At 58.3% G+C, this 69,728-nt stretch overlaps 2 protein-coding genes across 2 annotated transcripts; both read right to left on the bottom strand.

Moving 5' to 3' along the window:
• Positions 1 to 20,461: 20,461 nt before the first annotated feature.
• On the bottom strand, positions 20,462 to 35,292 carry IFITM10 (interferon induced transmembrane protein 10). The gene is made up of 4 exons (XM_075546761.1): positions 35,270 to 35,292; positions 32,798 to 32,968; positions 31,589 to 32,042; positions 20,462 to 21,459 (listed from the first exon to the last, which is right to left on the bottom strand). The coding sequence occupies exons 1-4, from the start codon at positions 35,290 to 35,292 to the stop codon at positions 21,310 to 21,312; spliced, it is 798 nt and encodes a 265-aa protein (XP_075402876.1). The 3' UTR covers positions 20,462 to 21,309.
• Positions 35,293 to 35,518: 226 nt separating this feature from the next.
• On the bottom strand, positions 35,519 to 42,124 carry CTSD (cathepsin D). The gene is made up of 9 exons (XM_075545187.1): positions 41,964 to 42,124; positions 39,790 to 39,949; positions 39,068 to 39,191; positions 38,690 to 38,808; positions 37,714 to 37,928; positions 36,808 to 36,930; positions 36,480 to 36,624; positions 36,302 to 36,400; positions 35,519 to 36,128 (listed from the first exon to the last, which is right to left on the bottom strand). The coding sequence occupies exons 1-9, from the start codon at positions 42,026 to 42,028 to the stop codon at positions 35,961 to 35,963; spliced, it is 1,218 nt and encodes a 405-aa protein (XP_075401302.1). The 5' UTR covers positions 42,029 to 42,124; the 3' UTR covers positions 35,519 to 35,960.
• Between the last annotated feature and the right edge of the window lie 27,604 nt (positions 42,125 to 69,728).

The raw sequence follows: 69,728 nt of genomic DNA on the forward strand, positions 1-69,728 counted from the left end.
CGGGGGGAACGGTCAGTCTGACTTACCTGTGTTTATATTCTCCCTTCCCTGGTGCCCGATGGTTCTCGGGGGATCCCAGCCGACCGACAGAGGAATGCTTGCAGGAACCTCCTCAGGTTCGGCCTCAGTTCAAGAATTTAATCAGAGGAGCAGCCTCCTCGGGATGTTGGTGCAAACCCACCGGCAAGACCAGGCCTCCAGGTGGATGAAGACTGGGTCTTAGTCTCCCTTCAGTTCTGGGATGGAGCTCAGCCGAGGCCCAAACACAGGGAGGTGTAGAAGGCGGCAGCCACACCAGGGAGGTCGCACACCTTTGGGTGCTGGCCCCATGACACCAAATGGGCAGCCCCTGATCCAGGACCGAGTGCATCCAGAGAGGAAGGATGGAGTAGGAAAGACAGGGATGAGAGATGAGTGACATTACATCATGGGAACACAGTGTGCCTGAGAGAACCCATATCTCTGAGACTCTCACCCACCTTACAACGGAGGGAGGTTGGGAGAGAGGGGAGGAAGAAAGGTTGGCTGGATGTAGGGATGCTTGGATGGATGGATTGATGGATGGTTGGATGGATGGATGGATGGATGGATGGATGGATGGATGAGTGGATGGATGGATGTAGGGATGCTTGGATGGATGGATGGATGAGTGGATAGATGGATGGATGAGTGGATGGATGGATGGATGAGTGGATGGATGGATGGATGGGTTAGTGGATGGATGGATTGATGAATTGATGGATGGGTGGAAGGATGGATGGATGGATGGATGAGTAGATGAGTGAATGGATGGATGGATGGATTAGTGGGTGGGTGGATGGATGGATGGACAGATGGATGGGTAGGTGGGTGGATGCCCTAAAGAAGGGAGGGGAAGGGAGTGGTGCAGTTTACTTGGCCCAGGAAAACAGCCATTGGAAATAAACAAATACAACGTGGGCCTGAGACATCATGTCCTAGATGTCCCGTGGATCTGTGTTTGCGATCCACTCTCTCGAGCGGGTGGTCAGCTGGCCTGTGGCCTCAGCTGTTTGCCGTGATGACGTGGCACTCCTTCTGCCCTGACAGTGAATTCACAATGCAGAGAAACCATCCGACAGACACGACAGGCATCTGCATGAGAGCCACGTCGCAGGCACAGGAAGAGCATCATGGGGCGGGGCGGGATGGGGCGGGGTGGGGACTGAGGAGCACAGCAGTCTGGCTCGTCTGGGACCCAATTTCCACTGCATCACATCATTTCTCCAATGTGAAACTTCTGTGTTGAATAAAAAACAGAGAGGGAGGGGGTTATGTTTTTGCCTGAAGCTGAAAGGTCAAAATGCCACTTCCTGTTTGAAGGCAGGAAGAAGTACATGTTCTGGGGGGAAGGGGGGTCGGGGGGGCGGCAGGAGTGTGCTGAAAGAGTCCATGCTACAAACCTCTGGTCCCAGAAAGCAAAACGCACGGCCACCGAGTGAGTGCCAATTCACAGTGACCCTACTGGACAGAGGGGAATGGCCCCTGTGGGCTCGGAGACTGGAGCCCTTGACTGGAGCAGCCAGCCTGGCCGTTCTCCCTCGGAGTGTGTGGACGGCGGTTTGGCGCTGCTCACCGTCTGATGAGCAGCCCGGCAGGCCACCACCATGCGCCCGGAACCCCTCGGCACCAGCCCAGTGGTCCTCAAAACAAGATGCTGGGGGAGCATGAGCAGCAGCCAACGATCTACCTCCGTAGATGGGTTCAGGGGGCGGGGGTGGGTGGGTAGATATCACGTGTCCAAGTGGAAACCAGAATTAGAAAAACCAAAGCATTGCAGAACTGTTGAAGAAATACACAAAAACATCCGTCTCGCCCCCCTCGAGTGGCTGCTGCTGCAGTGACCCCCAGAAGAGGGCCGAGGTGCCCCCGGGCATTGCTGAGACTTGAACACTCCCTTAGCAGCTGTGGAGTCAGTTCCAACCTGAAGTGCCCCGTGCACTGCGGAAGAAGACTCTGCCAGCCTGCACCATCCTCCCAATCGGTCCTGTGCCGGAGCCCGAGCCAGTGGCTGCAGCCAGAGTGCCCATCCAGCGCCCTGAGGGCCTTCCTCTTGGTCACTGCCCCTCCACAGCACCAAGCGTGAAGCCCTCCTGACGCCCAGGGTCTCTCCCACCAGCATGTCCAAAGTATGTGAGACGAAGTCTCCCCATCCTTGCCGCTAAGGCAGCCATTCTTAACTTGTGGGTCGTGACCCCTTTGGGGGTTGAACAACCCTTTCACAGGGGTCACCTGATTCATAACAGTAACAAAATGACAGTGCTGAAGTGGCAATGGAAAGAATTGTCCCCACCGCATGAGGAACTGTATGAAAGGGCCGCGGCATGGGGAAGGTGGAGGACCACTGCTCTGAGGAGCACTCTGGCCGTACTTCTCCTGAGACCCATCGGTTCGTCCTCTGAGACGTCCACGACACCTTCAGTGTTCTCCTCCGGCACTGCCGCTCAAACGCCTCGATTCGCCAGTCTTAGATGGTCAACTCACAACGGGGGACACCCGAGTCCTCGAAGTCACCTCCCTGCTTTTCCATACTCTAAAGAAGTCTTGTGCAGATTTACCTAAAGCAACATGTCTCTTGACTTCTACTCCCAGGAGCATTCATTGTGGATCCAAGCAAGACCGCCTCCTTGACAGTATCAATCCCGTCTCCACGGACCTAGGTCCAGAGGAGGATGTGGGTCCTCTTTCCACTGAGTCGGAATCCACACCGAGGCTGCCGCCCTGCAGTGGCATCAACAAGGCCTTCCTGACCTCCTCACTGTCAGCTGAAGGTCACCACAGTCGTGGCGAGACTTCCTCCGATCCACTCTTCACGGGAGGAGGAGGAGGCCTCTTCTTCCTCCTGAGGAGCAGCTGGTGGTTTCAAACTGCTGACCTGGTGGTGAGCGGCCCCGCACTTCGCCACTGAAGAGAAAGGAAAATTCAAAGGCTGTCTGTAAGGGGGTAGGGGTGGGGGGGTTCCCAGGATGCCAGCTGAAGTTACAGCGCACAGCGAGCAGAAAGGGGCACAGGGGAAAAACTCTCCCCACCCTGAGTCAGATGCACACCCGACACCCAGCGAGAGGGTGTGAGAGGGAGGGTGACAGGCCGTTCCCCTGCCGAGCACAGATGCTGACACAGACAGAGAACAGCAGACAAGCACAGCAGTGTTTTTAGACTGCAGCACAAATGTTAACCTTCACTACTGGGTGACTCGGGGAGCCCGGTGCCGGCGTGGACACCCGCTGGGCTGCTCACTGCAAGGTCAGCTGTCTGAAACCACAGCTGCCCCTCGGGAGGAAGTCCGGCCTGTGATAGGGAGGTTTATTGTGCCAACCTGGCCAGTAGGAACCTGTGGGATTCATTGGGTCAAAGTCTGATGGGAGGGCAAAGAGCTAAATGACTCTGCAAGGTCCACCCCCCTCTTGCTCTTTAGTGATGGAGTGTGCGGGTGCATGGGTGCTACTGCTTTAGCTAGTTGTCTGCCTCGACCTGTGTGCTACGCTACCTGTGGGCCAGGCCAACCTGTGGATCGTTGCTAGAGCTTGAGGCTCCTTCGGGACCTGCTTCTCCACAGTGCTGGTGCATCCATCACCTGAGCTTGAGGCTGTCGCCTTGCATTGTTTGAGTTCGATATCCCATCCGGGCCTGCTTCGCTAAGCACCTGAGCTGCTGACTGTTGGTGACCCGCCCTGTGTCTGCTGCCTGTGAGCAGACTCGGCCTGTCTTGCCTGAGGGAGGCATCTGCTGCCTGCTTCCTTGACCTTGGACCCGGCAGCCCACAGGAGTCAAAGAACTTCCAGTATATTAACTGTTCCATGAAAGTGAGTTGAAATTAGCCCTGTGTACTGCTGTGTGGACTGATTCGCTGTTACATTCCTTCTCGCTGTATGAATCTATCCACATATATATAAATAAAATCATACGTGTCCTGGCTTTGTTTCTCTAGAGAACCTCACCTGACATAGGGCTCCCAGAAGAGCTATGGGCTCAGAAACTTGCCCTGTCCTCCAGGGTCACTGTGAGTCAGAATCAACTGGATGGCAGTGAGATTAACAGACTTATCCCAGGACTGCCAGCTTAGTTTTAATCTTAAGTGGAAAAAAACCCAATTATAGAATGTAATTTGCTGCCATAATTTATTAATGAGCCCCACCCCCCGAAATCACATAAAACAAAAGATTCAGTAACCCACCTCAAGAACAAAAGACCACAAATAAAACACACAGCCACCGAGTCGGTGTAGACACCAGCAACCCTACAGGCCAGGGTAGAGCCACCCCTGTAGGTTTCTGAGACTGTCACTCTTGACGGGAAGAGACAGCCTCATTTTTCTCCAGAGGAGCGGCTGGTGGTTTCAAACTGCTGACCTTGTAGTAAGCTGCCTTACCTGTAACCACTGTGCCACCAGGGCTCCGTTGGCCCCAGGATATTCCGTATGACATTGTGAGCATGGAGTTCTGTGTGCTACCCTGTGTGCTGGTGAAGTTGGCATAGAAGCATCTAAGGAAGGATGGCACCACAAGAGAACAGTGCCCGTTGGTTCTTTTTAACCTTTTCAGTGCGAGGTGGGTGAAGGTGCCCAGCGCGGGTGGTCAGTTTTGCTCTCCACAGCTCACACACACACTTAGCTTCCTGTCCCCCACTGACACCCCCTGCGTGTCCCATCCCTGTTCCGCATTCTCCATTCCCTCCCCCCTCCCCAGCCGTCCGACCCGTGTCCTTGGGGTGTTGCTGCCCTGTGATCTGGAGAGGCTGATGCTTCTGTGGTGGGACTGGGCTCAGCTCCCAAAGGGAAAGGTGACTGAAGGCCATGCCGGTCCCTCTCTAACGGGTGAGCCTGGTCTCTTTTATGGTTGCCAGTTCTGCGCCAGTTTTCTCCTACTTGACTCAGGACTGTCTAAGGGGCTCCTTCCCAGGAAAGGCGGTGGGGTCGTCGGGCACTGTCTACTTCTTCTGGCCTCAGGGTTGGCGTGGCAGTGACATCGTCTCCTGTAAACGGGCGAAGGGGCGGAGTCTAACCGGTCAATCAGGACACAGCTGGATTACCTCATTTGGAGGTGCCACTGAGATAAATAGCTCGCTGGAGGCAGGAAACAGAACTCCCTGTGAGACACTCATGATGACAAGACACACAGAGCCAGAGCCCTGGAGCTGGAGGAGCCACGTGGAGACCCACGCCAGCGCCGAGATGCTTCCACCACCACTGGATCCACAAGACTTCCCACCCACTGGCCTGTGATCTTCCTGCATTCGGTATCATTGCATGGCTGCATGAGTCTGAAGAGGAATTTATGGACTAGTATCAGACATATGGACTAATATCAGACTGATGGACTTGATCTGGACTGGGCTGGGGTGTTTACTCAATATATAATTGCTCTTTGATATAAAGTTCTCTCTCACACACCTATGAGTGTCTCCCTGGATTGGTTTCTCTCGTTAGTCCCCAGACTAACACAGGTAGGGAGACCGGTGTCTGTGAGTCAGTCCAAGGTCCGTGAGTCAGTCCATGGACTCCCTGTTTGCATGTGTCTACAGATTCCACTGCTCTGCTTTCCCCCTGGGCAGAAAGAGACCCAGGGCTGCACCTTGGATGTCCGCTCACAAGTTCTTAAGACCCCGGCCGCCACTCACTGAAGTAGGATGTGGAACCTGGTCCTCATGAACGTGGCTGGGCTAATAGACCTCAGTGTCCCACTGGCCGTGGTCATGACGCCCAGATTCAGGGAGCCATCCCCTCACAGGGTCTGGTCTTGTCGACGATGCAGTCAGGACCATTTCCATCGCCCACGGAAGCTGGACATTGGAAAAGGAAGACCGAAGAAGGATCGACACCTGTGGATGCCGGCGCCGGCGGAGGAAGCGCCCAGTACCAGGGACTGTCCGGAAAGAGCAGCACCCTGCCTTGGAAGAAGTGGGGCCAGAGCGCTGCTGACCAGCAAGGAGGGCAAGAATGTGTCTCACCCACTTTGGACGTGTTGTCAGAGGAGGCCAGTCCCTGGAGGAGGACATCATGCTGGGCAGAAGAGGAGGCCCCATGGTAACTGCAACAGGGGCTTACACGTCGTCCGGGACAGCAGCGAGGAGCCTACGGGACAGGGGCTGCACCCCGTTCTGTGGTGCACAGGCTCGCGGTGAGTCAGAACTGCCAAGACAGTACCTCACAGCCCCAGCGGAGACTCCGGGCCGCTCCGCCACCCCCGGGGGTGTATTTCGAGCCAAGATAAATACACAGACACCCTCTGCCTGCAGACTGCCGTCTACTGTGGGGTCCTCCCACACGCCCTTGTACATCTGGTCCGTCCGCAGGAGAAGCAGGCATCTCCTCACATCTCCGCACTCACAGGATGTGCCTCTGTTGCCTTTAACCCTTGCAAGCCTTCCAGTGCCAGGCAAGGCCGGCTCCTTCACTGCCCACGCTCCCCTCTTATTGGCTACTGCATGTCCCTTCACCCAGGTTACAGCTATCTCCCCTCTAGCCCGTGGCCTCCGTCCCCGCCCTCCGCGGGTAGCTATCAGTGTTGGTTTCTTTTACTAAGAAGGAACTTGCTCTGGCCTCCTTTATAACGGGGACATCCTGCGCCCCTCGTGCCTTGGTACGTGGCTGATTCTCCTGAGCACGGTGACCTCCAGGTATCTCAGAGGGCCGTCGCTGTTCCATCATGCCCACCAGCCAAGCGTGGTCATCCATTCCTCCACCGATGGGCCCCTGCTTGCTGAAAGCGTGGTGAAGAGCGGGGGCTGCAGCCTCGCTGTGGATACAACTCCGTGTTGGGGAGACCCAGGGCCTCCCCGCTGGACTGACAGAGATCGTCATGAGGAATGGAGACATGGGCCAAGCCGCCCAGGGTTCCGTCCTGCTCGGATCCACAGTCAGCGCTCACGGAAGCAGCCGTCCGGAGATCAAAGGGCGTACTGCACTGGGTCCGTCTGCTGCTCACGACCTCCTTCAAGTGCTGGTGAGCAAGAGAGTCCCTCGGAGGACGACCCACCCCCCAGGGCGCTCAGTGGCCTCAAGTGCATGCGAATGTTTCACAAGGAGGAAGGAAGGCCGTGTGAGTCCGGGCGGACAGAGAAACCAATCCAGGGACACTCGTATGTGTGTAGCATTTCTATCAAAGATCAATTATACATTAAGAAAACATCCGGGCCCAGTCCGGATCAAGTCCATAAGTCTGATATTACCCTATTTGTCTGATACCATCTATAAATTCCTCTGCAGACTCACGTAACACATGCAATGATGCCGAATGCAGGGAGATCACAGGCCACTGGGTGGAAAGTCTTATGGATCCAGTGGTGGTGGAAGCATCTCAGCACTGGCGTGGGTCTCCACGTGTCGCCTCCAGCTCCAGGGCTCTGGCTCCATCAGCTTGGCTCCATGTGGCTTGTTATCAGGAAAGTGAAGCAGCGAGAGTGTATCTGGCTTCCAGTGAGCTATTTATCTCTGCGGAGCCTCCAGATGAGGTCATCCAGCTGTGACCTGATTGACAGGCTAGACCCCACCCCTTCACACTTTGACAGGAGATGATGTCACTGCCACGAGGACTGAAGAAGGTGCGCCTTTGCCCTGTGGTGCTGCTGTACTGAAAGCACCGTGGGCTGCCCAGAGGACAGGCAAGCGGTCTTGGGAGTACAGCCAGCGAGCTCCTCAGAGGCAAAGACGGCGAGACCTGGCACCATGTCCTCCTGACGTGCCCTCAGGAGGGGCCAGTCCCGGAGAAGGGCATCGTGCTTGGTCAAGTGCAGGGGCAGTGAGAGAGGGAGGCCCTTGACAGGATGGAAGGACACAGTGACTGCGAGGCTCACTTCAGACTTAACAACCACCGTGCGGATGGGGTGAGGCCGTCGGTTTGGGGTTCGGTTATACAAGGCGGTGGGAGCGGAATGGGTTGTAACTGACTCGAGGCCACTTAGCAACAGCAGCCCCCCCACCCCAACCCCGTCCCCGTAGGCAGGTCGCTTGTCTCCACCGTCTGGCTGTGCGGAGTGGGCGTGAGCGTCCACCCATTGGGGCTGTAGCTCCTCATTTCGCAGGACGTAGACCAAGCAGGGCGATGGCTGGTCCTGGTAATTCTGCCCGCCTGCCTCTCTGAGGAAGTGCAGGGGTGCGGGGGTCCATGCTGGGCTGCGATCCCCCAAGAGCACAGGCAAGCCGGTCTTGGGAGCAGGGCCAGTGCACTCCTCGGAGGTAGAGACAGTGAGAGTCAGCGTGGACTCTGTGGCAGGAGATGCACAGCTTATGGATGGTTTGAAATGTCCAAGGGAAGCAGTTTTAAACTCAAGAAGAAAGCCTGGGGTAGCTGAAGGTGAAGGCCTTAGGGAGGAGGGTGGGAACATGTGTCAACCCATGGGCTCGGCGCCGCCGCAGGGACTGGTGTGCCACTGAAGCCATGCGGACCTTCTGGGGAGGCTGGAGCATGAGGGAATGCCGGGAAGGTGCTTGTCTCCATGTGGACAGGCCTGTGCTCGGCGCCAGAAAGACTGTGTGGTTGCCTGCACTCTGGGCTGGATGTTCAAGCGTGGCGAGGTTTTCAGGTCAATGTTTGTAAGCACAGATCCACTGAAATATTAATGACAAGGCCAACCAGGCTGGAGTTCAAGTGGGGCCTGCCTGTTGCTCCGAGTATGGGGCGCTATAGGCCTCGGGCCACCAGACCCCCAAATTGATTCCCGCCTCCCAGCCCTGCTTTTGCAGAATGCAAGGTTGTTCACACGTACTGCATCTGATCAGCTCTGACTCCAAGGAAGATCCCTTCAACTACTCAAGGATGCCCACCCAGGCCCAGAGCAAATGTCACACCAATCAGATGACCCCGAAAGGCTAGTCTTTGAGAGAAGGGTTCTTCGAAGACTCACCCAAGAGAGCCTGCTGCAGGTACCCGTGTCTCCCGCTGCGAAGGCAGTCCTGGGAAATGAAGCTGCTCACGGGAAAGGGGACGCGCGGCCTGTGCACTGGGCGGAGGAATCGAACGGCGACTGTTCGCTTGATCAGATGCCACAACGGCCGCAGTGTAACATCCAGAAGAAATGGTCCTTGTGTTAGTCCAGGTAGACCAGAGACACAAATTCATAGACACTCAGATGTGTACAAATAAAGAGCTTTCAATAAAAGAGCAATTGTATATTGAGGAAAAACAGCCCACCCAGTCCAGATCAAGTCCATCAGTCCAATATTTGCCCATATGTCCAATACCAGTCTGTAAATTCCTCTTCAGACTCACGCAGCACATGCAATGATGCCGAATGCAGGAAGATCACAAGCCAGTGGGTGGGAAGTCTTGTGGATCCAGTGGCAGTGGGAGCACCTCAGTGCTGACGTGGGGCTCCACGTGGCTCCTGCAGGTACAGGGCTCTGGTTCCATCAGCATAGCTCCACGTGGCTTGTCAGCAGGAAGGTGCAGCAGAGAGTTTGGGTCTGGCCTCCAGGGAGCTATTTAACTCCTTAGTGCCTCCAATAGAGGTCATGGAGCTGCAACCTGATTGACAGGCTGGACTCCACCCCTTCCTCAGGTTGACAGGAGGTGATGTCACTGCCATAGTCCTAAAGCTCATGAAATTAACCCAACACTGCCCTGCAGGCCTTCTGACTCACTGAGACCCTGTAGGACACAGGGAGACTGGGCCTGTAAATCTCTCTCTCTCTCTCTCTCTCTCTCTCTCTCTCTCTCTCTCTCTCTCTCTCTCTCTCGCTCTCTCGCTCTCTCGCTCTCTCTCTCTCTCGCTCTCTCGCTCTCTCGTTCTCGCTCTCTCTCTCGCTTTTCTTTTTGTGTGACTCTCCATCTCCTGACAAGACACACTGGAGGTGATGAGCTGTTTTTAATTCCATGCATAAGCAGGCTCAGGCAGTTAAAACGTGTGATTTCGTGACTGTCGGTGAAGTCAACCTGCCTGCTGGTGCTGCCACGCATTCTGTGTCCTTCATGACCTGCTCCGTCAATCCCTGAAGAAAGCAAGAAGCAAAGAAGCCCCCTCTGCTGAGACACGTGGCCACTAGACGTTCATCAGATCTGTGACGCGGCCACGTCTTTTGACCTTTAGGGGATTGTCTTTTACTCGCTTAATAGTCTCTTTTTTAAAAAAAGGATTTCACAACAAAGGAAAAGACTCTGAAGACTCTGACCAGGCCAGGGGTGGGGAGAAGAGGGGGAAGGAGAGGGATGGGGAGGGCAGGAGGGGAGGTAGTTTGGAAAGAGCAAAAAAGACTGAGGAGCCACATGCACTGGTTCCCTGGGACCCTGTCCCTCTGTTGATGTGAGGGACGGCTCTCCTTTGGGTGTATTCTACTCTACACCCAACAGGGCAGATACTAAAAATGAAGAAATCGCAAAAATCAAAGAGAAAGGTCGTGGTCTTAAGAGCCCTCTGAACTCTCAACCCCTCTGTGAGCATCTGTGGTTACTAGAGACATGAGCTCACACTCACTCCCTGTGAGACACTCCTGTTGACATGACACACAGAGCCACGCTAGAGCCCTGGAGCTGGAGGAGCCACATGGACACCCACGCCAGTGCTGAGATGCTTCCACGGCCAATGGACCCACAAGACTTTCCACCCACTGGCCCGTGATCTTCCTGCACTCGGCGTCACTGCACATGCTGAAGAGGAATCCACAGACTGGTATTGGACATGTGGGCTAATATCAGACTTATGGACTTGATCTGCACTGGGCTAGGATGTTTTCTTAATGTGCAATTACTCTTGAATCTAAAACCCTCTCTTATATACAAACGAGTCTCCTTGGATTTGTTTCTCAAGTCTACCCAGACTAACACATTAAAAGACAAAAAGATTGACAGGCTAGACTCCACCCCTTTGCAACTTGACAAGAGATTATGTAACTACCACACCCTCAGATCTAAACACTGGGCTGAGTGGTTATCAAAGGCGGACGCAAACCTGCAGGTCGATTTCAATGGTGTTCTCTACACACAGGCTACTTTCACACCGACTGACCGACCAACCAACCAGCCAACCAACCAACCAACCGACCAGCCAACCAACCAACCAACTAACCAATCAACCAACCAACCAACCAATCAACCAACCAACAAACCAACCAACCAACCAACTAACCAATCAACCAACCAACCAACCAATCAACCAACCAACAAACCAACCAACCAACTAACCAATCAACCAACCAACCAACCGACCAGCCAACCAACCAACCAACTAACCAATCAACCAACCAACCAACCAATCAACCAACCAACAAACCAACCAACCAACTAACCAATCAACCAACCAACCGACCGACCAAGTAACTAACCAACCAACCAATTAACCAACTACCTAACCAACCACCAGTCAACCTACCAACCAACCCAAAAGTAGTCTCCTTGGACGCACAAAGGACTCTGGTTCGGGTGGAATGGCCTCTCTTTGATTTCGTGTCTGCTGTCACAGCTGGGAACCCGTCGCCAAGCCCGGGGTCACAAAGATTCACTAGTGGGCTCCTCCTGAGAGGGTTTTTGTTGAGCTGTAGTTCTTAGATTTAAAATCCAATGGTCTCAGGGGACGCTGAGGTCAAAGGGCATGACACAGTCTGCAGAGACAATATTCTCTGGGTTGCAAGTAGTGAGCGAATGGGGGTCTTAAAGGTCTGTGCGCAGCCATCGAAAGTGCAGCTGTTGGGGTTCCCCGTCGAGAGAAAAGGGGAGTGATGGAAATCAGAGACCCCTGGAAGCCCTGAGCCCCCAGCATGCTAAAGAGATTGCACACACACCAGCCTCCGTGGCCCCAGACCAGGGCTCAGCGAGGCCTAGCTTCCGCCCGCAGCTGCTCCGAGACCCATCTCCTAAGAGAGTCATACACAGACTGAGTGAGACGTGAGAACCAAAACGCAAACTCCTCCAAACGACCAGGCTCACCGGTTGGATGGAGACTGGCAGGCACCCCACGGCCAGGGCCCTTAGTCAGTCGATGCACATGGGAGTCGGGCGCCATATCCGGAGGCTGCAGAAGAATCGACGGGGCTGAATTGCGGTGCTGGAGCGGAATGTGGCTAGCTACTGTGGACTGCCGAAAGGACCCACGGATCTGCCTCGGAATAGGTATGGCCAGAGCACTCCCCTTAGAGGCAAGGGTGGCAACATTTCATCTCACTACTTTGGATGTGTTGCCAGGAGAGACTGGTCCCTGAGAAAGACATCCTGTTTGGTAAAGCGGAGAGGCAGCGAAGGAGAGGACGGCCCTTGGCAAGTTGGATCGAGCCTGCAGCTGACACCACAGACTCCGGCCTCGCAGCAACGGCAAGAACGGCGCGGGCCCAGCATGCTTCATTCCGCCGTGCTGTACATGGGTAGGGTCCCTGTGGGTCGGACCAGACTTGACGACACCCTAACAGCACCAACAGCAATAACGAGACCTGCGACAAGAACCACGTGGGGAAGACCACTGGGCCGAAGAATAAGGGGCCTTCGTGGAAGCCACGGCAACAGGCCACGGAAAGGGATGGGTGCGTGTGGACATACGCTGCTGACCGCGAGTGAAGAGTCGGCCACCTTGACAAGCTCTTTGGCGTTTCCTTCTGCAGTAAGGGGAGCCGGGCCGGGCACGCCGGTGTGTCCCGGAGGAAGCACAGCCAGCGTGCTCCTCAGAGGCCGGGACAGCGAGACTTCATCTCAAGGACTTTGGACCCTCAGGTCCCGTTCCCCCGGGAGGAAAAGCGGGCACAGGGATACCTAACAGATGCACGGAACAAGAACTAGTAGCCGAAGGAATGAACAAGCAAACTCCAAGGTCATGTTTACTCCCCGAGAGGGACTGGGGCGAGGGCACAATCTTCCCTCGGGTCACCTGTGAAGGGACAGTGGTCTACAGGGTTAGGAATGACCTAACGTGGCTCTTCCAGCCCAGGTCTCCCACTCCCACCCAGCGACCTTTCCCCGCCTGGGTCTGGGGAGAAGGGGGGAGGCACTGGTCCGATCCCCTGTGAGTGATTGCGAATAGAATTCCTGGGAATGCCTTCCTGCCGGGTATGAAATGAGTCCTCCTAGAAGCAGGAGGAGGGATGTCATCACCGGCAAGAGCCAGGAGTGGAGGGTCCCCACACAGGAACCTCCTGGATCCAGAAGACAGTGACGCCGTGGACAGAACCGGGAGCCAGGACACAGAGAGATGCCCCCCGACCCACAGAGCAGTGCAAGCCCAGTGCTCTTGTGCCGGAGGCAGCCTAGCAGTGGGTCCCTCTGGGCGCTCCCACGGGGAAGCTGGACTCCCTGCCCCACGGAGCCTGAGCGGACGCCTTCGGGTTGAGGCTCCCAGGGAGCAGCATGCTTGGGGCAGTTCCGAGCAGTCCAGAAAGAACTTGGTCACACAATGCGGCCCGATGAACGACTCAGCCCTGAGTGTTGCGCACTGGCAAGATGAACCCCGTCATTGTGAATTTTGTCCGTGAGTGCAATGGACAGCAGAGGCCTGAGAGGTAAGCCAGAGAGTGTTCGTTAAAGCATCACAGCAGTGGGGTGATCAGCTACTGGCCAAGCAGTCGGTGGTTACAGCCTACCAGCCTCACTGTGGGAGAAAGAGGTGGCAGTCGGGTTCTGTAAAGAAGTCTTGGGGACCCCGTGGGGCAGCTCGCCTCTGTCCGCAGGGTCTCTGGGCGCTGGGGTGAACACGGCAGTGGGGGTGGTGGTGATGGAGGCAAGCAGTGAGACACAGTGTCATGGCTTAAACGTCATGTGTGGTGGGCGGGGTCCACTTCTACAGCAAGTTCACTCCGGAGGGGCATGTCTGTAAGCAGCAAAATATGATTATGTCTTAACTGAAAGCCTCTGGGAATTTTCCTATGGGCACAGGGCCCTAAGACAGTCAAGAGGACTGACCAACTCTTAAGGACAAGGTGTGATCCTTGAGCAATAGCCCTCCCCTTCTGCCACCTTGGCGACAGCAGGATGAGGCCCAGCTCCAGGTGCCTGTGGCCAAGAACGAGGGAGCTTCCCTGTACTCTTTGGGCCCTCAGTCAAGGCCTAAGACATCTCAGACATTGCACCAAGGCTGTACCATCCCTTAACCACCCCACTGCCCAGCTGCCGAGGCTCAGTTCCTGCGGATGGGGCTGCTTTCCATGTGGGGTACCAGCCCCCACACCTGAATGGGTCCGAGGTGGCGTCTGTGTAATTGAGGGGTTAATTAAAGACACATCAGACAAGATAAAGCATGCAAGGGCTCACCTCAGCCATGACTTCAGGAGCCAGGTCTGCGCAGAGAGAGATTGTTTCCAACATCAGCTTATATACTCTTGGGGCATGCAAGCCCCCCTAATTAGAGGTAACCACATACGAAAGTGGCCCCTGAGTTCATTGGAGGAGGAACCTAACGCCAGTGCTGGGGGCGGGTGAGGGGAGTGACTGGCCCCTGAGCAGTGAGACCAATAGCCCCATGTCTGCTCCCGTAGCTAGAGCTACCGGCCCAGGCAGCAGTCAGCCGCGTGCTTGTGAGAGGCGGCTGTAAGGCAGCACTATTAGGGGAGGGGATTGTTGGGGACAGTATTAATTATGAGAATGTGATGGGACTCATCTCCAACTCACACGTGCGAAGGCCTCTCTCCCTGGGAGGATCCTGACCTGCCGGGCTTCTTAACACACGAGACTAAAGAATCCATCCACATCCACTCTCTTCCCAGTTCTGTTTCCCACACTTCCATGCTTACGGAGCGGGCATTCTACTCCGGATCCCGCAGGACAAGACGTGTGGGCTTCCGATGACAAGGCCCGTGGACAGCCCGCAGAAAGAACAACGGGCTGTCTTAGAAGAAGGGCAGTGAGAACGCCCCTGGAGGGAAAGGTGGGGGGGTCTTCATGGCAGGTGCTTGGGGCACGGTGTCAGGAGAGGCCGGCCCTGCAGAAGGGCATCGTGCTGGGGGAGTGGAGGGGCCGCGAAACAGAGGGAGGCCCTCAGCAGATGGACGGGCACGGTGGCTGCCACGGGGAGCTGGGCACAGGAATGACGGTGAGGACGGCGGAGGGTGGAGTGTTCCATTTGCTTGGACAGTGGTCAGAGCCGAGATGGCAGCCCTGGCCACCACCCACCCACCCCCTCATCCCAGGAGTAACCACACACCAGCAAGCCCAGAAAGCCACCGTGATCCTGCACCCTGCTACTGAAGCACGGCGCCCCAGACAGAAGCAGACCACTCCCCCTTCCCAGCTCCAGAGTGGGGACTTCGCCCACCGGGGGACGGACGGTCCTGAGGCCCTGTGAGAATCCTCTCAACCAGCAGTGACAGCCAGAGCACTCCTGAGAGGCAAGGGTGCGGCAGGCTTCAAGACTGGTCCCTGGAGAAGGACATCGTGTTCGGTAACGCAGGGGCGGCGGAACAGAAGAAGGGCCCCGTGAGATGGACGGACCGGTGGCCGCCACCACAGCCTCAAACATGAGAGCAACAGTGAGGAGGGGGCAGGGCCAGGCGGGGTTTCATTCTGTTGCTGAGAACTGGCCGGAAGGCACCTAACAACGCCACCTCACACTCTGCGGCCAGGCTCGGGCCTTTCTGAGATGCTCAGCTGGGGACGAGAATGTGACGCTCTGGGTCCGGGGAGATGGAGGGAGGGTGTGTGTGTGTGTGTGTGTGTGTACACGCGGTGTCGGTTTTGCTTTGCAAAAACCAGTGAGCTGTGTGTTTTCTGCTCTGCCGGACACTTTCCTAAGTGTTAAATCTCACAGTTGGAAGCCTGGCTGAAGAAACGTTCGCTTTGACCTCAGGGCCTACCAGTAGGAGAATGGGTCGGGAGACACTGGTCAGTATGGACAGTGGCCACTACGCAAGGCTGCCAAGCACCAGGAGGCCTCTCGTGCCCTGAGAGGGAGGGGCAGTGCGCAGGGCAGTGACGTGGTCTGAGGAGGGCAAACAATGTAAGAGGCCACTCGTATACATGAAAACACGCACACACACTTGCATACATATACACACATACATATAAACCTGCCATCCAGTTGATGCTGATTCACACACACACACACACACACACACGCACACACACTGGAGGGGACTGTAACTGTTCACAGGAGTGGAAAGCCCAGTCCTTACTCCTGCAGAGCAGCTGGGGGGTTTCAAACTGCCAACCATGAGGAGCACAGCCCAGCACGTGACCACTACACCACCAGGGGTCCTACCCTTTACACACACACACACACACACACACACACGGTACCCACCAAAAAGAACCTGAATTTTTTCTTGGAAACATTTTTCAAACTCATCTGTTTGGATGATTGACAGCACCTCCCTCGCTTTTCCTTCACTTCTCTGTCATCAAATCACTGTCCTTTCATGTCCCTCTGCATTCACAGATTGAGGTCAGGTGTGTGGGTTAAGAGAGGCAAGCTGTTTTTTGCCCAAAGCTGGTGCACTGAGATGGCTGCCTGCGCAGGTGCATTGTCGTGGTGGCAAAACCAGTGCCCCGTCTGCCGCAAATCAGGACTTTCTTGTCACACACTGTTATGCAATCTTTTCAGAACCTCTAAATAGAAAGCTTGTTTAGCAGTCTGACCTGGTGGAATAAACTCCAAATGCACTATAAGTTGATATTTTCATCTGTGCAGCACAAGGTTTGTCGTCAATCAACATTTCACCTTTTCTGAAATGAGAAAACCACTCATACCCTTGAGTTTTCCCCACAGCGCCGTCCTTGTAAGCTGTGTTCAACATCATAACAGTTTCTGCAGCATTTTTCTGAGCAGGAGACAAAATTTCCCAGCTGCACACTGTGCTCTTAAATCGGCCATCACAGACAGCAAAGCCATCATAGAAGCCACCGTGCACTACACAGGGAGCTCACTTGGGTGGGACCGACGGATGATGCTAACCCACCTGAGGGACAGGAGGAATCACATTTGGGGTGAAGGGGCAAATTCTGGGGGGTGCTGATTAGTAACTGTGTCGGTCGGGGTTGACTAGAGAAACAAATTCATAGACATTCGTGTGTGTACAAGAAAGAGCTTTATATCAAGAGTAATTGAGAACCATCCCAGCCCAGCCCAGATCCATCAGTCTGATACTAGCCCACATGTCCGACACCAGTCTGTAAAGTCCGCTTCAGACTCACGCAACACATGCAGTGACGCCAAATGCAGGAGGATCACAGGCCAGTGGGTGGAAAGTCTCATGGATCCAGTGGTGGTGGAAGCATCTCAGCGCTGGCGTGGGTCTCCACGTGGCTCCTCGAGGTCCAGGGCTCCGGCTCCCTCAGTGTAGCTCCATGTGGCTTGTCAGCAGGAATGTGAAGCAGAGAGAGAGTGTGTCCTGCCTCTAGAGAGGAAGACAGGAGTTCCCAGAATCCTCAGGAGAAGACCATGCCACACGGAGCCTCATTGGCTATGAGCTGATTGACAGGCTAGGCTCCACCCCTTCACTCAAGTTGACAGGAGATGACGTCACTGCTGCAGTCATGTAGACAGTTGAATACAAAGTTGGTCCAAAATGTAGCCCATCCCCCGGCTTAATTTGCAATTTCAAAGAGAGAGAGGAACGTGCTTTCTTTCCCGCACTGGGAAGTCCCCTGTCAGTCTGACTGCCGCTGCTCCCGTGGCTTCCGTATGACCAGTGAGGCTCATTGCTGGCAGCTCTGAGGCGCATCGACCCCCTGGCACAGGGCCGACTTCACTGCAAGTGCACGCAGATGGCCTCGGGCCTCTCTGAGGCGCAGCTGGTGGCTTCACTGCCCGCCTGCTAGCTGGCAGCCCCGCCGGCCCACACGTGTACACAAGTCCTCCGGGCTCCTGGTGGTGTAGGGGTCACTTGCTGCCATCCCTCCTGCTGGGCCCCAGGGGTCTTCTCCATGCTGGGATCCAGGACGGTGGGCACCTCCAGAGCCGCCTCTACTCCTTCCCCTCAGCCCCTCTGGCTCCCCTCTCATGGGGGTGCCTTCTCTGTCTGGGCAGTAAATCAGCTCTGAACATGGCCTCAGAGCCTCTAGGAGATGCTTGCTCCCTCAGGCTCCCAGACATCCTCCTCTCCTGACCCCTTCCTCTCCTTCTATGGAAAGTGGAATTTGGTTAGTTTGGCTGTGACCTCACCTGCGGAGACAGTCAGCCCATCTCTGGGGGAGCAGGAGGGCCGAGAGCAGGGGGTGGAGGGCAGCCAGGGGCACATAACTCAGGAGTACTGGGTGTGGCCAGTGCAGGGACACTTGGTCCAGGCCAACTTGCCAGGAGAACTCTGGGCCGCTGTGTGCAAGCAGAGAGAGGCTGGGGGCTACACCAAGCACACACACTCCTCCCCAACAATACACACACACACACACACACACACACACCATATCTTAAACACACACACAAACCATATCACACACAGACCATATCTCAAACACACACACACCATCTCACACACACAAACCATATCTCACATACATGTGTACACATACCATATCACACACATACCATCTCTCAAACACACACACATGCACACACCATCTCACACACACATACACATCTTAAACACACATGTGCACACAAACCATATCGTACACACATACATATCTTTTTTTTAAACAATTTATTGGGGCTCATACAACTCTTATCACAGTTCATACATATACATACATCAATTGTATAAAGCACATCCATACATTCCCTGCCCCAATCATTCTCAAAGCATTTGCTCTCCACTTAAGCCCCTTGCATCAGGTCCTCTTTTTTTTTTCCCCTCCCTCCCCTTTCCCCCCTCCCTCATGTGCCCTTGGTAATTTATACATCGTTATTTTGTCATATCTTGCCCTATCTGGAGTCTCCCTTCCCCCCCTTCTCTGCTGTCCCTCTCCCAGGGAAGAGGTCACATGTGGATCCTTGTAATCAGTTCCCCCTTTCAAACCCACTCACCCTCCACTCTCCCAGCATCGCCCCTCACACCCTTGGTCCTGTGCACACACAGCATATAACACACATGCCATATCTCAAACACACACATACATGTGCATACACCATATCACACACATGCACATATACACGTATCTCAAACACATGCACACATACCATACCACACACTGGTGCACACACACCCTCACACATACACTTGTACATACACACTGCTCACACATCCTAACCTATACAACACAAACAACACACATTCTCATGTGCATTCTCACACATACCTTGTGTACCACACACCCATGCTCTCTCTCTCTCTCTCTCTCTCTCTCTCTCTCTCTCTCTCTGCCTACAGGTGTTTCATGTCCCTACTCTCACACGCATATATGCACACAGACACACGCACACAAACCCCTCTGCCCTCTCACACACCCCAAGAACAGAGACCACAGTGTGCTCAGGGGACCTCATCTGCCTGGGACACAGACGATGGTGCCAGCCCTCCATTGTGGACCTGGACAGCCCAGACTGGCCCCGGCCCCGGCCCCAGCCGCCAGGACTTTCCCTGCAGCGGGCGGTGGCACTTGGACACTTTAGTCACCTGGCATAAAGCAGCCACGTGGACACCAGAGCCTGCTGGGCCTCCTGGCCCCTCCCAGTCTCCCCCACCCCCAGCGGCCTCCCCCATCGCCCCCTTTTAGCACATTGTCTCCTGTGTCACCCATGGACTCTTCATCTTCCAACCCTGACTCCCCCAGGACCCTGGCGTGCTGGGAGCCCACTCAGGCCTAGGCCAGGGGACATTAGATGTTCCTGCGGATCTCAGACCGCTAGCTGTCCTTCCCCTCGGGACTCCCCATTGCCCCTCACTCCTGGCTCCAGGTCACCTGCGGTCACAGAAGCTTGTTGTGTCCCTTCATTTGGTGGTGAGAAGGCAGCCTCCCCACACCCCCACCACCTTTCGGGTATCCGCTCCCTCAGGAAGGATAGGAGAGGGGGAGGGGGGATTCCACACTCTGCAGCTGGTCCCTCCCCTGCAACGCAGGGTCTCTCCTCCTGCCCCAGCCTGTCCACCTCACCCTGCGCCTCACTCTGACACCCCTGCTTCTGTGGCCCCTGCCGGCACCTCGGCCTCTGTTTGTGCCTCAGACAGACTTCCGACTCCCATGAGCCACAGGGCCACAGCAGACTTGGCCACGTGGGCTGTTGATGGTGGGGCTTTAAAAGTTGGTTATTGGGCCTTCCTTCTGCAGTCCTCTGAGGACCCAACCAGTCCTAGCTCCACCCCAGCACCCCTGGGAGCCATACCCCGGCTCCCCACCCTCCGACCCACCCTGCCTCTCCCATGCCACTCCCTCCCCTCTCCTCCCTCCCCTCAGTCTTCCCAGGCACATTCCACCCCAAGGTGACTTCTGGGGACCACTCAGGACTTCCAGTGGACACTCTGGCCATGCCCACTCCAAGCACGCACGCACGCACGCACACACACACACACACACACCCTGTGCCCTCCCCCCACACTCCTGGGTCCTTCCCAGGCCCTCGACCTGGGCCCTCTCTGCCCACATACACATATGGCTGACTTCCCTGTCCCCAGGAAGGTCGGGAAGGTTCACCTGTCCACACAGTGCCCTGGCCACCACCATTCCTGGGCCTTCCCTGCACACACACACACACACACACACACACCCTCTGCCTGACCTCCCTGTCCCCAGGAGAGTCCAGGCTGCTGACCTGTCCCTGGTTGATGCTCACACACCACGAGCTCCCCGAGATGAGCTTGTCCTTGCTCCCAGAGCTGGCACTGCCACCAAGTGCCCACACAGGCTGAGGGCAGACAGAGCCCCCCCGCCCCCACCTTCAACTCCATAGCAGAGGTAGGAACTTGGGGAACCACTGCCCACCTGCGTCTGGGTCCAGAGGTGGAAGGAGCCAAAGAGTGCAGCCCCTGGGTCCCCGAGCTCCAGGGGGGACACACCCAACCCAGGGCACTGCTCCCACTGCCCCCCACCCCCCGTGGGCAGGGACACAGGCCAGGGCTGGAGCTGGACAGTGTTTTATTGGAAGTCCACATATATAAGAGCTCTGAGCGGGGGTAACAGTTTGGAGGAGGCAAGGTGGGGAACGGGTGGGAGTCCCCAAATGCTGGCAGCTCCCCATAGAGGCAGCTCCATATAAGCCCTTCTTGCTGGGGGGGTCAGGGGTCTAATGGGCCCCAGGGGCCCAAGAGGGGTCAGCCAGAAAAAGCCAGCAGGCAGCCAGGAGAAGGGAGAGCTGGGCCCCAGGAAAGGGCAGGGGCAGAGAAGGCAGGCTGGGGGGTACTCACTGCCCCTCACTGGCTCAGCTCCCAATGGCCTGTCTGCCCGGGTCACAGCCTTAGGTCATCGGCCCTAGAACCCACACCATGGTCAGCCCATCATCACGGCATCGGGCAACCCCTGGCCCCTGAGAATTGCCACTCAGGGCCATCTCGGGCGTCCGCGGGTCCCACCCCGGCCCTCAGTAATCCGTGAGCGGGTAGCGCAGGAAGATGAAGATGAGGATGATGCAGGAGGCGGCCAGCGCAGAGCTGGTGATGTTGAACAGCCGAGCTGTCTTGGCATCCTCCACGGCCCCGTTCAGGTCATTGAGAAGCTTCTTGTCTCGGACCTGCAGCCCAAGCAAGGGGGGGGGCGGGAATCAGGGGCGGGGGGGTGATGAACACACAGAGAGTTAGGAGACAGGGCCTGCCCCACCCTGAGTAAGCCCACTCTCATGCCATCGCGTTCACTCACTACCACTCACAGTGACCCTGAAGGACAGGAACCTGGCACTGCCCCCTGGGTCTCTTTACAGGAGCACACAGCCTCGTCTGTCTCCTGCGGAGCGGCAGGTGGTTTTGAACAGCTGACCTCAGTTAGCAGCCCCATGTGTAACCACTGTGCCACCAGGGCTGCCGACAACTGCACAGGGGGTCTGGGAGTTGGAGAGGAGAGGAGAGTGGGGGTCCCGAGGCGTTGTGGAGAACTGGAATCTACCCCCTGACATGGGCTCTGGCTTCACGCTTGGGGGCTCTGGGGCATAGTGTGTGCAACTGAGTCTCTAACGGCCCACCAATAAGGTAGGTCTGTACATGCTTGGTAAAGTGTGTGTGTGTGTGTGTGTGTGTGTGTGTGTGTTGGGGAGAGGGGTGGTCTGTGAAAGAGAGGAAGACCCTCCCCTATGAGATGGACCGATCCAATGGCTACCTAAACAACCACACTTGTGAGGGTGCCCCGGGACCAGGGGCATTTCCTCCTTGTGCACACGGGTCGCTATGGGCTGGAACCAACTCAATGGCACCGACTGGACTGTCACAGCAGCAGAGGGAGGGGTGGGAGGGGAAGGAAGGGGGCTACGCTGATCTGAGCGCATCTGGGCCTGGTGGTGCAGACGGCCAAAAGCACTGAGCACCAACGGAAAGGCTGGAGCCTTGGAAGAGGGGGCTGCCACCTGGATAGCTCCCCTGGGAAACCACACCGGGCGCCATGGCTCGCTGACACACCAGGGGTCACCACGGGTCAGCGCGGGCAGGGTGGGAACTGGTGCTGCTGGTGAGCCAAGCCCTGGTGGCGTCGTGGATGAAGAGGCCTTTGATGACCCCGAGGAGCTGAAGAGAACACCCCCCCGGGCAGCTGGGGAAGACGGGCCAGGTGTTACGATGAAATGATCAAAGACCCAGAACTAGAAAACCCAAACCGGAAGAACACGCTCAGCATGGACGAGACTGGCCGGGAATCGACAGGGAGCTGCTGGAAGCTCAGACGAAGATGCGGAACAAAGGACACGATGCTGGTGTCAGGTGGAGCCTGGCTCAAGGCGGAGGCCACAGAAAGATGCTCGCTTGTGCTTTATTGACTGTGCCAGGGCATGGGTCTGCGAGGACCATCGTAGACTCGAGACGAATGGGAATTCCAGAACACGGCATTGTGCTGGTGCCGAACTCGGCCACGGATCAAGAGGCAGCTGTGCAAACAGAACAAGGGAAGCCTGCGTGGAGGAAACTCGGGAAAGGTGTGCATCGGGGCTGTTGTGTATCCTCTCGCCACACCTGTTCCGTCTACGCCGAGCAGATCATCAGAGGAGCTGGATTGATTCTACGGGGCAGCACGCAGCGTCAGGACTGGAGGAAGGCTTACGAACAGCCTGCACGACGCAGATGGCACCACCCGGCTTGCTGAAAGCAAGGAGGACTTGAAGCCCTTGCAGATGAAGACCAGAGACTGCAGCCTTCCGTCTGGATGAGGACTCGATGGAAAGAAGAGTGAAATCCTCACACCTGGACCGACAGGTAACACGGTGGTAAGCGGAGCAACGATGGAAGCTGCCGCGGACCCCACGTTGCTCAGTTGCACAACCAATGCTCATAGAAGCAGAAGTCCAGGGATCGGATGCTGCACGGCACAGGGAAATCTGCTGGACAAGACCCCTTAAAGCGCTGACGAGCCAGGATGCCCCTTTGCAGACTCAGCGCGCCTGGCCCGAGGCACGGTATTTTAAACCGCCTCCTATGCCTGTGACAGTTGGACAGTGGGCCAGGGGGACAGAAGAAAGGCCAGTGCGTTTGAACAATGAACAGTGTGGGCCAAGTAGACTGAACAGCACTGTGGGCGGAATAAAGAGCAAATGGTCTGAGAAGACGTATCATTCGAGCCCTCCTCAGAGGCCAGGAAGGTGAGACGTCGTCTCACGTACTGCGGACGTGTTGTCAGCAGAGGCCAGTCCCCGGAGAAGGGCATCCTGCTTGGTGAAGCACAGGGTCAGCGGACAAGAGGAAGACCCTCAACGAGATGGACAGACACCGTGGCTGCAGTCATGGGTTTAATAGAACAGCGTCCGGCCAATGGCAGCCAACCACAGGGTTCATCGGAAAGTGACGGAGGAGTGAGGGCAAGGGGTCGCATGTTGAAGGACACGTGGCCACCGAGTGGACGGGAAGCGGTAAAAGGACAAGGGAGAACGGACGGACGGGCAGTGCTGCGTGGACGCAGAGCTGAAAGAGGGAGGAGAGAGGAGGCTGACGGGCAGGTGTTTCCATCCGTAAACACACTGACAAGGGGCAGGTGGGCCCCTAGAAACAAGGGTGCCCCTGGATTGCATAAATAGTTAAGCACTCAGTCACTCGTTGAAAAGGCTGGCGGTTCAAACCCACCCACTGTCCCTCAGAAGATGGGCTGAGCACTCCCCGCAGGGCAGCTCCGCCCATCTCCAGAAGCCCCCAGGTTGGACCTGAGAACCGGCAACGTATTTTGGACGGCACTGTGGTTGGTGGGGCGTGCTCAGGACCACATCTGGATTGTAACAGAGGTCAACGGAACCACACACCTAAGCGCCTGCCGACGAGGTGAGGCGGCTCCCGGCGACACTGCAGGTCAGGGGAGAGCTGCCCCAGTGGGTTTCTGAGGCTGTCGCTCCTGACCGGAGGAGGGAGCCCTGTCTTTCTCCTGCTGGGCGGCTGGTGGTTTTGAACCACTGGCCTTGCAGCTAGTAGGGCAGTGTCCAACCACGGGCCGCGTGATGGCCATGCGGTTCCTGCTATTTGGTGGTGGTGGTGTGACCCCTCCTGGAGAAGGGGGACGGGTGAAGCTAGGGAGGAGAACGCACCAGGAAGATAGCTGGTGGTGGGGGTAGAGGGAGGGGGCAATAGCTCTTGGGGGAGAGACCCAGGTGGGTAGTTGAAAGGGCGCAGGCATTGGTGAGCTGGCATGGTGAGTGGAGCTATATGCCCACAAGCCCGACCCCTGACACTCTTTCCCATCTCTATAAAGGGCACCTCCATCCTGCCGGCTGGCCTGGGAGTATCCTTGGGGGACCTTTGGAAAGAGCTGTCCCTCACCGCCCTCTGATCCATCAGGACACTGTTGGCTTTGCCTCGGAAAGCCCACATACAGATAACCCCCACCACTCCCGCGCTGGACCAGGCTTGATTAATCCCTGGCGGCATCTTATACCGCAAGAGTTATCTCCCCGGCAGCAGCCGCCACGCCACTCCTCCAGCGGCCTTTCATTTCACTTGATATAGAAGACACTTCCATAGGAGGCCTCCACGGCCTGGCCCCCGGCTACCTCTCCCTCTCGGCTCCCATCCCCAGCCACAGTGGCCATCAAACCGACTGGGCCTCAGGGCCTGTCAGGGGCTGCTCCCTGCCCCTGGGTGCTCTCCCAGACCTCCTCTGATGTCTGCTCAGTGTCAGCTCACAGGGCCCCTGTGAGTTTCGGAGACCAGAACTGCTGAGGGGAGTAGAAAGCCCAGTCTTTCTCCCCTGGAGCCGCCAGTGATTTCGAACTACCAACCATGCGGATCACACCCCAACACCAGCACACAGCCCCCAGGGCTCCTCTACCCCAGACACACAGGACGATTTCACGAATTGACTCAGCTCACCCCCATTGTCATTTCACCCTCTTTGACCTCCCCAGATGAAAGGACACCCATCTCCCTTACCAGGCTCCAGTTCTTCACGCCTGGGGCCGCCACCCAACAGGCGAGGTGCGAGTTTCCGTCTTACTGGCTCTCAGACACTCTCTGTTGCGCTCTCTCTCTCCTTCCTCCTTCCCTCCCCCGCCCTCTCCCTGACTCACAGCCACCCAGACAGAACAGGGGGGGGACAGCCCCTTGGGGTTTCTGAAGCTGTCACTCTTTAGGGGAGTAGAAAGTTTTTTTCCTCCGCATTGGCGGTGGTCTCGAACTGCTGACCTTGAAGATGGCGGCCCAGCACCATCACTTCTCCACCAGGGCCCCTTCTGCGAGATGCGGACACTGCCATCGCTGACTGCATGCGTAATGCTTGTGGGTGGGCAGTGGCAGGATATATATTAGTGTTGGGGGATGGATCGAGAACTAGGCGATTGGGTGGGGGTGGGGCAGTGATGCTGGTGGTACCTGTCAGTCAGAGTCAGGGAGGGTGAGGTGGTGGGAGACAGACGCATGAACACGGGGACGGAGGACAAGGGGGGATGAAACCTCTGGCTGGGGGAGGGGGAGAGGAGTCATGCGAGGAATGAGAGATGATGCCATACGGATAGACTAATACTAATTAATAAGAGGCTAGAGGAGTGTACTGGGCGTCCTGGTGGTGGGAATGGGCTGGGCTGCCAGCCAAGAAGGTTGGCTGTTCAAACCCACTGGCCGCTCCGGGGGAGAAAGATGAGGCTGTCTGTTCCAGGAAAGACCCCTCCGCTGGGTGTCTACGAGGCTGCCTGGATCAGGGACGGTGAGACTGGCGTGGCTGGGGCTTGGAGGAATGTATACTGTGGGTAAATTGGTGGAACATAGAGAAGGCAGATAGAGAGATGATGCAGATGGTTCATCTGGGTTAATCAAGAGGCGTTTGAATGGGGGTGCTGGAAGGCCATTGAAGGCACTGTGGTCGGCCCAAAGGACAAAGCAATGTCGTAGAAGAGGTGCGGCCAGAGGGCTCCTCAGAGATAAGGACGGCCAGACTTCGTCTCATGTACTTTGGATGTGTTGTCAGGAGAGACCTGGCCCTGGAGAAGGACGCCACGCTTGGTGTAATGTGCAGGGGCAGCGAAAAAGAGGAAGGCCCCTGGTGAGACGGACGGACACAGGCTGCAACACCAGGCTCAGGCACAGGAGGCATGGCGAGGCCGGCCGGTGCAGGACCAGGCTGTGCTTTGTCCTCTTGTGCGCAGGGCCGCTGTGGGTCGGAACTGACTCCATAGCCCCTAACCATCATAAATAAGTCAGCACCCATCTGCCAGTTTATCACCGTGTTACAGCTTCCATGTTGCAAAGATACTGGAGGCCAGCTCACCGGTATCTCAGATACCCTCAGGGCCACCGAATTAGAAGGATGGAATGCCTGATGATTCACTTTCATTGATTAGCCAGGAAAGCAGTACCAATGACTCCAGGATAGTGCTCCACCCACTCGCTTAGGACCCAGCTTCGGGAATACAGTCCCTGGAAGGGGCAGACCTGTGTCTGGTGAAGCAGCATGGACGCCCGCATGGGCACTGCTGCCTGCAGGAACCAATGGGTGGGTCGCTATTCAGATAAGTCAGAGTGTAGACAGAAGGCTAGAAGAGGGGAGAAGGCAATGGAAGGAGCGGGTGGGTTCTCCCGGTTCACCTTGCTACTCCCTACGATTGCGTGTCTGCCTGTAGTGGGGGCAGGGGGAGGGGGGCCACGCGGGTCGCTAACCCTGGGAGCTGCCTGAGCCTACCATGTTCCCATGGGTCTGGGATCCATGCAACTTTGCACCCACTAACCTGTGACCTCCCTGCTCCATCAGCCTGCCTCCACATGAGGCTTCAGAGGGCTCTGGCAAGCACTGGACTCATGGGCCGGAGTTGGACTGGGTTGGGATGCTGTGTTAGTCCAGGTAGACTAGAGACACAAATCTAGGGAGACTCATATATGTATAAGAAAGAGCTTTATAGAAAGAATAATTGTATATTTAAAAACATCCCAACCCAGTCCAGATCAAGTCCATAAGTTCAATATTAGCCCACATGTTGATACTAGTCCATAAATTCTTCTTCAGACACATGCAACACATGCAGTGGCGAAGAATGTAGGACGATCACAGGCCAGTGGGTGGAAAATCTTGTGGACCCAGTGGTGGTGGAAACATCTCAGCGCTGGCGTGGGTTTTCACTTGGCTCCTCCAGCTCCAGGTCTCTGGCTCTATCAGCATAGCTCCATGGTGCTTGTCAATAGAAATGTCTCGCAGGCAGTGAGTGTGTGTCCCGCCTCCAGTGAGCTATTTATCTCAGTAGCGCCTCCATATGAAGTCATCCAGCTGTGACCTGATTGACAGTCTAAATTCCACCCCATTCACTCTTAAGTCTCAAGTTAACACCAGATGATGTAACAGCAACAGGTGCCTTCTTGCTCATTCTCTCATACATAGATGAGTCAGTGGGTTTGTTTCTCTAGAACACCAGCGCCACATACCACAACTCACAGCACCAGGTTCTGAACCAGGCCGCCATGGATGCCTGGGTATACAGCTATGTAGGGTTCTCAGAAAGTGGACGACCACTGAATGTTCCAAGGGAACAAGGACCATTTATGAAGACTAGAGTGAGCGGTTCAGCTGGAGGCGAAGGTGGGGAAGAGATAGGTAGGTCGCTTGGAGGCTGTATAGCTTTATCAAGGTGTTGGGTGAGTAGGTGAAAGAAAGGCAGTTGCTGAGAAAGTGGGGTTCGAGGGATAGTTAAGGTTCATGTCTAAGGCAGGAGGGATAGGGTGGAGAGAGTGCTACACAGAGGAGGAAACACAGTTAACTGTGTAAACATGATGGATGGATGGATGGATGGATGGATGGATGGATGGATGGATGGATGGATGGATGGATGGAGTGTGGGAGTCCATTGAGATGGTTTGAAGGAGGTAGATGGATAGGTGAGTGGATGGGAAAATGGATGGATGAGTGGGTAAGTGGATTAATGGACTGAAGAAAGGGTGGGTATATGTGTGGATGGTTATAGGGATGGATGGATGGATGATTGGGAAAAAGGAGGGTTAATGGATGGGTAGAAAGGTGGGTGGATAGTGGGTGAGAGGGTGAATGGATATATGGATGTAATGATGGACAAGTGTGTGGATGATTAGGTGGCTGAAAGGGTGGGTGGATGGATGGATGGATGGATGGATGGATGATGGAAGCATGGATGTATGAATGGATTGGTGGAGGAGTAGGTGGATGGATGAAAGAATGAGTAGATGAATGGATGCATGGTGGGTGGATGGATGGATGGATGGATGGATGAGTGGATGGATGGATGGGCAAGTGGATAATGAATGGACAGATGGATGGATGGCTTGAAGGATGGGTGAATGGATTGAAGAGTGGTAGGAAGGCAGATGGATGGATGGATGGATGGATGGATGGATGGATGGATGGATGGATGGATGGATGGATGGGCGGGTGGATACACAGATGGAAGAATGGGTGGGAAGGTAATAGATATATGGAGGGGTGGGTGGTTGAATAGAAGGGTGGGTGGATGAATGGATAGATGGAAGGGTGGATGGGCAGATGGATGAGTAAATGAATGAATGGTGTTAATATTCAGAACAGAGAGAGTGGCAAATGCGTATATCTGAAAACAGCATCCTCCCTCCTAATCGATGTTGACTTGGCCATCACCGCCACCCCGAGCCTTCTGGGCCCGACCAAGCAGCTGCATGTCCTACACACCCTCTCCTTCTCTCCTGCCCACTGCCCCTACCCCCCGCTGAGCTGCAGGCTCTCCTGTGAGTCCTGGGCCACGACCCTGCCTCTCTCCACTTCTAGGCTCCTGTCTCCATCCTCCACAGAAGCCACAGGTCACATTTTTCCCTCCCATGCCCCCCTTGCCACGAAATCCAAATTGCTCACCCTGGCTTTTCAAGCCCTTCCCTATATGGGCTCAAACTGCCCTCCAGGACAATCTCCCTCCTCTAATCCCCCAGAGGCCCGAGTCCCCAATTGCCCACCCCCATGTCTTCATTCATGCTAGTTTCTCATCTGAGCACTTGTCCATTGGTCCATCCTTTGGGGCCCAGTGAAAATGCTGACCCGCCACGATGTCTCCCGTCGCTGCTATTCAGCCTGCACTGGGGGTCAGCACTCCTGCTTGCAAGGTCTCGATGCGCATCCATCTTGCCGTGTGCTGTGTCCACCAAGCGCCTCGACAAACCACTTATGAGCCTCTATTCCGATCAACCCTGCCCAGCCCGAGAGGAAGGGGCAAGTCTGAGGGTGACCAGGACAGGGAGGACTATACCCACGTGGTCCTCCGAAAGGAGACATGGGTCTTGCAGACGCTCCACAGGCTGAGGGAAGGCTTGTGCCAAGCCAGCTGCACACATCCGGCACCACGTGTCCAGGGGATGCCTGGGCAGAGGGTGCTGGCATGTGAGGACAGGACAGGGGGTGAGGATGGATCTCCAAGGGCTGTGGATTCCAAGAGGAGGCATTTGGACTTTATCCAGCCAATGGCGGGAGCCAGTGGCTGCTATGCAGCACAGGGACGAAATGACCAACAGGCAGCTTCCAGAGGCGGCAATGAATGAAGAATTGGCTTTTTGTGTCTCTGTGGCCCAGGACAGGAGGCTGAGCAGAGCGTCCAGACGCCTAGTCTAAGCGATGACGCGATGGGTGCATGAGGCATGGAGGGGGGGACACAGCGTCCAGCTAACCTCCGCTCCTGTCACATGTACCCATTTCAAGGCCTCTTTGCTTCTGTTGGCTTTATGAACAGGTATGGGAGCAGGGCTTCAGGAAAGCCCAAGAAGGCCTGGGGTTCCAGCCAAGGCCTTTTGTCTCCAAGCCCACTCGGTGCCCTTGGAGGGAGCCCATCCCTGGCTGCAGACCCCAAGACAGGCAGCTGGCGGGCGGGTGGACAAGTCCCCGGGGTAGGAGTTAGAGCTAGCCAGTTCTCTGTAACCCTGTGCCCATGGGTAAGCCCCGGACCTCCGGCCCCAGCAAGGACACAGGAGGGCTACCCTGGTATGAAGCTGTGGCGAGGGCAGCTCCCTGTGCCCTCAGAAACTCCAATGTCCCCCACACCCCCCACCTAGTACTGACCCTGCAGTGCTCAGGGGCCGGTGACCTACCTACAACCCTGCCTGCCAGGCAACTGCCTGCTGGCCCTGCCAGATGGGTCTGCCCATGCCAGCCGGCCGGCCACAACCAGAGCCAAGGGGAGGAAGGGACAGCTCAGAGCCGCCTGCTCTGCCAGAGCCATATCTGCAGACCGCTGGCAGGGCACCAGGGGCAGCCACCTCCACCAGCTGTGGTACCCACTGCCCGAGCCACTCTGCCCCCTGCTTAGCAGGAGCCCAGGGGGGTCTGGAAATAGGCTGGCAGGACCTTGGCCCTCAAATCCAGGGTCCCGCCCTGTGTGCCTACGCCCTCACCACACACATATGCACACGCATGTGCACACTTGCACATGCAGGTGGCGCTCCCCAAGGAGGTGGGGACCCAGGGGAGTGTCCACAGATGGCTCAGCTACATGGGATGCTGGGGCAGGTGTGTGGGGGCAGGGCTCAGCCACCTCCTCCCTCCATGTCTCCCCCAACCCCACCTGCAGGGCCCTCAAGAGACTGTGGCCCCTGGAGAGAAAGGGATGGTATACTGTGGGTGGGGTGGAAGAGGAGGGGAAGAAGTGGGGGGAGGTGCCAAGTTGAAGGCCACTCACTTTGGCATCATGCTGCCCTCCCCCACTGGGAGGGCCCATAGGGCTGGGCTTTCCTCTGAATGTGCGTTCACCCCACCTCCCTCCTGCCAGCTCCCCACCTCCTTCCCCTGTCCTGTGCAACCACCTTCACCCTGCCAGCCCCTGTGAAGGCATACGCACCATCCATGATCCTTCCCTTCCTACCCCCTGCCCATTCTGTGGGGGCAGGGTAGGTCTGCGCCCCCAGCAGCTCACTGGCCAGTGATCTCACTGTCCAAGTTGGAGTGCTTCCAGGCCCTCCACCCTGCCCCACGGCTCAATTCCATCTGCCCAAGGCTGTCCAGGCAGACAGTGCAGGACTGTCAACCTTCAATCTGCACACCATCCCCAAAGGCCCTGCTAAGCCAGTCACACAGAGACCCTGGCTGGCTCCGAAGCTCCACCCCAGAGCTTCCTAGGGGGCGGCGTGCTGGCCGCTGACCCCTGGATCCCATGGGCAGCTTCCTGTCTTCCTTCTATCGCTCAGCCCCTTGGGCAGCCCCTGCTCCCCTGTGCACTCCCTGGAGAGCCAGGACCCAGCCCTATCCACCGTGCCCACCCCCACCCATCGCCAGTGGGGGCTCACTTTGAGGGAGTAGGCCAGGGCGATGAAGCCCAGACAGCAGAAGTTGAGGTAGACGAAGTTGAAGATGGACCATAGGTAGTAGTCATTCACCTCCGCGGTGTCCGGGTAGATCTCTATGACTGTGGTGGGGTTGGTCATGGTCTTCTTCTCAGCCAAGTGCTTGCAGGCCGGAGGGGCGCCTGCAGCCCGCACGCTGTCCGTCTTGCTGCTCTTGGACTCCATGGGGAAGAGGGTTGGTGCCATGGGCGGGGAGGCCAGGGGCTCAGGGCCCGGGGCCGCAGGCACCTGCAGGGCCAGGGGCTTGGACACGCACGTGAAGCAGCCTTTCGGGGACCCAGCTGGGGGCCTGGGGATCCAGAAGGCCCCGTCCAGGGGCACTCTGGCTTCCTGGGTACCGTCCGTGGTGCAGGCCGGGGTTCCCAGCCGGGCTGGGCACAGGCGGGGGGCCCTAGGCCTGGAGAGAGGGCTAGAGTCAGCAGAAGGGAGGGGGGCCCTGGCCACCCTGCTCCCCCTCACTCAGAGTTGCCCCCTTACCCCATCCACAGAACCCACAGGGATGGAAATGTCCCAGGCTGTCAGCTGTAGGCCTGCCACCTGCCTCCCCCACCCACCCCAGGGGCGGATGGCAGCCACTGCCCTTCTTTAAGGGCAGCTTTGGCAAGGACACGGTGGCTATTCAGCACTTCCCATCTGCGCACAAACATTGCCTTCCCCCCACCCGGCGACACTGACTGCTACACTGTAGCAATAAACAGTGCCCCAGCCTCTCAGCGCCCCAGCCACTCTGGCGGGTGCGCACACGCGCATCATTAACTGCACAGTGAGCAGCGCTCCCCAAGTCACCTGCCCTGGCCGCCTCTGGAGAACACCTCCTGCCCACACACCTGCCAACACACCCGCCCCTGAGCACGCTCCAGTCAGGTAAACAACTCCCCCACTGGCACAGTGGCGTGGACACAAGGCTCCAACCGTCGCCCAGGATGAGCGCAGCAGCGGGTCTCCGAGAGCGCGCCCCACCCCCCGCACCGATTCGGCCCAGAGAGGTGCTGGGACCCCAAACTCACACACTAAGAGCCACGCACTGGAGCCACCAACAGACATACAGCAACCCTCATCAACACGACACTTCTTAGGCCCCAAAGGCGCCCTCGCCCCGCGCGCCCCGCGCGCCCCCCGCGTCCGGCCCGGTGCCGCACAGGGCGCTCTCACCTACTGGCGGCCCCTGCGCCGCGGGCTGCAAATCCTTTTCTGTCCCGCGACCGCCGGCTGTCCGCCCAGACGAGTCTGAGCTCAACCTTGGGGGTGGGATGGGGGCGGGGGCGCAGGCTGGGCACCTGGGCTCCGCAGCGCAGGCCGGCGAGGCGGTGGTGCGGCCGGAGCCTGACTCACAGGCGGCAGCGGTGGAGGCGGCGGCTGGCGGCTCGCTGGTCCCCGCCCTCCTCCGCCCGCTGCGCTGCCGCCAGGGAAGCGGGGGCGGGCGCCCAGCCGGAAGCAGGACCCTAGGGAGCCCTGAGCGGGCGGGGTGCGCCCCCTCCAACTGGGTCCTCCTCGGCCCAGTGGCCTCCCAGAGCCCCCTCATCTCAAGGACCTGCCGTTTCCAAGCCTGGCCCCTCCCAAATCCCGGACCCCCCACCAACCTCTCCTCAGCTCCCAAATCCAGGTGCCCAAGACCTCTGCCCCCTCACCAAGTTCTACCGCTCCTGTGCCTAACCCAGAACCCACTCCAGGGCCCATCTCCCTGCTCCTCCAGGATGGGGGAGGCACCTCCCAGGCCCCACTGAATTAAACTCCAGTTCCGAGCCACAGCTCCAGCCCAGAGTCAAGACCCTTCCTGGCCGTCCTCTCCTGGGGTCTCTCCCTCTCCCTAAATCTGACCCCTTTAAACAAGTCCGGAAGCCTCTGAGGCCTGCTAACTTCTCTCACAAAATCCAGTCTCAAGAGTTGTGGCCTTCACCGCCCCCCACCCCACTGAGTCCCCCCAGTGCCAGGCCCAGGCCCAAACATGGGGCTCAGGCCCTGATGATGCTCTGGCCCTCACCAGCTGCCCCTGCCCCCAACCGCTCAAAGTCCTTATCTGCCCTTTATGGGAGACCAGCCCACTGCTCCAGCCCCAGGCAATCTCCCTGCCAAGACCCCAGCAACCTCTCCATATCTGGTATCTTGGAGTCTCCCACCTCCACAAGCTCCTGAGCACCCAGTGCCGCTCCTGGCCCGCCCCCCCCCCAGCCCCCTTGGAAGCTGGACCTCAGCCTGGCAGTGAACACCCCCACCCCACCCCTCATGTCCTAATCCAACTTCAAAGGCCTGCCTCTGTTCAGAGGCCCTCTCCCTTGAGCCCTTTTTCTCTCAAAGTGCCCCCCTTTCTGCGACACCACTGCTCTCTTCCAGAGCCCCTGGTCCTCCAAGGACCCCTCTTCCATGCCTACCCGCAGCTCTCCCCCCACCCAACCCCCCACCGTTCCCCCACTTGACCCTGTCATTCTCAGTCCTGCCAGGAACCCAAAGTCGATGTCTATGGTCAGTGATGCTGACAAGGGGCCTTAACCAAGGGGGTGGGGGTGGGGGGGTTGGGGATCCTCAAGCTCCAGGCAACCAGCATCCTGTCCCCCACCCCAGCTCCCTGAAGCCTGTTGGGAGATGGACATGCACTCGGCATGACCCGGCCTGCGCTCACCCTCAGCCCTCACTTGTCCTCTGCTTTGGGCAGCTGGCACCTCTGCAGGGGCTTCCAAGAGGCCCTGAGAGCTAGGAAGGTCAGGGCTGGGGTGCTCATACTGGGAGGAATAAGGTCCCTCTCTGTCCCAGGAAACTGTCTTTGAGGCCCCCACCTAGAAGCTGGTACCCCGACTCAGGAATCATCTGTTCCTGGATGACTCAGAGGGAGGGGGCAGGGAACCCCTGGCTTGGCTGCCAGTACCCTGAGTGTCGGGCACAGGGCACCAGCTAAGCCCCTGAGGGCTGGATTTGAAGCCAGCCATCATCGGGGCTGAGGGGTTCAGGGTGGATCATCTTAGCAACCTGCCTGAGGGCCCCATCCAGATCAGAGGTGAGGCGCCAAGTTCAGGCAGCTCCGGGCTTGGTGGGTGAGGGGCACCACGGGGCCTGCAGCAGAGGTGGAGTCCAGAGAGATCGGACAGGGGAGCTGGCTGGCTCTGCCTGGGGCCTAGCGGTGCCCTGGGCTGAAAGGCACTCATCCCCAGTAAGCCCAGCCACCCCTGCAGTGCTCAGCCAGGCCCTGCTCGGATTACAGGCACAGGACACCAGCTCTCATGGGGACTCTGGGTAAACGCTCCCAAGATGGCATCCAGGAGACAAAGCTGGGGCGCAGGTCTGCCAGGCCAGGGGCCCACAGCAGCTGCCCAGGGGGCGTCCTGCAGGCTGATCGGCTCCAGGATCAGAAGCAGGTGCTTCTGCTTGCCCTGACCCCTGCACTGGCTCACCAGCTCCTACTCCCCTTTGAAACCCCACCAACCCGTTGCCTCCTCCGGCAAGGACATCCCCCACCCGCCCCCAGGCCCAGGGACCTGCTCCCCTTAGTCCAGAACCAGCAAGAAGGAGGCTGCCTCTCCCCCAGGGCCTTCAGTGGGGTGGCAGTGGGGCACAGGAAGCCCATTGAGCAAGGTGTTCTTCTTGGACCTCCTGAGGGCAGGGCCTACTGGGGACACTGGCAGACTTGCTCACCCTGAGAAGGTGTGCCTGGCCATCCCTACTGGCTCTGCTGGACCCCTGCTGCTGCCACTGTCTCCCGGGCCACAGCCACACACTGCAGCCACTCATGGCCTGCTTGGTCTGGAGCACTCCCTTGAGGGCGTGGCCCAGCCAGCCAGGGCAACTGGGGCCCCTCCTGTGCGGTAAGCAGTCAGCCCACAGCCCTACAGCCGGATTTAGAAATCTGCCCTCCAAGCACAAACACACCAACAAACACAGAAAGAGGCTGGACAGTTGTATTGTCACATCCACGTGGGGGCCGGCCATGGCTTCCGTTCTCCCAGCCCCACCCCAGGGGTCAGGTCCGCTTTCCCCGAAGACCTCCTTGCAGGCTCGGTCCCCTCCCTTACCCTTCCTGGGGTGCCGAGGGCAGCAGAGCTGGGGCAGAAGGACCCTCAGGCAGGGTGGGCTTCTTTAAAGGAGGGAGGGGCCTTTGGGAGGCCCAGCTGGGAGCAGGGGGCTGTGGAGTAGGCGGGGAGTCCGTGCTGAGCCCTGGCTGCGCCTCCACGTTAGTGAGGCAGGTGCATGCCCAGCTCCTCCATCGGACAGAGGGACGGGCAGACTGACCAAAAGGCAGCTGGGCAGCGTTTCTGGAACAGGGCCCATGAGGGTTAGTTGTGATGCCCAAAGAATGAAGGGTGGTGGCCCTGGGGGGGGGGGACCACTAGACCTTGGTGGCCTCAGCAAGGCCCACAGCGTTGTTGTCACGATCGAAGACGGTGTAGTAGCTGCCGATAAACACGTCGCCCAAGATCCAAAGAGGGCCCCCGGGTGGGGGGATGTCCATGCCCATGAACCCGCTCAAGCAGATGGTCTTCCCGGCCTGGGATACCTGCGGGCCACTGTGGTTAGCCCACCCAGCCCCCACCCTCCTTGGGTCACCCTCCACCCACAGATCCATGACCTTGCTCAGTCTTCCTGGCCTGGGACAACTGTACATCCAAAGCCCTTCTCCAGATCCCCACCGTCCAGCCACGGGACACCTGCCAGGGCCCGCTGCCTCACCTTGAGAATGTAGGCCTCCGGCGAGAGGGTGTAGGGTTTGTTCCCCAGAGACAGGACGATGTCAGGCAGACTGGAGACCTTCTCACAGGGGATCATGTACTGTGGGGAGGGGGCACCGTGATGATGGGCGGGAGCCCCAAGGGCCCAGGGGGGACATCCTCTCAGGCCCGGGGCTCACCTCTCCCTGGATCAGCGGCACAGCCCCCAGGGCCTTCTGTAGCTCCTGGACCTCTTCCACGGGGCCCACCATCAGGGAGGTGCCTGTGTCCACGATGGCCTCGCAGCCGCCCTTACACAGGGTCAGTCCGCTGCCCACCTCCAGCCTGCGAAGGACAGGAGGCGTCGTCGGGGCCCTGGCACCCAGCCCTCCAGGGGGAGAGCCCACAGCCCTGGAATGAGCAGTGTGCCAGTGCCTGACCTGGTCCCTGGTGGGCAGCCATGGGGAGGAGCCCATGGCTGGGGGAGGGGTTCTGGCCTGGAGTGCTGGTCCGGGCCTGTCGACTCACTTGTCCATGTGAATCTGCCAGTATGCCTTGCGGGTGACGTTGAGGTAGGTCATGGAGCCCCGGAAGTACTTGGAGTCTATCCCGCCCAGCATCAGCTCGCCCCCGGGCTGCGCAGTCGGGTCTCTGGGAGGGAGGAGCCAGGTTCAGGTTTTGAAGGGGGAGAGGCCGGACCAGGGTTGGGGGATTCCAACTTCTATCCTTCTGTCACCCTGGGGCTTCAGCCCCTCCTCTCTGCTTCTAGCCCCTCCCTCCCACAGCCTCTGGTGCAATCCCTGCTGAGGTTGAACCAGCAGGGAGGGCTGGGAGGGTGGGGTGGGGGGGTGTTAAGCCTCCCAGGCAATGCCTGGTGACCCTGGGTGGGAGGAACCTCTTCCCAAATCTCTCCTCCTGCCAGGGACCCAGAGCCATTTGTTGCTGAAGCCTGAGCTGACCCCGGCACCAGCCCACCCTGAACCATACTGGCTGCCTAGGCCTCTCAGCCCCAGTGGGTCGCCTGGCTGCCGCCGCCTGGACTACGGTTCCACAGCTCGCCCCATACAGGTTCCCCTAACTTGACTCCACTTCCTGTGAGGGATGGGGTCACTTCCCACCAGCCCAACCCAAGCTCACACCTCCCCGTCCCCCTGGACCTTGTCCAGCCCCCAGAGAGTGGCCAACAGCCTAAGGGGGCAGCCTGATCAAGAAGGTACCCAGAGGCACTCGGGACCCTCTGTGAGGCCCCGGCTGGTGCTTGTCAGGAAGGGGGACCTGTGCAGATCAGCTGAGGGGACTCGGGGCTGGGGAGGGTGGCCTGAAATGGGTGGGCACTATGGGCCCCTCCTGCAGCGACTGACCCTTCCCTGCCGCCTGATTCTCCCTGTGAAAGGTGGGCTGAGCTCAGGGCACAGGTCCACAGGCCCGGCGCACCTGTTCAGGTAGAAGGAGAACATGTTTTTTTCCACAAGTTTCTGGGACATGAGGTTGTCAAAGACGGGTACCACATCGTTGACAGAGATGCGGGGGTACGCCATGCCCAGGATGCCGTCGAACTTGGCCGCGATGAAGGTGATCCCTGGCTGCTTGGTGGCCTCCCCAAAGGTCTGCCGCTCCACCTTGATGCCGCTATTCAAGTTGCAGGGAACCTGTGGGCCACACTGGGGGTCAGAGGCCAGCTATGTGGGGCAGGGGGACAGGGGAGTGGAGCAGAGCCTCTGTGCCACCTCTGCCCCGTGCCTGGGCAGGCACAACTGCAGGCTGCCCTCCACCCCCATCTCCCTACCCCCACTCCTACCACCCTGGCTTGCCCTATCAGACTCAGGGCTGAGGCTGTAGACATGGAGGTAGGGCAGGATGTAGTGTGGGTGGGCCATTTGGCACCCACAACCTGGGGAGGGAGGGGGGCAGCGTGCGCAACATCTGGCTCCCTCCCAACTGAGACCAGAGTAGGCCTGGGCCACAGACAGGAAGGGGACGGACAGGGAGGGGGCCACCACATCAAGCATGCTGCCAGGAGGGTCTCCTGTGCCCGCGGGGACCAGTGCCACACAGATCCTGTGGTGGGCATGCGCACCCAGCCTGGACACCCTCTCACCCAGAGGCCGTCCACATTGCCCTTGGCCAGCAGCCTCGGGCAGGGGTCAGCTCAGCACCTCCCCAAATCCCAGGGATCCAGGACCCCTGCCCATGCGGGACTTCTCCAGGAAACAGCCTCTCCAGTTTCCCCCTTGGATCCATGCATCCAAGAGGTGCCCCCTTTCTGTCCCTCATCAAGCCTGGTTCTTAGCTGGGATAAGCCATGCCTTGGGTCAGTCCTCAGCCAAGCCCCTCCCTCCTCTGAGCCCTCTGCTCCAGCTGCAACACGCTGCCCCGGGAGGGCATCTCCTGTGCAGTCCCGCAGGCTCACCGACACGCTGTCCTGGCTGAGGTAGCCCGAGAGGCTGCCCGAGCCATAGTGGATGTTGAAGGTGGTGCCATTCTTCACATACGTGCTGGACTCAGTGCTATCGTACCTGTGGTGGAACCCTGTTGGTGGGCAGAGGACAGGTCCACTTGGTGCCCACCCTGCCAGTCCCCAGTGGGAACCACCCTGATGGAGGGAATGGAATGGACAGCCCAAGGGGTGGACATCCCATGTGGCAGGGGGTCAGGGGCCTGGGCAGGTACCTACTGCTGAGTTCGAGGAAGTGGGGGTTGGGGGTGGGGCACGAGGGGCAGACCCAGCACAGCCCATCCTGAGCAGTTCCTCTCTGCCCAGGTCAACGCCCAGGGGCCGGGCACTTACAGCAGGCGATGTCCAGTATTTTGCAGTTGCAAGAGGGGACCCACAGGTTAGAGGACCCCGTGTCAAAGACGACCGTGAAGCACTGGGGTGGGGTCCCGATGCCGATCTCCCCGTAGTACTGGGCCTGGTGGGGAGGAGCCTTCAGTGGCCAGGCAGGTGGGGGAGGGGCAGGTCCTGGCCCAGGAACAGGGCTTTCCAGGTCCCTCTCAGGGTGGGGTGGGTCGGGGCCAGACTCCCTCACTGGCTGTGTGTGTGTGCACGTGCAGGATGGGGGGCGTGGGACAAGAGTGGGTCTGTTGGCCCCCCCTTCTCCCATCAGCCCAGTCACATACCATGTCTAACCAAGTGGGGCAGAGGGCACAACACCTGTCCTTCCCTTGGCAGACCACAGGGGATCAGGAATGGAGGGCAGCCGGGGGCTGCCAGAGACTAGGGTTGGGGGCAGCCCAGAGGTGCTGGGCTCTGGCCCAGGACTCATCCCCACAGTACTGGGCCTGGCAAGTGGAAGCCAGTCTGGGTTTCCTCTCTGAGCACGTCAGCCTGGTGCTCGCCACCCCCACCCACCTACCCACCAACCTTCTCGAGTCCAACACCAGCTGGGCAACAGGCTAGGCACTCAGAGCCAGCGCCCTGGTGGGGAGGGGAGTTGGCCCCCCATCCCCCAATGCCTGCTGAAGAGGCAAAGACCCCAAACCATGGGCTTGTGAGCCCCCAGCACTCACATCCATGTAGTTCTTGAGCACCTCCGGCACAGGCCCCCCATTCACGGGTGGCATCCCCTGGGAGTACTTGGGCATGGGGTGCTTGGAGAGGAGGTTCTCCACCGGGCCACCCGTCTCAGACATTGTGCGGCGGATGCTTTTGAACTTGTACAGCGGGATTCTGTGGGAAGAGACTCGGAGCGGTCACATGGGGCTCAGGAAGCACCCCGCCCCAAAGGCCACTCAAAGCCCCGCCCTGCCCCCAACAGTGTCTGCATGGGGTTGCTGCAGCACCCGATTCTGCCTGGCCACGCCCCAACTTTGCACAGCAACTTACAGGCCCACTTTCCATTAGAGCTGCCCAACAGTGCACCACCCAGCTGCCCTGGCCAGAGGCTGGGAACCCCCTGTGGGGCCCCTCACTCCCACCCTGCATCCAGCCTGGCTTCTTCCCAGTGGTGCAGCCATCCAGGCCACCCACGTTGCTGTGGAGTCCTGGATCACGTGGCCTGGGCAGAACCGGCCTCCACCGCGTTCCAAAGGCCCAACGTTTGGGAGCCGGTCACCGGCCCTCTCTTCCCAGGCACCTCTGCGTGGCCTGGAACCTCCAGCCTTCCTTCTGAAGGAGCCGAGAGATTCCCAGCCACCCCCGGCACCTGGAAGCCCGTCCAGCTCCAGCCCCTCCTCAGTGAGCAGCCAGGGGGTTCTTCGTAGGGCACCAGCCAGGCCAGCCACCTGCCCTGCACGGGGTGTCATGGGGCCCAGCTGCTGAGGTCTCTACCTCTGGACTATGCAGTCGGCCTCCAAGACCCCCTCCTGGCCACCCCAGGGACCTGGCCCTCACCACCCCAGGGACCCCACTGTTCAGGCTCTGACTCTCTGGGCCACCCTGCATGTCACCGCCTCAACCTTCCATGGCTATCAGGCAACTTAGTGTGCGGTCTCTGAAGCAGTGGGCCTTTCCCCGGTGCAGACAGCCTGTCCTCCCTTAGTGCAAGGTTGCTGGGTTTGAATTGGTAACTTGCAGGTTAGCTGTCCCTTGCCTGATCCACAGTGCTACCAACCCCCCAAAACCAAACCCACTGCTGTGGACTCATGTTGACTCTTTCTGGAGCAGAAAGCCTCTGTTGGCCCACGGAGCATCTGGTGGTTTTGAACTGCTGACCTTGCCGTTGGCAGCCTAACGCCCTCCTTCCCAGGGCCCTGAAATTCATCCCCACAGCTCTCCAGGCAACCCCAGACAGGTTGCCACCTTCTTCCCAATGCCTCCAGGCACCACCCCGGTGGCAGGGGGGGCACCTTCCGAAGGAGGCACAGCTGACCGGGGCTGGCTGGTGTCCTGGGAGGATGCACACCTGGGCTCCCCGAGTCCAAGCCCGGGGCCATCCCTGCCCCATGGGCCCCAGGAAGGCTCGGGGTGTGCCCTGCCTCATGGGATTCACAAGGAGTTCAAGGTCACCCACATTTTCAGACCTGCCAAGGGCGTGACCCAGGATGATGGTCTTGCCCAAGAGGGTAGGTGGTGGGCTGGGAACAGCCTATGGCGCTAGCCTGGGGATGGGACACGCCCTCCCGGAACAAGGAAGCCTAGGTGTGACCATCCTCTTGTCCCAAGGACGCCCCCTCAGCCATGCCCACCCTCTCTTGCAAGGAGGCTGTGGGCAGAGCCAGCCGCCTGGGCAGGCTCAGGCCTGTAGCAGCTCCCCACCTAGGTTGTGGGGGCCAACTTGTTGAGCTTGGGCCCACGGGGAGCCCATGTAGGCCAGCCTGGGGCAGGGCTCAGGGCCTGGACTCCTAGATGGTCAGACCAGCTCCCTGGCTCCCAGGCTCTGAGGGTGACCTCACTCACCTGCCCACAAGCAGGGGGAGGGTGGAGCAGGGAAGGTGCAGGGCCCAGTGTGGGGGGCTGGCTGCCGTGCAGGACGGGCACGTGGGGAGGGTCCCTGGGCCTGGCCCAGGAGGCACAGGATCTTGCTGGACCTGGGGGGGGCAGAACCCCAGGCCAGAGCGAAACCAGCTGGAGAGGCCCTCCCCTCTCTTCCCTGGCTTCTCCGGGGCTCGCAAGGCCCAAAGGACCTCATGTAAAGCTCCCGAGGGGCAGGCAGGCAGGGAGGGTGGCACCCTGGCTCACAGCTGCTGGGCGGCGGGTAGGGGGGCCGCTGCCCGGGGCGGGGCGGGGCGGCGCGGGAGCTCACCGGATGATCGCGGCGGCGGGGCCGAGCAGCAGGCCGACGACAAGAGCGAGACTGAGGGCCTGCATGGCAGCGGCGGGTCGGAGCAGCGCCGAACAGCGAGCTTATACCGGGGATGACAGCGCAGTCCGCGGTCAGCTGACCTGCTTGTTTGCCCCGGGGCCCGTCACGTGGGCGCGCGGCGCACGCGGGGCGGGGCTTCCAGGTGAGGCCCCGCCCCTTGCGCGGAGATCTGAGGTCCAGGGGGCGGGGCCGCGCGCGCAAGGTGACCTGACCTCCTAGGCTGCTGCGGCGCTCCCTGGACGCGCCAGGCCCTGCTGCTTCCTCTTCCTACCTTCAGTGCCACCTGCCCCATTGTGCCTGGCGACCGTAACTGTCCAGGGCGCCCACTCCACCTCCCCAGACCTGAGCTTGACCTGGCCCCGCCTCCTCCTGTGCCTCCCTGTGCTTCAGACCCTTCAGTCCCCAGGCTGCTCCCTGGGTGTAGTCAGTGCCTTGGAAAGGCCCAGGTGCCAAGTCCTAGGCCCAGCGCTGCTGGGCTCCCCACCAGGACGGACTGTGGAGAGGCTGTGGACTGAGCTGAATATGCAGGCTAGGGGTGCTGCCCACAGGCACCTGGCTCTAGGCTGAGTCAAGCTCCTGTCCTTCTTACCTGGCCAGTAGGAGGTGGGATATGGGGGGAGGGGGGTGTTACACCTTATGTGGTTAGGGACCCAGAAGAGGGGTCCTCATCAGCAGAGGGGCTAACAGGAAGTAATAGTGTGGGGTGGCCCGGGAGCAGGTGCCACTGTGCAGGGTCTCTGAGGAGCTGCTGCCAGGGGCTCTGCCCAGCTTTGGGTCCTCCTACACCCTGTGAGCCAGACCGAGGCTGTGTGGCTCACAGCGGGTGCAGTGATTATATTGTCTCCTGTAATTCAGACCAAGCCACCGACCCCCACCCCACGCCACCAAGTGAGTCTCCTGGGTGCTCTGGTCAGGCTTGCAGACGGTGCTCCAATCCTGGCCTCTCTGCGAGGGGCGGCGGAAGTCCTGGTGGGTCAGGGTCTCCCTGTGGGTCAGAGGGGGAGTGGAGGTCAGCAGCCGAGTGAGTCAGGGACCCCTGCTCACACTCCAGGGTCACGGCAATGCACCCTCCTGTTGACCCCACACTTAGTGACCATGCACCACCGACCTCTGCTACAGGGCCAGCAGGGTAGTGGGGGAGGGAAGGGGGGGCTGTTCAACCAAACAAAGCTCCCAGCTGGCCTAGAGGAGGAGCAGCCACCCTATGCCTCCGTGCCAGGGCCACCCACGTGTGTCATAGTGGCGCTGTGCTCTGAAAGGTGTCCAAGGTCTCCGTTTGGGAAGCCGATCACCCTTTCTACTGAGGTGCCTTGGCCTCTCCATTGGCACCATCTGGGGGCTGCTGGCTGTGGAACTGGGGACAAACCTCCAATAGGGGAGCTACAGGTTGCTGGAAGGTGATAAAGCTAGGGGCGAGCAGAGCAAGGGAGGGGACTAAGTGGCCAAGGCCATAGGGACCCCTAGGACCGGGCATAGCAGAGACACACTGAGCTGAGAGGCTTACTGGCAAGTGGGGGCCTGTGGGATGCTAGAGGAGTTTACCGACGTGGGAGCCAGGGCCTAACACCAGGAGAATGGAGTGTGTGTGTCGAATGGCTCCCTGCTGGTGTGTCTGCTAGCAGCCCTGGACCAGGAGCATGGAGAGGCCACGGACTTCTGCCATCAGTCTTCCCCGACCGCATTGCCTCTGAGTTGGGCTTGCTTGGGCTTCTGGCTCTCCACCGCCGACTGTGTTCTCCCCAACACTGCAGGCTGATCGCGTCACCCCTGCTTTCTCCTGCGCTTGGCGGGCAACTTGGTGTGCCGGCTGTCGGCTGCTGTCGAAGCAACGTACAGCACAGCAGTGGGAACACTGCCCAGCCCTGCGCCGTCCCGCATGGTTCTTAGGTTGAACATGTTGCTGCAGCCACGGTGTCTGTCCATCTTGTTCAGGGCCTTCCATTTTTCGCCACCCCTCTGCTTTACCAAGCATGATGCCCTTCTGCAGGCACTGACCTCCCCTGAGGACACGTGAGACCGAATCTCCCGCCCTCCTTGCCCCTGGGAAGCACCTGGCTATCCTTCCTCCAAGACAGATCTGTTTGTCCTGCCGGCCATCCACGGCGCCCCCAGTGTCCTTCACACGCGCAGTTAGGGTGGGTGTGCTAGTGAGGGTGGGCGTGCTAGTGAGGGTGGGTGTGCCAGTGAGGGTGGGTGAGAGCCCAGGATGGAGAACGCTGAGAGGCCACCCAGTGGGAGGAGCTCCAGCAGCGGATGGAGGACCCCTTTAGGGCAGTGACAGGGGTGGACGCAGGATGAAAGAATCACAGTCTACCCTCTCTGGGTTGAACTACACACCCCAGAATGCACACCCAGGCCCCGACTCTGAGAAAACAAGTGAGGGGCCGGCTCTGACCTTCTCGGACATCCCTGCTCAGGATACAAGGGTAAACTGAACCTCCAGGTGACAGCCTGCCCTCCAGACCCTTCGGACAGCAGAGCCGGCCCCGTGGCAGTGACTCTGCTTGTTTCGGATTTGACATCAACCACGCCTCCCACAGTGCTCAGCTTCTCTGCTGGGCTCCACAGCTCCCTACTGCAGCCACTTGGAACACACAGACAGAACGCACGTTACGAGGGTTTGTCAGGGAAGTTAGCGGTCACGACCGGCCAGGGCCAGAAAGCCGTAAGGATGCAGTTGTGTGTGGGCCCATGGCAACACCACTCCTCGGGCAGCAGACAAGTCTCTCTCGGTCATCTTCAGCCTCTCAGCCACGCGGTCGCTTGGCCTCTGCCTCGGTGGCTCTTGGCAGGAAGTCCCTTTGTCCCTGTGCCTCAGCGCCCCATCTTCTCGGCATGGCTCCTCTGTGCTGCCTCGTGGTCTCCGTGCTTGGGCCTGTGGTCTTGGCCTGGCACCTTTGCCCTGCCCTGTGGTCTCCATCCACACACAGCCTCTGGTGCCCCTGGTCTCAGCCTCCACCAGTGTGGACACAGATCTCAGATAAGCTTTGTTAGGTAGCAAGATAGGGGGCTGTACCTCTCCATGCCTGGGGGCCCCCCCACAGGAGGTTGGAAGTTGATAAAGGCTAAAGGCCATGTGTCAATTCAGGCCCCAAACCAAGGGTGGGGGTGGGGATGGGGGGGCGGTACACCTAGGTGGATGGTACACCTGGATTGGCCCAATCTAGGTCAGGTGGGCTTAATTCAGCCAATGGGGTCAACCAGTACCTTCAACCACACCTTCTGGCAGAAAGCCCTAAAAACTGGAACCTGGAGACCAGGGCCCTCTTTACCCACTGCTGTTCTGCCTTCCAGTTGGCTGTGCTGCGGTCCTCGCTCGCTTGCCAGCTCTCGCTCTCATTCTCGAGCTCTCTCGGGCCTCAGGTCCCCACGTGCGTGGGTTTACAGTGTCACGAGGGGGCTTGTGTTCAGTTTACCGCAATGCTGGAAGTGTCAGTCCTTTCGAAAAACCCACTTGGATCACAAACCGGGCTTGGGCGTGAATTCCCATCTCGTGCGCAGCAAGGACCGAGGCATTTCCCACCTAGAAACCTAACAGCCGTCCTTCAGATGGTCCCCACAGGGATGGGATGTCACTCATCAAGTAAATAAGGCACCTGGCACACTTGTGGGGGGGCATGCAAGTGAGGTGTGTGGGACCCTATTGAGAAGATTGGTGAGTCTGCCCCCCCCCCCAGGCAGGAGGGGACCAGTCTGATCCTGAAAGAGGAATAGCAGGGAGACCACTGGTCCTGGGGTCCCTGTGAGGGTGAGCTCCAAGACCTAGGTGACAGAGTGGGACCCTAATGCTAGAAATGGTGAGCCATGGCAGTGGAGACACAGTGGCTGGACACAGCAGAACCAGGAGGCCGGCACTCAAGCAAGGAGCAGGGCCCCAGAGAAGGGCAATTACCAAGTGAACCTCCGTCCCCAAAGCAGGCAGTTCCAAAGCGGCTGTTCCGGAGAAAGACGGGGTTCTCTACCCCCGGGTGCAGTTGAGGTCTCCGAAACTCACAGGGGCAGTTCTGCCCTGTCCTGTAGGGTCGCTCTGAGTTGGCATCCACTCGGTGCAGAGTGTTTGAATGTTTGAGCCAACAACCAAGCAAGGGAGCTGTGTGACTGTTGGGAACATTGCTGGTGGCAGGAGGTCCCCTGAGCTCCTAACAGAGGAGCTGAAGGGTGCGGGAGCTTGCCCAAGCAGGGCAGAGGCCAAGCCTAGGGGCTGTGGGCCTGGGCTCACAGAGAGCCGCGCATGACCTGTGGGCCAGGCTGGGAGAATACATCCGCCGGATCAGAAAAACTGTCTCCTAAGCCACTTCCTGGTCCTGAATCATCGTGTGTTACTTCCCTCATGAGCCCCATACCCGTGAGCTTGGTCTGTGAGCTCTGTGTGGTCCCTGCACGGCAGCAGAGGTGCCAGAGCGACCATGTGGGAGGAACCCCAACAAGATGGGAAGGAGCAGGCAGGTTGCACCTCACCTCCCAGGAATTGGCCTCGGGCTGCTGACCTGGGGTGAAGTCATAGGAGGTCACACGCCTCCACACACCATTGTTTCCACAGTTCCTGTGGCTCACCAAACTCCCAAAGGCCCCGGGAGTGTGGACTCCCCTCCCCCCGGGTGGCCCCAGAGCACAGGCTGGCCCTTGTGTCCTGGTGCCTGTGTCGCCGCACTACCCCTGGCACAGTGCCCACCCCCAGACAGAGGGGCCTCAGGCCTTGGTTGCACCCCCACTCCCAGGAAGCAAAGGGCCTGGGCTGTATCCTACAGGCTGGTGACTCCTGGTCAAAGGTCTCCCTGCTCAAGGACCCGTCGCCTGGTCGGTACCGCCCCTGCCTGCCTCTTGCTCATGACTCCTCCGCACCATGCCGGGGCTGGGGCTGGGGGAGACTGGTTTCCCAGTTTACCTCCGAGCCCCCGTGGAGAGATGCTGAGAAAAGTCAGCTGTGGGTGGAGCGGCCACATCCATGCAAATGGCCACAGCTCTGTTGGGGTTGTGAGCTCTCACCCACAGCGGCCCCAGTGCACCAGAAGAAAACACCGCCTGGTCCCGCGCGGGCCTCACACGTGTCCCTGCGCCTAAGCCCGTGGTGGCAGCCACGATGTCCGTCTGTCTCCGCGCGGGCCTTCCTCTTTCTCACTGCCCCTCCACTTGACTAAGCATGACGTCGTCCTCCAGGGACTGGTCTCTCCTGACAACACGTCCAAAGCACGTGAGGTGAAGCCTCACCATCCTCGTCTCTTGTGCTCTGGCTGTGCTGTCAGCAGGTGTCATGGGGTCGGTTCCGACGCATAGCGACCCCGGGCACAACAGAAGGGAACACTGCCCAGTCCTGCACCGCCCTCGCCCTTGTCCCTGCACCTGAGCCCATGGCTGCGGTCACGTGTCCATCCAGCTCGTGGAGGGCCTTCCGTTGACCAAGTATGATGTCGTATTTCGGGGACTGGCCTCTACTGTCAACCTGTCCAGGTACATGAAGTCTCGACACCTTTGCCTCTAGGGAGCACTCTGGCATGCCGCTTCCGAATCTTTGTCCTGTTGACGGTCCAGGGTCCTTCCTGCCCATGGTCCACTGGCATCCACCCCCCACCCCCCGGTTGGTTTCTGAGATATCAATCTTCCCAGGGCAGATGGCCTCCCCTCTCTCCCAAGCGTGACGGGTGGTTCAAACCACTGACCGAGTGACTAGCAGATGTTGTGGTTCCTCATCAAATCTTCAGGGAGAAACAGCATCACAGGGCTCTGGGGGGGGGGGGGCGGTCAGGAGAGGCTGCCTCCCATGAAGGACATCATGGTGGTAGAGTGGAGGGGCTACAGAAAGGAGGAAAGCTCTGGGCAAGATGGAGGGACACCGTGGCTGCAACGAGGGGCTTCAACACAACCAAGGTGGTGAGGAGGGTGCAGGGCCGGGAAGTGTTTTGTGCTCTTGGGTGTGTGTATCCCTCTGAAGGGACTGGGTGTCCTCCACTGTCCCTGACCAGCGTGGGACACAGTCAGTGGCAGAGACAGAGAGACAGCTTGGGGACTCAGACTCCAAAACGCACTGCCACTCAGTGGGTGCTGCCAGCTCGTAGCAAGCATACAGGACAGAGTAGCACTGCCCCTGGGGCTTCCAAAGGCGACTTGCAGGAGTCCGGGGCCTCCTCTGTCCCCCAGGAGCAGCTGGTGGGCTGGGACTGCTGGCCTTCGGATGTGCTCAATGCACAAGACATTGAGTGGCTAGGACTCCCAACTCAGGACTAGGGAGGCCTAAAGCCGGAGTCCTGGGAGAGCATGGGGAACCAGGAAGCCCCCCCACCCCACGCCCAGCGTCTCTTAAAGTCAGCATTTCACTTCCGGCCATTGTGATGGGTGGGGACCCCCTCCCCGAAACCAGCCAGCAGCCTGGAGTCAGCTGATGTCAGAGAGCGCCCAGGGCATCTGCTCTGTGGCGGCTTCCACTGTTTCCTCTTCCTGTAGGGCACAGAGGGGGGGGGCTGCCCCTCCCTCCTTTTGTACTCAGCTAAGTGGCTTCCTGCTTGTAAGCAGAATCCCCTCTATCCCCACAGCTGCTGCGTCCACGCTGACCTACGGCCTAGCCACAGCCCCGACTGGCCCCGTGGCTTTCTGAGGCTGTAACTCTTTCCAGGACCAGACGGCCTTGTTTTTCTCCCACGGAGCAGCTGGCCATTTCAGACTGCTGACCTTGTGGCTAAGAGCCCATCGCGCGGCCGCCACGCCACCACTCCCTGTGCAGTTTGAAACCAACAGCGCCATGCCAGAGAGAGGCCTGGGGGCTTCTCCCAATCCCCTGGAGAGTTCCGGGCTCAGACCCCGCGGGGGCTACTCCACCCTGGTCGGCGGGGACTCAGTGGTCGTGAGTTTGGAGGCCCTCTGAGCTCTGGTCATTTTCCCATGAGACTCATATCCGATAAAAGATTTGGGTCCAAAACTATTCTTAAACTTGCCTATCAAAGAACACACGAGCTTCGTGTTGTTTTTAAAGGCAGAAGTTCTGAACGGACACTTCCCAAGAAGACAGACGGCGGGCACAAGTCGTCACCAAACAGGACGCTGAGCACCAAAGACGCCACTCGCCATTTCCGCGCTGCTGTCCCACTCGCAGTGGCCCGCAGGACAGGGTGGACCTGCCCCTGTGGGTTTCCGAGACTGTTAATCTTTACAGAAGGTGAAGACATCATCTTCCCGGGAACGGCTGGGAGCGGCAGACTGCTGGACCCCTGTGCCCCTAGGTCTCCCCATTATGCCATTATGTCATTAAGGTCTCCTCATTATGTCATTAAGGAAATGCAACTCACTCTTGAGCTGGCACCACACCCCCATGAGAATGGTCCCCAACCGGGACCTCAGCTGCGGATGGCGATCCCAAGCAGCAGGAGGTGGTGTGGCTGTGAGGTGCTGCCCAGTCAGTCCCGACCCCCAGCAACCCTCCCCCCACAAGCCGATCCTGCGGCATCCTCACAGCTGTTCCTATGAGTCAGCCCGGGTCTGTCCATCTCTCGAAGCGCCTTCTCCTTTCTCGCTGCCAACATCCGTGAGACTTTCCACCATCCTGACCTCAATGGGGCACTCTGGTTGTACTCCTTCCAGGACACATGTGCTTGTTCTGTCAGCTGCGTCAGCCCTGCTGCGGGAGCCCTGCCTGGTGGCACGGTGGTGGCAAGCTGAGCGGCGCACTGCAAGGTCTGCTGTGTGAGACCCCCGGGTCTTGGTGGGAGAAAGATGAGGCTTCCTGCCTCTGTAAGGAGGTGCAGCCCTGGGTGCCCAAGGGGCAGTTCTGCTTTGCCTTTAGGGTCACTGTGAGTCTCGTTCAACTTGACGGCCCTGAGGGTGGTTTGCTGTGTGAAGCCATTGAGGTGACTTGAACCCACAGAGGTGGGAGGTAGGAGACGAGAGAGCCCGCAGGCCAAGGGAGGGAAAAGGGCCTGGTGGCAGGAAGCAGTGTGAGTGGCAGGGCTTCTGGAGGGGGGATGTCACTGCCATCTCATCATAACCCTGCAGCCATCAGACCCTGAGGCTGATTCCAAACTCTGACATCATCAAACCCAAGACTGTTTGCTTGTAGGTCTTGGCCTGCCCACTTCCCTGTCCCTGCTCTGGCAAGACCCAGCCGAGGGGAGAGCACGGAGCAGCCTTGTGATTGGACAGGAGAAACAGGACCAGGCCTGGGATTGGTCCATTAGCAACCCAGAGATGCAGCTGATGAAAACCCAGACACAAGTCCTGCGGGGACTGCTCACTGGGGTCCCCACCTGTTGCTGCCTCCACAGCGTGTCTTTCCTTTCCCAACGCGCCACTCCCTGCTGGCCACTTTGTGGTCTCTGAGTCCGGTCCTCAGGTTGAGAGATCAAGAGCCCCTGGACACATCAGAGCAATTGCAACACGGGAACTCAGGGAGACAGTGGGGTCCAGCCGGCCAGCCAGCTCCGAGATCTTCACCCCCAAAGGGCGGATACTTCCAGCTGAGGGAACACCACGCAGTCCCGTGCGTGATCCATACAACCATGCATGTCACACATGAGCTACAGACAGATAGTCTTCCAAAGAAATGGCCCCACTGTGAGGCCAGTGTTCAAGCCCACCAGCTGCTCCACAGAAGAAAGATGATCCTGTGTGGGTTGGAATCTGCTTGAAGGCACGGGGTGGGTCAGTTGTGGTCACGGCGTTTCCGAGCAGCAAGGGGAGGGGAAAACTGCAGAAGGGGTGGCAGGAGGAAGGCAGGGCATTTCCAGGGCACGGGCACTTTTGTGGGACACCAACCTGGTGGCCACATGACCGTGTGAGTTTTTCAAAACTCACAGGACAGAGCACCGCAGGACAAGCCCAGGTGGACTGGGGTTAGCAACAATGTATCAATATTGCTTCATGCACTGTAACAAATGTGCCACCGGAATGCCAGATGGCAACAATGGAAGCTGTGTGTGGTGTGTGTGTATTATTATCTGTGTGTGTGTTTCTGTATGTTTTGTGTGTCTGTGTAGGTGTGTGTGTGTAGGTGTGTGTGTGTAGGTGTGTCTGTGTAGGTGTGTGTGTGTGTAGGTGTGTGTGTGGGGGGGGTGGGGTGGTGGTGAGGGCATCTCAGCAGGATGCTATAGCTTTCCACCGACCCAAAACGTTGCTGCAAACAAGCTTGTTAGTAACAATGTTCACCCCCAAATCTCCAGGACCCCCTAAGATGACCTCTTTATCAAGGCACTCTGAGTGAGACACCATTTTGACCTTGATCTTAGTCTCTGTCTACCTGTCTGCATCTCTACCTGTTGTGCTCACCTGTCAGCTCCTTGTCTTTCGTGGGAAACCAGCACCGAAGGAAATAAGACTGGGACTGACACGGAGGGAATCTGGAAGACGAGTAGTCCGTGGCTGGAAGACCGCCACTCTGGTGGTTGGAGATATGGTCCAAGTACATTTCCCTGCGGCAGTCTAACATTTCCACAGTTTCTCCCTTAAAGCTGTGCTGCCTTAAAGTGAGCACGTGGTTGACTGTCTCCCCATAGAAGCAGATGCTCCTGTTTGCTCGATCTCTTCCCGTCATGCCATACAGCCTCTCTCATACCTTCCCCCAGTAGCAGATGGACATAGGGGGACTTTATCCCCCAAGCCTGGATCCTAAATACTTGCCAAAAAAGCCTGAGTTTTTGGCTTGGCTATATTCATTTGGTCATTAAATTTGCCTTGACAGATTTCAATGTATAGAAAATAACCATGTAGCTACTACGCCTCTTTTGAATTTAATATATAAAACACAAGGGGGAATTGTGGGAAACAGGGGATTTCTCCCAAGTTGTTTCTCCCAAATATATTCCAAACTTAGCTACTTGCTACACATGGCAGATGACTATACACTAGGAGGTTAACAGGAGTAGATCAGGGGTTATTCGCACTAAGTGTTATCAGCCATCCAGAGCAAGCAGACACCACTGTTGATCCCACAACAAGTAGGGCCCACTCCCTTCTGATAAGGATAGTCCTTGTCTGTTTCCTTGTAGGAGATCCCAGAGAGGTCAGGCCCACCCAAGGGTGACCAAGGTTAGGCTGCCATCGTGAATCTAGGGTCCGCCCTTCTTATCACATGTGCACATCCCTAGCTCTTCCTATGTGCACACCCCTTCCTGTCATGCTCATGCCTATCATACACCCCCTTCCTATGATGCGTATGCCTATTGTACTGCCCCTTCCTGTGACAGGTGTGGTTACCTGTAATCACGCCCCTGAAAGTGATAAGCATTGGTGAGCAATAAAGTTGGTGGACCACCAAGGCGGGCTGAGGTGAGCATGTGACCATGAAATGTGTCTGTCTCCATTATTTCAATCTCTCTTCTATCTCGCATGCTCTCTATGACTTCACTATACTCTTTACTTATTATCTCTGTACAATTGCGCCAACTGGACCCGTGATGATTTGTTGGGGCCTCTCCCCACAGTCTTTCCAAGTCCTGGGGACAGTAGAATGAAATGAGACCACCATTCTATCCCCCTATATAGTTTATCCAACTGGTGGGGTAATGTTTCCCACACTTGACCTCCCAGCGTGTTGGCTACACCACCAGCAGTGACCTCCTTATTCACCAAGGCTGAAAGTAAACCAAACTCACAGTTATCAAGTTGTGCTGATGCACAGTGACCCTACCGGATAGGGCAGAACTGCCCTGAAGGCTTCCCAGCCAGTGACTCTTGAGAGGAGCAGAGAGCCTCCTCTTTCTTCTGTGGAGCAAGCTGGTGTTTCAAACTGCCAACCTTGGGGTGAAGAACTCAATGTGTACCCCACTCAGCTGCCAGGGCTCCAACTTGGAAAGTTCACCAGCTTTTCTCTTTGTGCTGAGAATTAAAGGGTTGGGACTGACTCTAGGGAGGGAGTGTCCTGTGGGTGTGATCAGAGGGAGGGAGTGTCCTGTGAGTGTGTGAGACCAGAGGGAGGGAGTTTTCTGAGTGTGGTCAGAGGGAGTGTTCTGCGTGTGATCAGAGGGAGAGAGTGTTCTGTGAGTGAGATCAGAGAGAGTGTTCTGTGAGTGAGATCAGAGGGAGGGAGTGTCCTATGAGTGAGATCAGAGGGAGGGAGTGTTCTGTGAGTGTGTGCGATCAGAGGCAGGGAGTGTCCTGTGAGTGAGTGTGATCAGAGGGAGGGAGTGTTCTGAGTGTGATCAGAGGGAGGGAGTGTTCTGTGAGTGAGATCAGAGGGAGGGAGTGTTCTGTGAGTGTGTGAGATCAGACGCAGCCTGGCAAAGCCTCTGTTGGATATCTGTGAGTCGACATCTACTCAAAGCCAAGGTGTGTTTTTTTGTTTTTAAGAGTCAGAAATGTAGATTCATCACGTCCGATGTCTGATGTCCGATGCAGGTTGAAAGTGCCTGGCTGTTGCTGGATGCTATCCCGGCGATGCCAGCTCGCAGTGACCCCGGCACAACACAAGGCAGCACAGCCGGGTCCTGCAGCCTCCTCACGTCAGGGGCTGGGCTATGAGACTGATGAAGAACCCAGCACCATTCCATTGGCAACTCCCTCTCCCTCACTGCCACCAGTCTTCCACCTCCAGGACCCTGTAGGTCTGAGTGGAACTGTCCCGGGCCTTCTGAGGCTGCAACTCCCCACAGGAGCAAAAGGCTCATCTTTCTCAAGAGGAGTGGTGAGCCAGGTGGGGTGTGGCCCGCCATGCCCCAGGTTCCCAGGCCAGAAGGAATAGGAAGGAGACTGGCCAGATAACCTCCTGAAAGGGTGGTTATCTCCCTGAGCCATCAGGGAAACTCAAGGAAAACTCCAGACCATGCCTGACACACCGACACACCCCGTGGGCACAAGATGAACAACAGAGGCAGCGGGAATGTGGGGCAACCGGACTGGGCTTGCTGGAGGCGGTGGGACCCGTTGCAGGTCTGCGGAAGCCGGTGGAATGCCACTGTGGCCCTCGAGGACCACTCCCAGGTAGAAACCTGGTGGGAGACACACATCTGCCTGTCCAGGCTGAGGCCTGTGCACACAGAGCTTGAAACCCAGTAGAGGGAGAAGTCATCTGGGGCAATGTGATGGAACTTGGGTGAGGGGATGGCTAGACAGCCCCCCAAGGGTACGTCTCCCTGGATTCTGAGTTGGGCCACTAGCTGCAAGGTCAGCAGTTTGAGCTCACTAGTGGTGGCTCAGGAGCAAGATGGGGCTGCCTGTTCCCTTAAAGATTTGTGGTCTTGGAGACCCACAGGGGTCGTTTGAACCCTGTCCCGTAGGGTCACCATGAGTCAGCGCTGACTTGACGGCAGGGATTATTTCAGATAGCGTAGCCTCTGGGTGAGCTTGCTGTGTGCTCTTGTTCCTGTGGTCCGGGCCATGGAGGGGGCCCGACCCATCAGGTGAGCTTGCTGTGTGCTCTTGTTCCTGTGGTCCGGGCCATGGAGGGGGCCCGACCCATCAGGTGAGCTTGCTGTGTGCTCTTGTTCCTGTGGTCCGGGCCATGGAGGGGGCCCGACCCATCGGGACCATGTACACTGCGTGGCCCTGCACTGTCCTCACGGTTGGTCTCATGTCCGCGCCCCTGGCTATAGTCACTGTGTCAGGGCATCTCCTTGAGGGCCCCTCCTCTTTATCGCTGCCCCTCCACTGGATGGGGCCAGGATGTCTGTCAGTCTGGGTGGACGAGAGAAGCAAATCCAGAGCACTTATATGTGTACAAGAAAGAACTTTATACCAAAGCCTAACTGTATTAAGAAAACATCCCAGCCCAGTCCAGATAAAAAATGTAAGTCCAATATTGGTCCATGTGTCCGATACCTCTTCAGACTCAGGCATCACATGCAATGACACCGAATGCAGGAAGATCACAGGCCAGTGGGTGGGAAGTCTTGTGGATCCAGTGGTGGTGGAAGCATCTCGGCGCTGGTGTGGGCCTTCATGTGGCCCCCTCCATCTCCAGGGCTCTGGCTCCAACAGCACAGTTCCATGTGTCTTGTCAGCAGGAAGACAAAGCAGAGAGAGAGAGAGAGAGAGAGTCCAGCCTCCAGTGAGCTATTTTTCTCCTTCGGCCTCCAAATGAGGTCAGCAAACTGGGACCTGATTGACAGGCTAGAGTCCACCCCTTCCTCCAGTTGACAGGAGATGATGTCACTGCCACAAGGTCCCTCTCCAGGGACTGGTCTACTTTGAGAGTCCTTCTCCGGCCTCGCCGTTCAAAAGCATCCGTCCTTCATCGTCCTATTCACATTCCCAGCCTTCGCACCCAAGGGGGCAGCTGTGCCGTGCGCGCCCCTGCAAAGGGACCCTCGGGGCTCGACCCCAGAGAGCACTGCCATGACAGGCAGGGGCCTGGCCATCTGGGATGGCGTGGGCTCTGGGGACCTGTGTGTGTGAGGTTCCAGTTGAGAGTGGCTTGGAACTGGGGTGGGAGCTAGGGGGTGGAGTGGATGAGGAATCAGGGTTTGGAAAGGGACCTCCTAGGGGGGGGAGAGGAGGGTGAGTTTGCTCTCTATTTAGGGAGATGCAGAGACTGGTTGAGGGGGTAAGAGGGTGCCTATGGGTGGGGTTGTGATCAGCAAGGCAGGAAGTTGGAGACCACCCCCACCCACCACCCACTAAGCCTGGGGGGCGGGGAAGATGGGACTTTCTACTCCAGTAAACAGTGACAACATCGGAAACACCTGGGCAGTTCTGTTGTGTGTGACGGGGTAGGGGGGCTGCGGGTCAGCATCGCCTCGGTGGCACAGTGAGGTGGCTTTGGTGTTTTGTGAAGCCAGCGCCAGCTTCCGGCTGAGCCCGTGCCTGCGTGCAAAGGGCGGCTGTCTCCCTGAGCCATCAGGGAAACTCAAGGAAAACCCCAGACCATGCCGGACACACCCGTGGACACAAAGTGAACAGCAGGGGCAGCGGGAATGCGGGGCAACCGGCCGGGGCTGGCTGGAGGCAGTGGGACTGAGGAAGCTGGTGGAATGCCCCTGTGGTCCTCGGGGACCACTCCCAGGTAGAAGCCACATGAAAGAGGAGGAGAGCTGTGTGCTGCGGTGGGGCTTGACCCTCGACGGCCTGGCCTTTCTTCCGAGGGGCTGGGGGGAGGCACTTGACTGGCTGACTGACTATCGGTGAGGATCTGGGTGAGTCCACTTTCACCACCAATCAGAAAACAAAACCACATCACTGACATCAAGTCAAGGCCGACTCATGCCTCCCAATGTGCAGGGCGGGGTAGAGCGGTCCCGCGACTTTCGGAATCGGGAATTCTTTACGGGAGGAGAGCACCCCATCTCTCGCCTGCATGCACGGCACTAAATTGCATTCAAATGAAAGCAAACAAACAAACAAACCCCCTCAAAGCCACTGTCATAGAGTTGCTGTTGGCTCCCAGGGAGGCGGCAGGACAGGGTGGACCTGCCCCGGGGAGGTTCGGAGACTTGACGGGAGGAGAGCACCCATCTTTCTCCCTCAGGGCCCCTGGTGGTTCCCAACCTCGTGGCTTGCAGGCCAGAGCAGCACCCCTCTCTCCCCAGGGCTCCTCGCACCACCCGAAAGAAATTGATGGTGAAGAAGGAAAGGGGGGCTGGCCTGAGCGTTGGGAGACTGGACACCGGACAGCTGGGCAGAGGGTCCCCTGAGCAGCTGGAGGGAGGTCAGTAAGCAGCAAGGCCTGGTCAGCTACTGATGAGGGCAGTCAGGCTGTGTCCCTCTGCCTGGGTGGGAGTCCACTCCCCAGTGACCCTGCGGCCACTCTCCAGGATCTCCCGGGATCTCTAAACAAGTAGCCGCAGTCCCCAGGATGAGCTGGGGCAGGAGCCCGAGAGGAGGGCGCAGGAAGGGGGCAGTCACTTCTGAGCCAGTTCTCTCGCCCTGCCTGCTGCCTTTCACCCCTCTCAGCTATTTCACTCCATGGCTCCCATTCACGGATGGGGCACAGAGGAGCACCCAGCCCATCACTACAGCCCTCAGTGGTCTGGGCTCAGGAGCAGGAGGAAGCCCCAGGCCACCAACCTGTCTAGGGCCCCTTCTGCATCCCAGAGCTGAAGGTGGGTATGTGGGGAGGCCAGGTGCCAAGTCTTAATCCCTGTCTGCACCCTCCCCTGCCCCCCACCCCTCCATGGAGTCCTGAGACACCCAGAGTTGGGTCCCCCAGACCAGGTGCCAAGTCTTAATCGCTGTCTGCACCCTCAACCTCTCCCCACCCCTCCATGGAGCCCTGAGACACCCAGAGTTGGGTCCCACAGACTCCCACCCTACCCCAGGGCCCAGCCACAGACCCAGGCTGTCTTTTGAAGGAACCCCACAGGAGGGGAAGAGCCTGCTCAGCTGCCAACAGGAGCTCCTGGGTGCTCACTCGCTGGCACAGCCAGGCAGTGTATGGGGGGGTTGGGGGTGGGCGTCGGGGCAGTGGGGGGGCGGGGCGCTCGGGGATGGAGAAGGTCTCGGTGTGGAAACAGGCGAGGAAGCATGTGGTGTCGGAATTGAGCAAGCTCTTGGGGCCGGCTGGCAAGCCTTGCGTCTCTGCAGTGGCCTTGACACATGTCCCTAATCTCCCCACACCACGCGGCAGTCTCAAGCCCAGAACAATGCAGCACGTGAGGTCCACGGCTTCCTGCCAGCCTCCAGGGGAGGTGGCTTCTGAGAGCCCGGTCTCGCTCCTGCTCCCAACACAGTGCTGGAGCTGCTGTGTTCAGAGCAGGGGCCTGGCCAGCCTTCCTCCCAAGACCGCCGGTTACAGGCCCCGCCCGCAGCCAGCAGCCTGGACTCTCACCAGTGCTGCGCCTCAGATAATGTTAACCGCCAGCCCGCCGCCCTGATGACCGTTTTAATTGCAAAAAAGTGATACGCCAGAGGGTACTTTATAGATCACACAGCGAGTGCCTGCGGGCTAAGAACGAGAAAGGAGGGGCAGAAGGCGAGATTGCGTTATAAGGAAGTGTTTTCACATATTAATGAAAAATATGAAACAATATCTGCCCCCCAACAAAATGAAACGACAGAGTTGTGACGTATCTCCATGCTGCTTCCCCACCCCCAACACCCAACAACTCTCCGGGCGTATAATCCACAGAGAGCCCAACCACACCCTGAGGGGTTGTCCAGTGGTCAGCGCTATCCCTGCGAGGACAGTTTCTTCGCTCTTGTGCGCATCTCCCCAGCGAGGAGTCCCAGTGGCGGTATTGCAGACACACGGGACTGCGGTCTCCAGGTGCTGCGTTGGAACCGCCCAGTCCATCAAGAGTTACAGGCTCTGGGGCTCAAGGGCCAGTTCTGCCCTGTCCTGCAGGGTGGCTGTGACTCGGCATTCACTCGATGGCAGGGGGTTTGGTTTCCGCTCAGCGAACCACGACTCCAGCTACTGCCCATGGAGACTTACTTTCCTGGACTCCGTACACAGAAAACCACTAAAAACCAAGCAAACCGAGTAGAAAGAAAGTTTTGGAAATGATGGCAACCTACGTACCAGTGTGCTTGACACAATGGATGATGGATTGTGATAAGAGCTATCAGAACCCTCCAATAAAATGATTTATTAGAAAGCGGGGTGGGGAGCAAAGAGAGAAAAACCTGGATCGGAAAGAAAGTAGGGAAGTAGAACAAGTGTAACTGGATCATGAGGGGCCAGGGGACTGGGTGCGAAGCTTTAACCTGACTGCGTCCGCCACAGCCCACCTTCCAAGGCTTCCTGCGTGGCAGCAGGCTACCCATGTCCCTGGTCCTGGCTGGAGGTCAGAGGTGCCCTGGGCAGGTGGACTGACACGCAGACATGAGGCAGGCTGGAGCATGGCAGATTAGCCTGCTGTGCCCAGGTTTACAGTCAGGGAACCCAACTCCACACTTCGCTCCCTGCCATCAGTGCACAGCCACCCCCGCAGTTCCTGAGGATGTCAATCTCTACTGGAGCAGGCGGACTCCACTTTCTCCTGCAGAGCAGCTAATGGGTTTGAACCCCAGACCTTGCAGCTAGCAGCCTGGCACCTAACCCTCAGTGCCACTGGGGCTCCTCAACCTGAGGCTGAGCCAACTCTCACCAAGGCCTCTGTGCCACAGGCTGGCTCCCGACTGCTCCAGGGCGAGTCGTTTCCCGTCTGTCCTGACTTCTGGAACAACCCTGGCGGCACCGTGCTGCTCGCCTTCAGGCTCAAAGTGGGGTTTTGAAAAACCCAGCAGGGTGCTGCCAGTCACTGTCTGGGGGGCACTCCTACACACCCTCCCCATCTCAACCCCCAGCCTGGTCCCTCCTGCCAAGTCACCTCTGCCAGGCTGGGGTAGGGGGCTACGGTCACAGCTTCTGGGTTTGCTGGTTGAGTTAGTTAGTTAATTGTGCCAATAAACACATGTGGGGTTAATTGAAGGGTGGAGGGATAAATGGCTCAGGGAGCCTCGCCTTTCTAGTTCTCAGGTCATGGTCGGACCAGGGTGCAGCTGCCTTAGCCAATTCCCTGCTTTTGCTGGCAAGGCTGACTTCCTGCAAGACATCCCTGAGGAGAAGCCACATGGACCTACCCCGATGCAGCCCTGGGTGCTGGAGCAGCCATGTGGAGAACCCTGCCAGCACTGAGATGCTTACACACTCACTGACTCGGCTTTCCTCCTGCAGTTGGCATTATTACATCTGTTTTTGTGAAGTGGAAGAGGACTTTGTGGATTGGTGTTGGACATGTGGGTTAATGTTGGACTTGTGGACTTGGGCAGCACTGGATTGGGATGTTTTCTTGATGCACATTTAACCTTTATATAAAACTTTCTCTTATACATGAGTTTCTGTGGCTTTGTTTCTTTAAAATACCCAGATTAACACACTGGTCTTTTGTCAGCCTGCCCGATTCAGTGATGGTGTATGCTCAGCCCCTGTGAGACCCTCCAGTTCACCAGAAAAGTCCCATTGCCCTTAGCTCGGGGCCCTGCACACCCCCGGCCCCTCTGCTGCCCACCACACAGCTGGGAACCTCCCGGGATATAGAGGACAGGGTACAGTATGGGCCCAGAGAACATGAGGTGCAGGGGATTAAACCTGCAGACAGGAGAGCGGGCAGCCAGTCCCCTGCACTGGGCCCAGTCCCCTGCACTGAGCTGGGTGAGGAGACAGGCCCGGTCAGCATAGTGGCTACCCGTCCTGCTTTGTTGGTTTCTTCACGCCGAGTGTCAGGAAGGATTGGGCAAGGTCAGCCTGCAACCTCTGGGCCTGGGGGCTCCTGGGGGCTGAGAGAGGGAGGGCCAGCCCCCAACTCCTGCATCACTGGGAAGTCTCACACACCAGGTCACCTACCTGGGAGGTCTCCTGCCAGCCAGGGCCCTAGGATCCCAGACTGACCTCGTGGGAGCCAGCCCATCCTGGGTCCTGGGGCAGGGACAGTTCTGGAAGAACTGGTTCTACCTCTGCCGACCCAGCCCAGTTCTGGAAGAGGCCATACCACCTCTGGGTTCTTCCTCTGCCCATGGCTGGGCCCAGGGGGCCTGCTTCCCAGAGGGGGAGAGGCTGGTGCTGGCCCTGCCCAGGCAACTGAACAAACGGGTCCAGGGATGGGACTACTCATTCTGCGGAGGTAAGTGACTCAGCAGGATAGGGCGTCCCCCCACCTTTCCCGGACTATGCCCTGATTCTCCAAGACTATATGGGAGGGGGGCGAGTCTTGGGGGGAAGCAGAGACCATCAGCTTCACAACACTGAGGTCTTGACTTTCCACACTGGACAGGCCCCCTTGGGGATGTGGACAGCGGAGTAACCCCTGCACCGTGGCTCCCTGCTGGGCAGAAGCAGGACTTTGGGACAGCCATTGTCCCAGCTGCTGGAGCCTCAGTGTTTAAATATGTAAGATGTGTGTGGTGGGTGGACTTGGTAAGTGGGGGGCAGGGCAATGACTCCTGAGCTCATCCCAGCCCCTCTGATCCCTGACCCACCCTGGACAGGAACCCTGGACAACGACCCCACTAGCCACAGGCTGCAGGGAGACCAACAGGACGCATGGACCAGAGCAGGGTGGGGTGTCACGGGACTGGGTTAGAACCCTCTGAACCTATGAAGCCAGAGACACCCCCCCCACTAAGTAGAGGATCCTGGAATGGTGAGAGTTTTTCTGGTGGGGGTCCCCGGAGCATGGACAGAGATACCCAGTGTGACTGAGGTGGAGGGGCCCATGGGAACAGGGGACCAGCCATATATAGGCAGGGCCTCAGTGCAGACACAGAAGTCAGCTTCTGAGGGCCCAGGGAGCCAGCTCTGCACAGACTGGAGGCCATCCTGCTGACAGGGCAGACAGGTCCATCCACTGTGCAGCGTCTATGCGGCCGCCACAAGGTCCATCCACACAGAGACCCTGCAAGAGTACACAGGAAGACAGAGCCCCTTGGCAGACAGACAGGGGCACCCCAGGAAGGTTTGGCCTGACAGACAGGTGGGGGCACTCCAGGAAGCTAGAGGAGGAGTGTGGTGGTCCTCATGGACAGCCCCTGAGGGACAGGTAAGGGGAGGGGCAGTGGAGCAGCACCGTGCAGGTTCATGGGGAGTCTGACACTCAGGCCCCAGAGGGCGGCAGGGACACGGGCCCAGGAGCAGGGGCAGTCCTCAGACAAAGAGAGGTGGGTGCAGGCCTCCTGTGATGGGAATTTCAGGGTCTCTGAGCAGGACCTGTGTGTGCGCAGTAGGGAGCATGGGGCAGGCTGGAGGCGACCATGGGGGAGCAGAGCAGGGGCGGGTGTGTGTGCATTGAACAAGTGTGGCAACACCACAAGACAGAGCCCACTGGGACAGACAGAGCCCACAGGGACAGACAGAGGCCACACGGGGATAAGCAGAGTCCAATGGGACACACAGACAAAGGCCACAGGGACAGGCAGAGTCCAGCAGAGGTGTGGGTGAGGATGAATAAGGGGGACCATGGAGCATGTCTGCAGGGCCTCTGGGGGCAGAGCCTTGGGTCTGGCCTGGCTGGAAAGACCTGCCCATCCCCAGATGTCCTGCACAGTGACCCCGAGCCCGGCCCTGCTGACCGAGCACATGACAGCAGCTTCCGTCCTCTCTGGAGCCTCCGTCCACATGTTGTGGTTGTCATGTGAGGCCACCAGACCTGTCCCCTACTCCCTGCCAGCCCTGTCCACCCCCACAAGCTGTCCTCCCGATGGCCACAGCCATGGCCATTGGGGTCAGGTTCTGCCATCCAGGCAGGGTTCCTCTGCCCCTCCCCCAAAGAGCTTGCAGCCAGGGCCACCATCCCTCCAGAGGTGGGAGGGGAGCCCAGCGTGGAGTCTCAGTGTAAGGCCGCGAGCTCTGTGCAGGCCCGCTGGCTGTCATGGGCACTGCGTCCTGGACAGAGGGCCTGTGCCCACAGAAGAGGGGCGGGGGCGGTCAGAGAGAGGGTGGTATGTGCAGGTCAAAGGGGAGGGGGTCCAGATGAATTTCTCAAGGGCACCCTGGCTTCCTGCTCCCGCCCATGCTGCGGTGGCGGCAGCGGCAGCTGCTCCTCTTGGCAGCCTGGCAGTTTTGCAGAGCTCAATGCCATGGTGAGGGGACAGTCAGGGTCCCCAAGGCTCTCTCTCACCAACGCCCTCCTGCCATCCTTCCTAGGCTGCTATCTGGGCTTGCCAATGCAGAGGAAGACAGAGGAGGGATGGGTGCAGCTGACTGGGGCGCTGGGGAAGAACCTGGAAGAGCCGAGAACACACACAGAACACACCCATCTGCCCTGGAAGAAGGACGGTCAGAGCGCTCCTTAGGGGCCAGGACGGCGAGACTTCCCCTCAAGGGCTTGGGAGATACTGTCAGGAGGATCAGTCCCCGGAGAAGGACATGGATTGTGCTTGGGAAGGTGGGGGGGGGGGGCAGCGCAAACAGGCAGGCTCTTGACGAGTGGATGGACACAGTGGCTGCCCCCGTGGATGCCCACGTCAAAACAAAGGCAGGGTCGCTATAGGTCTGAACCGACTCTTCGGAGCCCCCCAGCAGCAACCACCACTGTGCAGGAGGGAAGCTCTGGCTCTTGTCTCCCTCCGGGACCCTGGCAGGTCCCAGCCACCTGCCCACCACCTTTCTGTTAGCAGAGGAGCTTTAGCTACTCAGCCACCAGCATGCTCCCCAGTCAGCACAGGCACTGCCTGCAGCGGTTAGTCGCCTGACATACAGGAAACGAACCAGCTGGTGTCTGAAACATGCAAGGTGCAGGGCAGGCCCGGCTCGGAGCCCTCGGGGGAGAAGAGGAAGCAGTGGAAACCGCAGGCTGGGGTCAGGGGGTCCGTGAGACCAGGCTGTTCCTGAGATCAAGGTCAGCTGACCCCAGGCTGCTGGCAGGTTTCTGAGGCCCCACCCATCACAATGGAAGTGAAAGGCCACACCCTGGACACTGGGCAGGGCTGCCTGGTCTCCCTGTCCTGCCCGCGCCTGGAAGGGCAAGGGTTCCGTGACACCGGGCCGTGGGCTGGGAGTCCTGGGGGCACTGCGGGTTGAGCTGCCCACCTCAAGGTCAGAACTTCCAGACCACCAAGCAGGCGCTTCCTGGGCGACAAGGCCAGACGGACGGACACAGCGGCTGCACCAATGAGCTGACACCTTAGAACAATCGTGAGGACGGCACAGGACCCAGCCACGCTCTGTTCTGTCTGAGGAGGGTGGCTCTGAGTCAGAACTGACTCAGCAACATCTCTCCCACAGTCACAGCCACGGACCAGGGACCCCGCAGTTCTGCTCTGTCCTTCAGGGTCACCAGGAGTTGGCAACTGGGTGGCAGTGAGTTTTGGGGTCTGGGTCCCCAAACTGTCTCTTTGTCTCTGCCGTTGGCTGCGTCCCACCCTGGTAACTGGTCAGGGACAGCTGAGGATGCCCAGAGCCCTCAGAGAGACCCACCCACGTCTGCCCCTTAGGGTCTCTTTAGCAAAACCCAAACAGCAAGATAGCCAAAGACACACATGTATTTACTCCGGGAGAGACAAAGAGAGAGAGAACGAGTCCAGTGTCAGCAGAGGTGAGAGAGTAAGCCCTCATGGACACCCCTTCAAGTGCTGAGCTGAGCACCCATGAAACGCATCCAGAGCTGGACGTGAGGGAGGCCCTGGACAGCGTACCCTCTGCAGCCTGGCACTGGCAGCTCTGTGCTGGGAAGGAAGAGAGGCTGGCCATCCGGCCCCTCCAGGGCATGTGGCTGAACTTCTTCCTCTGGCCGTCCGGGGTCCTTCCAAGAGCCTTCACAACACCATCCTTCGTGGGCACCAATTCTGCTTCAGTCTTAGGTAGCCCCCGCATCGAAGGCCAGCGACGATGCCATGGCTTCAGTGAGGCCCGCCTCAGTCCTCAAAGCTGGAACAGCTGCTGCAAAAGACCCCTTTCGAGCATCCGGGTGTGGCCAGGTGTCCACAGCCAGTCTGCCCAGGGCAGTCCACTGACCGATGCTTCTGGCCCGGCTTCCCGATGATCGCTCAGGATACCGATTGAATACACACGGTGAAATGATCCGACCCTGAATTGTTATACGAGCTGTGGGAACCCCAGTAAAATGATTTACATGTATATAAATGAAAGGTCCGACCTGGAGCACACCTTTCCCAACTGTTGAACATACAGTTTGCCCCCGTTCTGTTCCCGTGGCTGCCCCTTGTGCCGTGGGCCGGTCCCACGGGGCCACACAAAGTGTCCTCAAATTCCCTTCTTCTTCGTGTGCAGTGATCCAGGGTGTGCCCTGCATGCCTTTGCCGCGCCAATAAAAGGTTGATTTTATCACGCTGAGTGATCTCACCGAGCTTCATAGTGTGCTGTACTTCCTTGTTGACGAATCGAGTTGCCGTGAGCCGGGCTCCACTGGTCTCTGTTGCTATGCTCGGCATTTACTGCCTGTTTGTACTTTCAGAATCTGCTGTGAGGTCCGCCTCTCATTGAGGTTCACTTGCCTTTCCCCTGATTGAAAACACTCGTACACACACGATTGACAGAGAACGTTTTAGTCTTCAATTCATCTCAAAGTAAGAGAGTTTGGTTCCATGGATTTCTTGGTTTTCTGTTACATTCCTGCTCTCACAGCCACTACTTCCTTTGTTGTTGTTGTTGTTGTTGTCCTTATGCCCCGCATTGATTCCAACTCTGAGGCCCTACAGACGCAGAGCAAAGCCCTTCCCAGGTTGGACGCCAGGGTGGGGGTGAGCGGTGCCACGCTCTTCCCGCCGCACCACCAGGGACCAGATAAAGCTAAGAGCTAGTTGCTGCCGTCGTCTCTGGGTGCCCTTGGCCGAGCCGGTTCTGACAGGCCGCAACCATGCCCACTCTGGAGCCAGCCTCCTGAGTGTTCTGAAGTCCCAGCCCAGGGCTGCAGCCACTGTGTTCATCCATCTTGTCCGGGACCTTTCCCTTCCCCGCTGCCCCTCCACCTTCCCAAGCATGACGCCCTTCTGCAGGGTCCAGTCCTTGCTGACAGCACGTCCACAGTAGGTCAGACGCATTCGTGCCATTGCTGCACAGAGCACAGGAGAGGAAGTTGACATTCCCCGCGAGGAGGCTTCTGCACTGCTGAGACCACGGGAGCTCTGGTGGGGCTGGCTCTGGACTGTGGAGCCTGCTTCCCACCGACAGCCCCGCCGGCAGGACAGCTGGGCTCCTGTCTCACAAGGCGAGAAGCGGAAGCCGCTCCAGACCAGATGCCACCTTGGAAGAAGACCCGAGGTCCAGAGCCAGCCGACACCTTGGTTTTATTCCTGAACGAAGCAGCTGGCGGGGACATAGCCCACTGTCGCTGCGGACAATGCTGGAGGGTCCAGCAGCGCTCGCTCAAAGCGGCGTAGTCGGCGGAGGAATGAGAAGGGAGAGAGAAGGCTGAACCGCCTCAGCCTCGTTCTCACTGCCCACGAGTCCAGGCCGACTGTCTGTGACCCTGCGGGCCAGGGTGGAACTGCCCGTGGCTTTCCCAGACTCGCCGTCGGTAGTACAGGAGTACTCCTGTAGACAGCCTCGTCTTTCTCCCGTGCAGCGGCTGGAGGTTTTGAACTGCTGACCTTGCAGTTAGCAGCCCAGCATGTAAGCAATATGCCACCAGGGCTCCTTGTTGTTTTTGTTGGTTTGTTTTAAAAGGCGGGTTAGAAAAGAGGAAAGAGAATCAACAGTGGCCTGATGCTGGGGAAGAGGGCCCCAGACTCAACAGGTGGCACAGAGACCCGGAGTGAGTCTTGAACAAAGACTCACCCTGGCTGTTGCTCTTGGGCACTGTCTGGTCCAGCTGTTCTCAACCTTCCTCATGCCGCCCCCCTTGAATACAGTTCCTCATGCGGTGGGGACCCCCAACCATCAAATTAGTTTCGTTGCTACTTCAACGCTGTCATTTTGCTACTGCGATGAATCGTCACGTAAATATCTGATATGGAGGCTGTGTTTCCATTGTCACAAATTGAATATCATGAAAGCATAGTGATTGTTCGTGTGATTATATATTGCGACATATTGATTTCTAATGACAAATCAATGAAATTTTGTCTTGAAGCGTGGTGTTGCATGGGTAACAGTCTTCACGTGGGTACTCGGAGGCGGGCGTATCTGCATGTGGGTGGACCCGCCTGGAGACGATAGAGGAGCGGTGTCTCGGTTCCTAAGACCATCTGAAAGATGTGTTTTCCGATGGTCTTAGGCAACCCCTGTGAAAGGGTCGCTCGACCCCCAAAGGGGTCGGGACCCACAGGTTGAGAACTGCTGGCTTAGACAGTTCCAAATCATAGACCTTCCCCCCGCACACACACACACACACACACACACACACACACTCACAATAGCAGGAAACGCCGCCTGGCCCGGCGCCATCCCCACAATTGTGTTTAAGCCCGTGGTTGCAGCCACCGTGTCCATCCAGCTCCTCAAGGGCCTGCCTCTTGCTCGCTGCCCTCCATGTTACCAAGCCTGGCGTCCTTCTGCAGGGAGTGCTCTCTCCCGACAACACGTCCAAAGGCTCGCCTTCCTCTCCTCTAGGGCGCGCTCTGACTGCACTTCTCCAGAGACAGGGTCATTTGTTCTGTCGGAAGTCATGGTCAGGCGAATATTCTTCACCAGCACCGCAATTCTTCCTTATTCAATGTCCAACTTTCACAGTGACCATCCCCCAACTCCCAGTGCATTCTGACTCACAGCCACGCAGACGGCCGCTAGAAGTGGGGAAGCCCCAGCCTGTCCCCAATGCAGAGGTGGGTGAGGCCTGAGGATCAGTCGGGGTGGGTGGCCGTTAGTCCTCGGAGGACAGAAAGAGGCACAGGGCTGCAGGGGCCCCCGGTGTTGTTGTTGTTGTCTTCTCACCCACTTGAGACTCAAGGAAGCAGAGGGTCAAGTCTAGCCACAAACCAAAAGATTGATCAGAGAGAGAAGCACCTTGCCAGGGAGACGTGCCCCAAGGCAGCGCAGAGCACGGTCGCTCAGATCCAGGGAAGAGGAGAGAGAGGTTTGGGGGCGTTCGGGCAGGAAGGACGTTAGGTTTCTTCATGGGCACAGGGGAGAACCCCCGGAGCCGGGCTCTCTGGGTTGGGCTACGGTGATTGGTTGCAGGAGCAGCAGGGCTGTGCATGTGCCGGGCAGCTGGTTCCTCAGGCTTGAGACCTCTGCCCAGGCGTTCTCTGCTCCTGGGTTCAACTCGAGGTTATGGGCATGTTGTCGGCTCCAGCTCCCATGGCCCGTCCAGCCCGTCAGATGGGTGCCGGCTGCAGAGCCAGGGTGTGGAACTTAAACACAGTATTCTTACCCAGGAGGAAAACATTTTGCCCTTGTGTGGGGAAGGCAATGGAAAATGACAGTGGCCTTTGTAACCAGCCACAGGCTCCACTGTTCACGGCAGGTGGGTGGGACTGAGCTCACACTGGGGGGGGAAATTTCCCAAAGGCGTCTGAACTTGAGAAACGGGGGCAGAAGCGGCCAGGCTCTTTGCTCATCAGACCATGGTTGGTGGCCGGTCAATGCTTTCCTGCCGCAGGTGTGGCTGTGAGGCCAGGGAAGGTCCCATGGGGATCTGCACGGAATGAAAGCCCAGGAGTCACACTGCTGCGTCTGGTCGGACCCATAGCCACCCTCCCTACGTTGTTGATGTGGCTGTTGGATGCCATCGAGGTGGCTCCGACATGGTGGCCCTGAGCACAGCAGAACAGGTCACTGCCCGGCCCTGCGCCATCCTCAAAGGGTCCCTGGGCCCGAGCCCGTGGCTGCAGCCATGGTGCCTGTCCATCTCTGTGAGGGCCGTCCTCTTTCCCGCTGTCTCTCCACTTGACCAAGCCCGACGTCCTTCTCCAGGGGCCAGTCTCTCGTGACAGCACGTGCACAGTCCGTAAGAGGAAGTCTCACCATCCTGGCCTCTAAGGAGCACATTGGCCGTCCTTCTTCCGAGACAGATGGGCTTGTCCTTTGCCGTCTGTGGTACTTTCACTGTTCTTCTCCAGCACCACAAGTCACATGCATTGATTCTTCTTCGATCTTCCTTATTCGGTGTCCAACTTTCACATGCCCAGGAGACCACGAGCAAAAGCCTGCGGCTTGGGTCCAGTGCACCTTTAGTTGCCAGAGCACCCTCCCTGCTCCTCGGTGCTCTAAAGGGGCCTGGTGCAGCACACTCACTCCGGGCGACGCGCCCTGTGGTCAGCCCTCCCTCTAGCACAGAGTCAGTGGCTCCCGCGGGTTTCCCAGATTCTAAGTCTTTGTGGGAGCCGACAGGCACATCGTTCTCCCTCGGAGGGCCTTGGGGTTTGAACTGCCGGCCTTTTGCTCAGCCAGGGCTCCTTAAAGGCACAGGGTTGGTTCTGAGGTTTTAATGACGGGGGGCTGGGGTCCACTCATCATCTCTGAGTCACGGTCTCCATCCAGGTGGTTACAAGACAATGCCAGATCTTTACCCGGGATCAGACCTGGCACAGGACAAGTGGGACAACCGGCGGTGCCAGTTTGTCCTGCCCTGAGCAAACTGGAGGTGGGGGTTGGGGGGAGGGGGAGTCTTAGGGAAGAGGGGGTTTGGGGGAAGGGGAAGCAAGGCCGGACCCCACCCAGCCCTTGCTTCTTCTCCCTCTGGCCAAGCTCCGAATAAAGCTTTTTCTTTTTGAGGCTCTTGGCCCCAAGCAGAAAGTCCCAGGAGGGTGCTTGGTTGTGCAATAACCGTTTTATTGGCATAAAACCCACATATCAGACAACGCAATCATTCCATCGCATTGAGGCGTCATGCCCTCGTCACCACCATCCTCTCGGAACATTTCCTTCCTGTTTGTACCCAGCCTCCCCTGCCACACCACAAGGGACCTTTAATCCAGTTACTGTCTCTTAGATTTCGTACACAGAAAAACATTTAGAAACCGGCAAACAAGCCAAAAACGAACACGGGTAACAAAGCGAGACAGATAAGACACCTCCATCGCAAAGAAAGCAGAAAGGCCGTCTTAAAAACCAGAACCCATTTAAAAGGATCCTAAGGGAGATCAAGCCACAGCCCCCGGTCCCCACGATGCTGTGGACACCCCCAGGCTGTAGCCAGGGTCCCCGCGTCACTTGCAGGCTTCTCCCACGCGCTCCCCACTCCCTGGGCCGCACACTGACAGCGTGTCTGAGAACCGCCATCCTGCCAAGTTTCCTACTTCTGGTCCCGAGTTTCAGTACAGCCTGCCAGTCTGTCTGCCCCTCGCTCCCCGTCTCTGCTGGAAGCAGAAGTGCGAATGACCGTCATTTGAAAACGCATGTCTCCCCTTTCCCTTCATTTTTGGTTTCCCTAGAGAGTGTCAGGGGGCATCGCTCAATGTTCCACAAAAAGGGGGGCTGAGGCCGGCGTCCTCTGTGCAGGGCCAGGGGTGACTCCGGCAGAGGAGCCAGAGCCTCCG

Source organism: Tenrec ecaudatus, chromosome 4 (genome assembly GCF_050624435.1).
Source record: "Tenrec ecaudatus isolate mTenEca1 chromosome 4, mTenEca1.hap1, whole genome shotgun sequence".
Classification (NCBI taxonomy): Eukaryota; Metazoa; Chordata; class Mammalia; order Afrosoricida; family Tenrecidae; genus Tenrec; species Tenrec ecaudatus.

Coding starts and splice junctions, on each gene's coding strand:
- IFITM10 (XM_075546761.1), bottom strand. CDS start 35,292: ATGGCCAGGCACACCTTCTCAGG. Junction 32,969..35,269: donor GCCAGGCACACCTTCTCAGG/GTGAGCAAGTCT, acceptor CCTGTGAGTCAG/GCTCCGGCCGCACCACCGCC. Junction 21,460..31,588: donor CCCTGGCCTACTCCCTCAAA/GTGAGCCCCCAC, acceptor CTTGGGCTGCAG/GTCCGAGACAAGAAGCTTCT.
- CTSD (XM_075545187.1), bottom strand. CDS start 42,028: ATGCAGGCCCTCAGTCTCGCTCTTGTCGTCGGCCTGCTGCTCGGCCCC. Junction 39,950..41,963: donor CCCGCCGCCGCGATCATCCG/GTGAGCTCCCGC, acceptor CTCTTCCCACAG/AATCCCGCTGTACAAGTTCA. Junction 36,931..37,713: donor TTCTCCTTCTACCTGAACAG/GTGCGCCGGGCC, acceptor CCTCCCTCCCAG/AGACCCGACTGCGCAGCCCG.